This window comes from Oratosquilla oratoria, chromosome 3, assembly GCF_046742065.1.
Source record: "Oratosquilla oratoria isolate Oo_2021 chromosome 3, ASM4674206v1, whole genome shotgun sequence".
Taxonomy (NCBI): domain Eukaryota; kingdom Metazoa; phylum Arthropoda; class Malacostraca; order Stomatopoda; family Squillidae; genus Oratosquilla; species Oratosquilla oratoria.
The window spans coordinates 21,549,055-21,621,143 of NC_134779.1; the positions used below are offsets into that span (position 1 = coordinate 21,549,055).

General features: G+C 38.7%; 1 protein-coding gene across 5 annotated transcripts; it reads right to left on the reverse strand.

Moving 5' to 3' along the window:
- Window positions 1-7,890: 7,890 nt before the first annotated feature.
- mTerf5 (mitochondrial transcription termination factor 5) lies at window positions 7,891-50,310 on the reverse strand. Of its 5 annotated transcripts, XM_076177993.1 has the most exons (9): window positions 50,177-50,283; window positions 39,549-39,702; window positions 33,191-33,471; window positions 32,987-33,084; window positions 28,529-28,662; window positions 22,318-22,480; window positions 19,492-19,659; window positions 17,901-18,083; window positions 7,891-8,866 (listed from the first exon to the last, which is right to left on the reverse strand). In XM_076177993.1, the coding sequence occupies exons 3-9, from the start codon at window positions 33,381-33,383 to the stop codon at window positions 8,273-8,275; spliced, it is 1,533 nt and encodes a 510-aa protein (XP_076034108.1). In that variant the 5' UTR covers window positions 33,384-33,471; window positions 39,549-39,702; window positions 50,177-50,283; the 3' UTR covers window positions 7,891-8,272. The 5 variants fall into 5 exon arrangements, with proteins under 5 accessions (XP_076034108.1, XP_076034097.1, XP_076034135.1 ...); XM_076177982.1 differs by lacking the exon at window positions 39,549-39,702 and having other exon boundaries at window positions 50,177-50,310; XM_076178020.1 differs by lacking the exon at window positions 39,549-39,702 and having other exon boundaries at window positions 50,257-50,278.
- Window positions 50,311-72,089: the final 21,779 nt, after the last annotated feature.

A 72,089-nucleotide genomic window follows, 5' to 3' on the forward strand; every position in this document is an offset into this window, starting at 1 on the left:
ATAGAACTGATCAAATCGTGACCAGGTTTGATACTGCAAATCAAAAACAACATGCAAGATCATGACAACTTCCTCCGCTATTCCAGGTACCTTATATGCATCTATATGCATCCTTTAGACATAAAGTAATTGTTAATTTTCTCCCATGACCTCTTAAAGCCCTCATTTTTAATCAAGAGATCTCTTCTGTCAATGTAATTTATCCCCTTTAGTGACCTGAAGGCTGTAATCATATCACCACTTTCTTTTTTATCTTTCAAAGCTGGCAGACCCAGTGCTTTTAGTATACCTTGTATGCCATGATATATGGCACTTTTAACTTCATCCTGTCACATACCTTTCCAAACTCTGTCACTAACTGCCTCAGACCATCCTCTGACCAAGCCACAAGTGCAGTGCCATCTGCAAACAATAAATGTGTCATCTCTACTTCCCTCCACTATCTTCAACCATCTCCAATACCCTGCCCATCACCCTTACATTTACCTACTGTACCACCTCACCCATGTGCACATCAAACAGCCATGGTAGCATGACACATCCCTGACACAGCCCACCATCATAAACCAATTACTTTCACCATTACAAATCTTAACACACTCTCTACTACTCTTGCAAGAACTCTTGACTGCCCTTTACTGGTTCCCTTCAATCCCATATTTCTGCAATACCTCCCACAGTACCTTCCTACCCAGTTATAAGCCTTTTCCAAATCCATAAAGGCCCAAAAATCATCCTTAATATTTACCAAATACTTTTTGTAAATATACCTTACCACAAAACTTTGATTCACACATCCTCTACCTTTCCTAAACCCACACTTTTCCTCACCAATAATTCCCTGTTACTCTTCTACTCCTTTCAATTAAAACTCTCCTATTTTCCTTTCCAAATACACTCAACAAATTGATCTCTCAAAAACTACTACATTCACATTTGTCCCTTTTTCATTTGTAAATCAGAACTATACAAGCACTCCCAATCCTCTGGCACCCTCCCCTCCCTTAGACACACATTAAACAACTTCACTAGCAAATCCACTTTAACAATAACAGTACCTTCCTTTTTCAGACACTCCACATGACACCCATCCAACCCAGATGCCTTATCACCTTTCATCATTTTTAAAGTTCCTTGTACCTCATCTTTTTCTAAATCTCTTTCATTTTCCTCTCCTACCAGTTATTTTCTCAAAAGTTCCCACTACCACAATCAATCAATCCCTAACCTCTTCTACATTCAACAACTCTCTAAGATACTCTATCCATCTTCTCTTCCATTAACATCTGTCCATCTACCTGACCCAACCTCCCTCATGCTCTTCATTTTCTTCCAAAACATCTTTATATACATATTATATATGTATTTATATATATATATATATATATATATCACTGTCCAGTAATGTCGTTACACATTAGTAATTGCACTATAAACCCACTATTATTTGGATTTAAGAAAAGAAGGCACAAATGTATTTTCGTTCAATGATAGATATTACAAGCAAAAATTTGGCTGTTCAATGGGATCCAATCTCTCTCCAGTGCTAGCAAATTTATATATGGAATATTTCGAGACGGTACTTCTGCAGGACATAAAACCCCATGGAATGTTCTGGTATAGATATGTAGATGACATCTTCACGATCTGGAATGAAGAGTGGGGTTCATTTAATTTCTTCAATAGACTTAACTACCTTACTGCTAACATTAAATTTAAAGTAGAATGGGAAGTGGATAACAGATTACCATTTTTGGACATCTTAGCCATGAGACATCAGGATCTTCTTTCTTTCACAGTGTACAGAAAACCCACACATACTGGGAGTTATGTACACTTCTACAGCAACCATCCTGATAATATCAAATATAGTGTTGCTTCGGGTCTTTTTCTAAGGGCACTAAGATTATGTAGCCCATCTTATTTAGATTCAGAGATTTCTATCATCAAAACTCAGTTAAAAAGATTAGGGTACCCAGACTGGTTCACAAGCAAAGCCTTAAGCAAGGCCAAAACCAGTTATCATAAATCCACTTTCCATCCATCTCAATATCATAAATGGAACAAACACTGCATAAAACTTCCTTTTAACCAATCCATCCTAAAACTTCCTTTTAACCAATCCATCCTAAAACTTCCTTTTAACCAATCCATCCCAACAATCTATTCAGAAAAGTAGTTAACATTCATCACAGACCAACAGAAGACATAAATCCCGGAGTTTACAAATTACCCTGCTCAGATTGTGATGAAGTGTATTGGGGACAAACGTGCTGAGAATTAAAAACAAGAATTAAAGAACATAAAAACTCAGTAAAATATGCTCAACATAACTCCACGGTATTTCAACACGTAGCCAACAATAATCACAGAATAAATTGGGACGAGGCAAAAACCATTTTCAAATCCAAATGTACAGTAGTTATAAAAGGAAAATTATTTAATCTTCCTTAATAAAACAATTCCCGAATTTTAATATCTCAAAAGGCCAATGGTCACCAGATTACATAACCACTTAAGCAGTTAATAAATTATTTCCTCATATTGTAAAAGCGGACGATTTGCCACAAAACCCGCGCAACAATATAGATGCCACATGAGATGTCTTGTCCATGTTCCCTAACTTTACCTCTCTCATCTGTATATAAGATATGTATGTTCTCTTGTCTATGTATTCTGCTTGAAGAGGATCACAGCAAATGATCGAAATATACGGAAATTCGTTATTTCCTTCTTTTCTTAAATCCAAATAATAGTGCGTTTTTAGTGCATATATATATATATATATATATATATATATATATACATATATATATATATATATATATATATACATACATACATATATATACATATATATATATATATATATATATATATATTTGTATATATATAATATATATATATATATAAAATCAATTATCTTTTATCATACTCCTATCCCATTTTAACTCTGCTCTACTCTTTGCCTCCCATATCTTACTTCCTCTCTTTTTCTTGTACGTACCTCTTATATGCTTCCCAAGTCCTACTTCACAACCAAACATATGCTCGCTTCTTCTCTTCTACTACCATCTTTACCTCATCATCCCACCACTCACTCTTTCCTTCTGTTTCCCCCTACCCTCGTTGTTCCACATATCATTTTTGTACACCTTGTCATTTCCTCCTTGAAACAAACCCATTCCTCTTCTACTTCTACCTCTACTCTATCCCTCATTACCTCACACACTTCTCATATTCCTTTTCCTTCTAATTCATATTATTTACTCTAAGCACCTCAGCATCAGCCACCCTTTTCCTCCTCCTCAACTTATCCTTGACTCTTAATTTTCCTTCTACCAAAAAATTATCTGACACTGCCTCAATCTCTTCCCAAAAAACATGAACATCTAGAACTCTTCCTATCCTTTCTTTGGATACCACTATATAACTCATTAATGCCTTATCAATCACCTTCCCATTCACCCTTTTCCATATATACTTATGCTTGACTTTCTTAAATAATGTGCTTGCTATCATCTACTCAATCTCTCCAACATCAACTCTCCACTGTAATTTTACCTGATGCCCCATCAACTGGCTTATCTCTTACTCTAGCATTGAGATCCCACAACACTACATTCACATCGTTACCAAAACTCTCTCATCACTCATTTAAATCTACCCAAATAGCCTCCCTTTCCTCTTCACTCTTCTCACAACCAGGTTCATATGCTCTTTAAAAAAATGAATAAATAAATAAATCCCAATTTCACCTTACCCATATTAACCTTGAAGATACTTCCACTCCACTACATGCTTTCCTACCTCTTAACTTACCAGCAGAGTTGATCCTTCCCTCCCAAGCCTACTCATCACTCCTTACACTCTCCCCACCACCTCCCAAACTCAAAATCACCCCTCCCTTTCATCTTAGTTTCACTTAATGCTACCACATCTTCCTTCTCAAAAATATACTGCTCATCTTATCTCTTCCCTTTTACTCTCAAACATTATCAGATCCTCTTTTGCCTTGACTTCTCTTAGGATGAGCATACATACAGCAGGATCCCTAGTCCCTTCACTCTGTCCCACATTGTTGTCTTTTACAACTTGCATGGAAATCATGGTGGCAGAATTCTTTTTTCCTGTCTATCAAAGGTGATACAAAGATGTGTAGTCATAGAAGTGGTAAAAGGCAGTTTCAAGGGAGCAGCATAAAGGAGGGATGCTGTATTATAAAATTGGCAGCCTTCCTCTATGAGCAGAGATTTTACTCCAAAAAAGACAAATGATGCAAGACTCCAGTCCATAGGGGTGTCTCAAAATGGACCCTAAATCATTGGCTACATGCTGCCATGCAATCACTACTGCATGAGAATGTGCAGTTAATACCCGAGTATGGGATATTACTTACCAAGTAGTAAGGTGAATTATTAAGATACTAAAAAGAAAATAATAATAATAAAGAATAAAAAAAAAATCATCTCACTCCAACACTGCGGGAAGTGAGAAACCCCTGGAAGAGCAGAGGCCTGTCAGTTATGGCAAGCTGCTGGGTTTATTACTACTTCGGTATGATGACACTTACGTAGGCGTCAGGAGGCGCAAATGGGTACACAAGGATGCCAGCATCAGTGTTTTGATTATGTAGTGGTAAATAGGATTATGATAGGAAGAGTTAAGGATGTACATGTGCTAAGGGGAGAGGGTGGGGGAATATCAGATCATTTTTTGGTGGAAGGTAAGCTGAGAGTGGAGGATAGATGGAGAAGGAGGAAAGGGACAAAAGGTAGGGAGGTTCTTAGAGTGAACTCCTTGAATGAAAAGGAAAAGGAGAAGGAGTACGAAAAGAAGCTGAAGGAGGAGTGGGAGGGAGTAAAGGATAGAGCAGAGATGGGTGTGGAGGAGGAATGGGGATGGTTCAAGGAGGGAGTCTTAAAGTGTGCAAGGATGGTGTGTGGAACAAGAAGGACAGGGGGAAATAGAAGAAAGGGTAGTGAATGGTGGGATAAGGAAACAAAGAAGGCTGTAGAAGAGAAGAAGCGAGCATTCACAGATTGGTTACAAAAGAGGACAGGGGAGTCATATGAGACGTACAAAGAAAAGAAAAGAGAAGTAAAGCAAAAGGTAAAGGAGGCAAAGAGGAGAGCAGATGTGAAATGGGGTAGGAGTATGACAGAAAATTTTGAAAGTAATAAAAAGATGTTTTGGAAAGAAATTAAGAGAGGAAGAGGAGGCGAATCAAGTAGGGAAGAAAAGGTAAAAGGTACAGATGGAGAGTTGATAATGGAAGAGATGGCAGTGAGGGGAAGATGGGCAGAATATTTTAGGGAGTTGCTGAATGTGAAGGAGGATAGGGAAGGAAAGATAGCTGCAATGGGAAATGCGAAGAAAATGAGAGTGATGAGTGAGGAGAATGGAGGAGAAATAAGGAAGGATGAGGTGAAGGCAGCTGTAAAGATGATAAAAGCAGGTAAGGCACCTGGTCTGGATGGATGTCATGCAGAATGTCTGAAAAAGGGAGGTGCAGTGATGGTGGACTGGTTGGTGAGGTTATTTAATGTTTCCTGGAGAGAGGGTAGAGTACCGGAGGACTGGAGTAGTGCCTGTATAGTTCCTCTTTACAAGGGAAAAGGGGACAAGTGTGAATGTAGTAATTTCAGAGGGATTAGCCTGTTGAGTGTAGTAGGGAAGGCTTATGGGAGGATCTTAATTGAGAGGATTAGGAGAGGAACAGAGGGAGTAATTGGTGAGGAACAGTGTGGATTTAGGACGGGTAGAGGTTGTGTAGATCAGATCTTTGTGGTAAGACAGATATGTGAGAAAGCTATAGGAAAGGGAAGGATGTTTTTTGGGCTTTCATGGATCTGGAAAAGGCTTATGATAGGGTAGACAGAAAGGCACTGTGGGAGGTTATGCAGATTTATGGGATAGGAGGAAAGCTTTTGGGAGCTGTCAAGAGTTTTTATGAGAGTAGTAGAGCATGTGTTAGGATTAGAAATGGAGAGAGTGAGTGGTTTGAAGTAAAGGTGGGACTTCGTCAAGGATGCGTTATGTCGCCCTGGCTGTTCAACTTATACATGGATGGGGTGGTGCGAGAGGTGAATGCTAGGGTAGTGAGTCAGGGATTGGAGATGGTTAAAGAAAATGGAGAAAAGTGGGAGGTGAGCCAGCTGTTGTTTGCGGACGACACTGCGCTTGTGGCAGGGTCAGAGGAGGGATTGAGGAAGCTGGTGGCAGAGTTTGGGAGAGTATGTGATAGAAGAAAGCTAAAGATAAATGTGGGTAAAAGTAAGGTGATGAGATGTACAAGGGGTGAAAGTGGCAGTAGACTGGAAGTGAACATTAAGGGAGAGCGACTGGAGGAAGTGGATAGTTTTAGATACTTGGGTGCAAGTGTAGCAGGAAAAGGTGGAGTGAAGGTGGAGGTAGAATGTAGATTGAGAGAAGCGAGTAAATGCCTTGGTGGTTTAAAGAGTGTAATGAGGAATAGACATTTGGGAATGGATGCGAAGAGGAGACTGTATGAAGGAGTGATTGTGCCAACAGCACTGTATGGGGCAGAAACGTGGAACATAAGAGAAGAAGAGAGAAGGAGTTTGAATGTGTTTGAGATGAGGTGTCTGAGAAGTATGGTGGGGGTTACTAGGCTAGATAGAGTGAGAAATGAGGAGGTGAGGAGGAGAACAGGGGTGAAAAAGGATTTGGGAGATAGGGTTGATGAAAGAATATTAGGATGGTTTGGACACATGGAAAGAATGAGTGAAGAAAGACTAGTAAAAGAGGTATGGAAGGCAGATGTGGAGGGAGTGAACATGAGGGGACATCCTAGGATGAGGTGGATTGATGGGGTGAAGGGGGCTTTGGGGAAGAGGGGAATGTCTGTTGAGGAAGGAAGGGAGAGGACGGAAGACAGAGGTGAGTGGAAAATGGTTGTATATGGATGATGTTGTGACTGCATGAGGAGGAATGGGCGGGGAAGTGGGGGGTGGGGTAGTATGTGTGAGTAAATTTTGACGCAGCCCGAAGGGATTTCTCCCCGTCCTCGCTTTATATGCAAAGGGGGACGGAGAGGGGGGGTCGCCGATTAAATGAAGCGGCCTCGCTGTGGATGTACTGTGTCTTGCGACACTGCTTCTGACCCAGGGCGGTGGGCAGGGTGCAGGGATGACCCGTCATCCAGGAGGTGCTCAGATGAGAGGAAGGGTGGGAGGGGTGTGGAGTGTATTTAGGGATGAAATGGGTGGGAGTGTTTTTATGCCTTTCCCTTTTTGGCTACCTCCCTTGGAAGGGGGAAAAAGCCTTGGTATATGTATGTATGTATATATACCTTTGTAGTTGTACATGAGTTACCCTCGGATTCTGTGAACAGGTTTGATCACATTTTCTGTGTTTATTACTCCTCAGAGTAAAATAGAATAAGTAATACAGCAGTGATTTTATATTCTATAATGTGAGTAGTGTGATGCATCATACATATGGCAGCTGATGCTGCATGCAAGAATTTGACTCATACTGAACTGGTTAAGATGAAGTTAGGTTACCTACCCACCTGGCTAGGTCTGTCCAGAACCAACAAGACATAGCTGACAGTAGGTCCCAAGAATCGAACTCATTACCACCTGCTCATGAGTTTGATATGGTTTTGACTACATCAGTTTTATGTAATCAACACATCAGAAACTTTGGTGACACCCATTTAGATCAGTTATGCAGCATGCTATTGCCTAATCTACTCAAAGAAGGATGGTCATCCTCATCACTTTTACCTCTTACTCTCTTTCCTTTCTGCTAATTTCCTTAAATCTTTCCTTTACTACTGCTATGATTCCATCTATTTGGCAAAGTATGAGAAGTTATAGCCCAGGTTCTAAGGTGAAGTAAATATGACATTAGAACATAATTTTATTTAAGGGAAAGAGGAAAAAAAAATAAAAATCTCTTGCAATTTGGCATTTCTACATCACTTTGTGTGGTAGATGAGTTGGTGGTGATACCTGAAGGAACATAGATAACAAGCTCCACATACTCAACAGAATGAACGAACACAAATGAGGGTATAAACACTCTCTTGATTAACACATTTGTCTTTAAAGAAGACTTGTAGTTGAAACATCAGTAAAATGGTGATTCTGATTCAACCTGTGTTTTCCTGCTACCATTTCCACACTTATGAATCACATGAAAACTCCTACCATGAAATCTGAAGATACTTCATATTCATGTTATCACAGTTGGTAATTCTAAATCGATGAGTTAAATAGTTTCTTGAAAACATGTACCTTTTTTATATTATATATGGTTTTTTATCAATATAGTACAAAACAAACTGTAAAAAAGTCTCTTTTTCTTTTAAATTTCTATTCAACTGGTATTCTGAATGTTCTTCCAATCGATGTAACTGTTCCTTAATTCGTGGCAGTGGATACATGAGAAGCTCTGGGGCATTCAATATTTGTTTATCAGAATAACCACTATCCTGAAGAAATTCTAAAGTTTCTTTTACAGAAAGAAGTGTGACTCCCTGTAAATCTTGATAACGATGCAATGCCTGCTGAAAAATTTGTACTTTGGTGTTAAGCTTAGTAGCCAAAAAATTTATAATGTCTTTTCTATTCTGTTTCATATCGCCAAATGAGAGAAACCTATCAAACTGATCTTGATCCCCAGAGAGAACATTGAGACTGGGAAAACCCTTAGTATCCTTAACCTGAAGATAATCCATTCGCTTTTCAATTTTCTTTTGATAGTAAATAGCACGAATTAACCTTGGGTGTGACCGGAATATTTCATATTCTGGAATTTTTCTAAGATTTTCCAGTCTTTTCTCTACAGTGTCAGGATGCAATGTAAAAATCATTGGCAGACTTTTGATGGATGCCTGAAAAAGAAAAGAAAAAATTACTTCTCTTTGTAAAACTTACATATAAATGAATGAGGAATGACTAGCAAAGGTAGTGTGGAAAGAAGTGGATAAAGTAAACACATGAGGAAGACTGAGAATGAAAATGAGATGGATGGATGGGGTTATGGGTGTCTAAAGGATTTTTCACAATACAGGGCAAAAGAGTAAATGTACATCATTTACCTTTTGTTTTGATGCGAAATCTAGTTTCACAGACTATCTTTTAATGAGAACATCATACATGTTTACAAATCTCTAGCACTCTAAACAGGGGCAAATGGTGGTTTCTGTCACTGGGTGTGCTGAAATGATTCTGTCCATAACTAATATAAATAGCTATTGATCTATATACATATATATATATATACATACATATACCAACAGCTTTTCCCCCCTTTGCCAAAAACAAAGGCATAAAATCCACTCCCCCTCATTCCATCCCCACATACTCCACTCCCATTTAGTCCCTCCTTCCCTTTTATTTTGTTTCCTCTTGGGTGATGGGTCATCCCTGCATTCCGCCCACTGCCCTGGGTTAGAAGCAATGCAGCAAGAAACAGCACATCCACAGCATGGCCACTTTGTTTAATCAGCGACCCCCCTCTCTGCCCCCTCATGCAGAAAAAGAGAAGACAGGAAGAAATCCCTTTGGGCTGCATCAAAATATCATTCACACTTACTCCCTCACCCCCCATCCCCCACCCACTCCCCCTCATGCATCACAGCATCATCCATACACAACTATTCTCCATTCACCCCTATCTTTTGTCTTTTCACTTCCCTACTCAACACACATTCCCCTCTTTCCCAATGCCCCTTTTACCCCATCCATCCATCTCATCATTGGTTGCCCCCTCATGTTCACTCCTTCCACCTCTGCCTTCCACATCTCTTTTACTAGTCTTTCTTCATTCTTTCTTTCCATGTGTCCAAACCATCCCAATACTCCTATCAACCGTATCTCCCAACTCCCTTTCCACCCCCAGTCTCCTCCTCACCTCATTTTTCACTCTATCCAGCCTAGTAACCCTTAATATATCTCTCTGGCATTTCATTTCAAATACATTTAAACTCTTCCTCTCTTACATTCCATGTTTCTGCCCCATACAGTGCTGTAAATTAAAAAAAAATTAATTTATTAATTTTGATTAGTTTACCTAAATTACATAGCAGAATGGTTGACATACTTGATTACTTATAATTAAACTCTATTCTTCGTCTTTGGTATACAAAATTGTTTATGACTTCATCAAGAGCCTCTCTGTTTAACTTAGTCAGCAAGTTCTTTTCAATTGAGAGCAATCTGAGGCCATTCAGCCTCTGTTGACTTTGTGCTCCTCAGTAGCATGAATTTATTCTCTATAGGGCATATAGTGAATGCTCTCCTGAGGGTGTGTTGGTATGTTTAAGGTAATCTCAGCCAACCACATTCAAAGTGAGTTGGTGACTCAGGGTCGGATTTACGTTTGCTTCATTTGTCAACAGCATCTGTGACTAAGGTTGCACTCAACTTTTATTTCTGATTGACTTAACAACATTTGGTTTCATAATAAATACTATAATTCCTGTAAGTCTTGATTATGCCCATATGATGAATGGCAAAGACCTTCTAGCCAACATAAAATTTCAGCAGCAAAAACAAACTCAGCATGCATTCATCGATACCCATCTTTAAGGCCTATATTTTCAATAGTCTCCCCCACAGTCCACCATACATGCTATGCCACATAATGATACAATTAATTATTGGGTGTGCAGTGCTCTTACAGAACACCTACAGAGCAAAACATTATAACAGGACTAAAAAGAGTAAGAAAAATATAGCTTCCCACTTACTGCTGAATTTACTTATAACTATCATGCATTCTCTCTGGCTGAGGGTGTGTGGTGCACATTAAGCACACCCTGAATATGCCCCTGATTGTAAAATGCATGACTTATACAACTATTTCTTTGAGCAAATTACTTCCTCACCATTTCTAACCACAACTATACTACTCGTAAAAAATTCTAAATACCCTTCACAACTTTCCCCAATCTCATACATCTCCAACACATTGTGCAATGCCTTCCTGTTGAACCTGTCATAAGCCTTTTCTAGATCCATAAGGAGCCCAAAAGATATCCTTACATTTTGCCAGAAAATTCTCATGCATGTTTTATTACCAAAATTTTATCCACACCTCTTCCCTTCCTAAATCCATACTGCTCTTCATCAATTTACTCCTATTATTCTCTTAATCTTCTCAACTGACACCTAATATGCCTTTCCAACTACATTCAACATCCCTCTAAAATTACTACATTCATATTTATCCCTTTATCTTTGTGTAGTGGAATTATACAAGCATTCCTCCATTACCTGGGGACATTCTCCTTTAGACACACATTAAATAACCTCACCATCCAATTCAGTATCACTACTCCTCCCTTTCTCAGACACTCTCCATGATGCCTATTTCACCCTGACACCTTATCAACTTTCACTACTTTTACTGCTCTTTGTACCTCATTTTTTTCCTATATCCCTTTCATTTTCTTCTCCCTTCAGTCATTTTCCTAACAACTCACACTGCCACAATCAAACTGATGAGGACTGTGAAGCACTGCAAGAAGACCTAAATAGGGTATGGAACTGGAGTCAGAAATGGGAAGTGGACTTTAATACTAAGAAGTGTAGCATAATGGAGTTTGGAAAAAGCAAAAACAGAATATCAGGAAAATATACAATTGGAACCAAAGAAGTAAAGAAAGTAGGATCCGAAAAAGATTTGGGAGTAATTATCACGAACGACTTGTCCTATGATATACAGATTAACAAAATTGTCGGGGAGACTTACAACTTGCTAAGATCAATAAAAGTGGCGTTTACATACTTGGACGAAGACATGATAAAAAAAATATTGGTTACATTGATAAGGCCTAGATTAGAGTATGCGGCGACATTGTGGTCCCCTAGTACCAAAAAGAATATAAAGAAAATAGAAAGAATCCAAAGAGCAGCTACAAAAATGGCACCTGCACTTGCAAACCTATCATACGAGGAGAGATTGGCTAAACTGGAGTTACCGACACTGGAGCAAAGAAGAGAGAGAGGTGACCTATTGACCATCTACAGAATCATGAGAGGCACAGAGGTACTCGATAGAGAGAACTTACTTAACTGGGACAAAAGAAACACAAGAGGACATGGAAAGAAAATAAAAAAAACATAGCTATAGAAGAGAACTGAAGAAAAACAGTTTTCCTCATAGAGTTTTGGACACTTGGAACAAACTGGACAATGAAATAGTATGCGCAAAAACCATTCATGAGTTTAAAAACAAACTAGACACTGCGAGATACAAAGGCGGGACATCACGAGCATAGCTCCCCTTCCCGCAAAATACAACTAGGTAAATCAATCCCTAACTAACCTCCTCCACATTCAACATTTCTCGAAAATACTTTACCCAGCTTCCCCCTACTGCCTTTACTTCTATTAACATCTGTCCACCCTTTACTTTCTGCCAACTTGCTTTTCTTACCCCTTCACTCTCTTCATTTCCTTCCAAAACATCTCTTTTTATTTTCAAAATTTCCTGTCAGACTCCTATCCTACTGTACCTCTCATTTGTTTGCCTCATTCTACCTTTTGATCCTCTTTATCCCATTTTTGTTCACTTTATGAGTTCCTCCTTGAAATATATCTATTCTTCTTTTACCCATATTTCCTCTTTATCCCTCATCACTTCCCACAATTCTTTCAACTTCTCTTCGTTTTCTTTCTCTTTATCCTTCTCATTTAATTTATCTACTCCCAGCACTTCTCTTTTCCTCATTCTCCCTTTCTTTTCCATTTTCGATTTCCCTTCAAAGAAAAAATTATCTGATAATCCCCTGCTCTTTACCCTGCATTCATGAGCATCCAAAACTCTTCCAATCTCCCATTTGGGTACAACAATTTAGTCCATTAATGCCCTTTCAACCACACTCCCTTCCATCACCCTTTCCCACATATACTTAAGCTTGTTTCTCTTCTCAACCCAGTGTTTACCTAGTTGTATTTAATGGGAAGAGAGCTATGCTCATAGTGACCAGCTTTTATATTTTTCAGCATCCACTTTGATCTTAAGTTCTTGTATAGTTTTTCCACTCACTGTATCCTCATTCAGTTTGTTCCAGATATCTATCACTCTGTGTGGAAAGCTTTTTTTTCAGATCTCTTCTGTAACTATTTATTTTAAGTTTCTTTTTGTGTCCTCTTGTTTTTCTCCTATCCCACTTTAGTAAGTCATCAGTATCAAGGACTTCCATCCCTTTCATAATTCTGTAAATGGTTAGTAGGTCTCCTCTTTCTCTTTGTTCCAGGGTTGGTAGTTCGAGTTTGGCCAATCTTTGTTCGTATGCCAGTTTGGAGAGTGTTGGTACCATCTTTGTCATCACTCTTTGAATTCTTTCTAATTTATGTTCTTCTTAGTATTAGGTGTCCATAGTGTTGCAGCATACTCCAATTTTGGTCTTATCAATAAAACTAATATTTTCTTTACCATTTCTTCATCCATGTAGTCAAAGGGCACTTTCGTTGATCTTAATAAATTGAAAGTTTCTCCGACTAATTTGTTGATATGTTTGTCTGGTGCCATGTCATTGGTGATAGTTACTCCTAGGTCCCTTTCTGAGTTGACTTTAACTTCCTTTGTACCAATTTTATATTGTCCTGATATTCTATTTTTGCTTTTTTCAAATTCCATTATACATTTTGTGATGTTGAATTTCACTTCACACTTCATTTCCAGACTTTGTCCAGGTCTTCTTGTAGTGATTTACAATATTCCTCTGTACTTACTTCGGGCTGTGTGAGTAAATTTTGACGCAGCCCGAAGGGATTTCTCCCCGTCCTCTCCTTATATGCAAGGGGGGACGGAGAGGGGGGGTCGCCGATTAAATGAAGCGGTCTTGCTGTGGATGTGCTGTGTCTTGCAACACTGCTTCTGACCCAGGGCGGTGGGCAAGGTGCGGGGATGGCCTGTCATCCAGGAGGTGCTCAGATGAGAGGGAGGGTGGGAGGGGTGTGGAGTGTATTTAGGGATGAAATGGGTGGGAGTGTTTTTATGCCTTTCCCTTTTTGGCTACCTCCCTTGAAAGGGGGAAAAAGCCTTGGTATATGTATGTATGTACTTACTCTCTTTAGGAGTTTTGCATCATCTGCAAAGAAGTTCATATAACATTCCACACCTTCATCCATGTCATATATATATATGGCAAACATTATCAGACTCAGTACAGAGCCTTATGGGACTCCACTTATCATTTCTTCCCAATTTGAGTTCTCGTCTCTGAGTACTACCCTCATTTTTCTCCTGTTCAAGAAATCTTTCACCCATTCAAATAACTTTCCTTGTATTCCATGAATATTAAGTCTAGTCTCAACGGTTCTTCATTGTTTCTATACCTGGTATTTTCCTTCACCCATTGAGTCAATGTGTATTCAATAGTCATATCCAGTAGAATATTTCCCCAAAGTTCCTCTCCACTTTTTACTGTCATTTCTTCCCAACATATTTCCTTTGAGTTAAAGTCACCCATAATTACTATGTTTCCTCCTTTCAATAACTCAATTAATGCATTCTTTGTGTCTTCCAATATTTTGGAATGATCACTATCAGTCCAAGCCTGTGTTTTTCGGGGTACATATATTACTATAAATTTTCTAATTTTCCTATTTCTGTTTTCAACTTTAATCATAATCAATTCCACATTATTTTTTCCTTCTGATATCTTTGCCACATTTAAACCTTTCCAGTTTTTCTGTTCTATTTTTTGCCCAATGATTGTATAGACCTTGTCCCACAGTATTTGATGGTAGTGGGCCTTTTAATCTTGTCTCCATAATTCCCATTTTGTCTGGTTTCTCTATTAACAGATAGTCGTTTAATTCGTTTAGTCCAGAAATCATACCATCTATGTTTGGATATGTTATTTCTAATTTTTTTCTTTTTCTTCTCTTTTTTTGTTTATTACATGCCCTTTTTTTTTATGTACAATATTCTCAGCCTCAGGTCCAGTACACTCAACCCTCGAGTTAGCAGACCTTGAATTTGAGGACTTTCGATTTAGCAGACAAAAAAGGTGCGTCCGGTAGTAACAGTGAAATTCCATACGAAGTCTGTAAAACGAAAAATTGTCCGATACGTGTCCGGTAGTAACAGTCAAATACCGGACAAAGTCTGTAAAATGAAAATTTGTCTGATAGGTGTCCAGTAGTAATAGTCAAACAGTACTGGACAAAGTCCGTAAAATGAACATTTGTCCGATAGGTGTTAAGTACTAACGGTCAAATAGCACCGGCCAAAATCCGTAAAATGAACATTTGTCCGGTAGAGTCACTTTGAATGTGGTACCGCAGTGCAACTGTTGACTGGTAGGTGGCAGAGTGAGCAGGAACACCTGCCGCCGCCGCCAATGTTGTTGTGGTTTGTGCAGTCCGCTCAACGTTCACATAGTGTACCTTGTCCATTGTCTGCAAATTTTCAGGTCGCTGTGTGTGTGTGTCTGTACCAACATGCCTCCCAAGGCCACACGCTCCTCCTAAGGCCACGTGCAAGCATTTGTTAGTGCAAACAAAGCTGGAGCTGCTGAGGAAGCTAGAACAAGGCATGATTGTGAAAAATGTTTGTGATGAGTATGGTGTAAAAAAAAAAAACTGTTTTAGATATCAAGAGAGCTAAGGCTAAGCTCATAGAATATGCTTCTATGTATTGTGTTGATGTGTGCATAGTAGTGCTAGCCGTCCGCATAAACATATGAAAACGGGCAAAGAATGTGAGTTAGACGCAGCAGTAATGAAGTGGTATGTGCAGCAGTGAGCATGTGGTGTTAACATCCGTGGCCTGGAGATTTTAAGTGCCGCTAAGCAACTGGCCACGAAATTAGAAATTGCTGATTTCAGGGCAAGTGATGGTTGGCTGTAGCACTTTCGTAATTGCCACGGGATATTCAATAAAGTTGTCAGGGGGGAGGCTGGCAGTGCTGACATGGAGGTGGAACCTTTTCATGAGAAGCTAAAGAAAATAATTGTGAATGAAGGATTAAATTCAGTCACAGATTTACAATGCAGATGAGACTGTTTTTTTTTTTTGTTTTTTTTTGTGCTCGATACCTAAAAACAGTCAAGTGAGGAAAGGGGAGGAGTCAGAGAGGGGAAAAAAGATGAGCAAGGAGAGGTTCAGCATACTGATGGGCGCGAATCCAACGGGAACCCACCGCCTCCCCCTGGTTGTTATGGGTAAATCCCGCCAACCCAGAGCTCTGCGGCCTGTAATGAATTCTCTGCCTGTGATGTATTTTCATTCCCAAAAGGCAAGGTTTACCAGCGTAATTTTTTCTGAGTGGTTTGCTAAGCCTCTTCCCCCTTATAATGAAAGTAGACAACCAAGGTATGCACCCCCCAGCACCTACTCTACTCCCATCCATCACCCATTTGTTTCTCTCTCATCTTAGCTCATCATGGATGAAAGGTCATCCTTGTCTTCTACCGTGTTGCGACAATTGAACATGGTCAGCTGCCTCTGCATGCGGGAAACTTGAGGTATGAAAATAGTCCTTTCGTGTGTGGGGACGATTTGACCTGGGGACAATATGGTAATTTGAAAGCAGGGACGATATGGCCCAGAGACGAATTGACTGGATACTGGAGGAAGTAGGAGTGAGACAAATCATAACAGCAAATGTTATACCTGCAGGAGGTATGGTCATGGGATGGTATATTGCCCAAAAGGAAAAGGAAACAGGAGGGAAAACACAAGACATGAGAAAAGGGGAAGAACTGAGTAAGACAGAAGAGAAGGAAATAGCAGGAGACAAGGTTGATAGTAATTGCTGTGTTGGTGAAGATAGGTTGGGCAAGGTAGAAGATACAGAAGTAGGTCATGAGTGGTTGCCATATGTAAAAAATGTTAGAACAAGAGTAGAAGAAAATAAAGAGAAATACAAAATCATTGCTTTACAAGACACAGGGGCATCTTGCACCATTTTGAGGCCAACCGTGATACTAGGACAGTTTACTGGACCCAGACAAAAATTTTCCAAGAGTGCTCACAGAGTATAAATTTGAAATCTGTGACCAGTTAATGGAAATATTTAATAAGTCAGTTGACACTGGTTTTGTGCCTATTGCTTGGAGGCAGGCAAATGTTGTTCCTGTTTTCAAAAAGGGAGATAAATTGTTTATATGCAACTACAGGTCAATCAGTTTGACATCAGTTATAAGTAAAATGCTTGAATCAATAATAGCTAATACAATCAGAGATCACATTGAGAGACAATTTTATTTGCGACTCACAGCATGGGTTCTCCAAGGGTATGTCATATCTAACTAATCTTCTACCTTTTTACACTAACATCTTCAAGATAATAACGACAGTTATAATGTTATTTACCTTGGCTTTAGTAAAGCATATGACAAGGTGCCCCATCAGAGACTACTACTAAATGAAATCAAAGCCTATGGCATAGGAGGAAAAAATGTTTGAATGGATTAGAGCTTGGATCAGTGACAGAAAATAAGTAAATAACTCATACTGTTTGTCCAACTAATCCTGAAATCCTCTTGGAGTCATGTTACCATATAAAATTATTGTTTAATCTTAAAATTTATTGCTTAAATAAATTCCTCATGTTTAAAAAAACACTTATTTTGACACCCTGTTGGCAAGTTCATCATGCCTGAAGCTTGTAATATAAGAATCCCAAAGAGGTGGCTATTTTGGGTGCCATCTTGAATTTTCAGTTAAGCATAAAGGAGATCACTGGGGATTTTTAGTATGTTATTCAGGACAATTATCTGAACATTCCTGCAATTTCAAGCTTGTTGTGAATTTGTTCCGTATTTAGCCAGTTTTGGTGCTAATACTCTTGGACTACAAGAAACAATTCAACATACCTGCTCATTCTTATTTCCTCCACTTATAATTTTCAGTCCTTTTGATATAACTTACTAATTAAAAGTTTCCTTGTTATCTAACTGTACCTTGGTTATGCCTGCATTTTGTAGGATCATGTCCAGATGAATAAGTTGTTGAAAAGGAGTGTTTAAGATCTTTGGCACCGTAAATACCAAGTCCTTCACTGCCATTCCTCCTAGTTGATCCATACTTAACAACTGTTTCATGTTGCTTGGACTGCCACATAGTAAATAACAGTTTCTTCCAATCTGCAATATGAGAGAAACTATGGAAGTCACTGAAAATCATTCCTTCAAAAACACAAATGTATGGAAGTATACAGTCATTATCTATTGCAATTATCCAATCAATAGTTTCCAGCCCTCCTCTTATAATGGTAAGCTTCAAAACCCCAGGATGCTGCACAGGGATGGGGTCCCTGCAACCTGATAATAGAAGATGTATTATACTATTTTTCATATTTCACACACATACATTTCTCCCATAGGAATCCTTGTAAAAACAATTACAGACTACTTCTATTCTTCTAGTCTAGCTCATAATAAAAGGTGAAAGTAGTTTAGAAGGATAGTAAGATTAAGCTCAAGTTTGGTAGTGTTATTTTCCTTTAGCCTCTTCAATACAAGTCAAATATTCACACGCAAGTGTTAGGCTGCCTGATGTATGATAATTCAATGATACATCACAATAGAAGTGTTAAGATATAAAATTACAGCTGTAATATTTTCTTTTCTCTCTATCTGTTTTAACAGTGTCAATATGCATGGCCAAGAAATTATCATCCTAGGTGATTTTAATACAAATCTGGCAAGTACAAACAATAACCTTGTTAAGGCAATGAGGGACTTGCTAAAATCTCATGGCCTGATACAACTGATTGACAAGCCTACAAGAATAACAGGCACTTCCAGGTCCATCACAGATCTTATCCTAGTATCCAATTGCAATAACATAACACAGGCTGGTGCTTGTGATTATGGTCTTAGTGACCACAAGCTCATATATTGTACTAGGAAAGCTAGAAAGATGACTTACAATAAGCACACACAGTGAAGCTTCGTTCCATGAAGCATTTCTCACAGGAACATTTTGTAGATGAACTGGGTAAGGCAGACTGTTCGCTAGTACTAAAATAATCTGATGTTTATGAGGCTTGGTCTAATTTTAATTACACATTTCTTACTATTATTGACAGAGTAGTGCCTCTCAAAGAGATACAAATAAAATAGAGGATGAAACCATGGATAACAAACGAAGTGCTGGGTTTAGTTAGAGATAGAGACAGATTTATTAAAAGATTTAGGAAAAGTAGAAAACAGGACTATAACGGCTATCTAAACTATAGTAATCAGGTGAAATATTGGAAGGAAAAAGTCAAAGCTGATTATTGTACTAACATGGTGAACTAGAACAAAAATGATCCAAAGAAGCTTTGGCAAACTCTGAAGAACCTAGAAGCATTTTTTGGCATTGAATCCAGTTATATATTATATTTAATCTTTTTGTAATAATCCGCACATGAGGGTATTGGCAGGTTTTTTTAGATGGGTGGCAGTGAAATGATTCTCCTTGATGCCTTGTGCAACCATCATTTGCTGGTAACTGTCAATGGTCCAAGATATGTCATACACTACTAATAAGCCAGTGATATCTTACCTTGTCTACCGTGAAACCAATTTTTTTCACAAGTAGTTCTTTTATAGCCAGTTGGAGTTTCATGCTCTTCAGTGCTAAAGGACGGTATGTGTACTGATACTGCTCCACATTCTCTCTCTCACAGTTCAGCAGCCATTTTAGAAATACTGTAGACAGCTTTTTGTGTACCTGAAAGAAAAAATTCCCCAAAAATTATCACCAATCATTGCCTGAAAAGAATCTTCATTTCTATATACTTTGCATAGAAGAAAAATTGCATCCTCCGACATCCTATCATTACTTTATATTGTTCCTACTTTCTCTCTCTTCCTTACTCTATGACCTATCTCTATTTCCATTCTTCTATTTTCATGTATATCGGTTCCCACATACATATAACTTTCCACCAACTCCATTTTCTCCCCAACATTTGGGAGGGTATGTGAGAAAAGAAAGCTGAAAATAATCATGGGCAAAAGATGATGAGACATACAAGGGGAGAGGATGGCAGTGAATTGGAAGTAAGTCTTCAAGAAGAGACACTCAAGGAAGTGATGAGCTTAAGTACAGTGATACCTTGCAGTATGAGTTTAATTTGTTCCACAACTGAGTTTGTTTACAATTTATTCATTTCACAAATAAATTTTCCCCAGTGAAATTAAAACATAACTAATCTGTTCTAGCCCCCAACACCACCCAAAAATAGTATTCTATGGGCCTCAAAACAGAAAAAGTGCAGTTACAAGAAAAATGAAAATTACAAAAGGATATTAAAAGAGAATACAAAAGAAATATGTAAACTGGATTTTTTAATTCAATTACCTTGAAGATTGGATAATTTGTGTGTGAGGAAGATGATAGAGCAGGGAGGAAGATGATAGAGCAGGGAGGAAGATGATTATTTTTTTGGAAGGAGGATCTCCTTCTATGAAGACTTCAGGAAGAACAATTTCTGGCATTTTCTCTCTCACTTCACTTAATGTTGGCTTTTTGAACACACTTTCTTCACTTTCCACACTTGCAGGTCATTTAATTAGGAACATATCAAGAGTAGTCTGCTTTTTCCTGCCTTTCAAAATGTTATGAAAATGTGCCAGAGTAGTATCATTAAATAAAGCAGCTGCACAACCTGTAGATACTCTTTCAGGATTATTTTTTTTCTACACATTCAGAAACATCCTGCCATTTTACCAACATTGCCTTTATGTCACTCATAGAGATAGCCTCCTCTGCTACAAAGTCCTCTTCAGGGGAATCAATCTCTTCTACCATACCCAAATGCTGCTGCTCCTGAAGCTGCAGGAGTTCATCTGCTGTCAGCTCTGAGTGTTCCTCAACATGATCATTAATGTCCTCATCGTCAGCCTCAGGACCCATAGACTTGCCAAGAGACACTATATCCTTGACTAGAGGTGTCTCAGACTCAAACCCCTTAAAGTCTCTTTTGGATACCCAGCCAGGCCACAGCCTCCTCCATGCAGAATTCATCATTCTCTTTGTTACACCCTGCCAGGCCGCATTGATGACTTTCACAGCATTAAAAAAAAATTATGATTGCTATTGCTGTTTCTTTTCTTTTTTTCTCTCATGTACCTAGCTAGACCATGATTTTCTTTTAGTCCACATACCATAATGCATTTTTTCCTATCAACTGCACCTCTGACCCAATTTGTCTTATAATTATTTGGATAATTGTGTCTTGCATTTTCCTGCATTTGTTGTTGGACTATTTCCTTGGAGGCAATTTTTTTTTATTTTCTATGGATGGTTTCCTCACTTAAGTTTTCTTTAATATTTTCAGTCATTTCTTGTGTTTTGTTATTTACATCTTTTTTTTAAGTTGTTGCTATTGGTAGTATTATTAATTTTCTTTTCATTTTCACTCTTCACCTCTCTTATATCATTTTACTATTTCCTTAATTTTGTTTCTTAGTTCGAGTTCATTTTCCTTAGGTTGGAAATTTCAATGTTAGCTTGCACTAAGCAATCCATTAGTTCAACAATTTCCTTCCTTAAGTCCATGATTTCATTCTCCCACCATTTTCTATTTTTGCTCATTTCCCACTCTAAATCTACGATTCGACTTAAACTCCTTCTTTCGTACTTACCGAATCCTGAGAAAGAATCATCATGGTAAAACTGTGTGGCCGCTGGTGTGTCACAATGTTTATATTGTATTTCGGTGTGGCGCCACTACATGACTCTGCTTTTAATTTGTTGTTCGAGTCAGACTTTCCATCGTTTTTCTTCATTTCTTTTACTAATTACATCTTATTCCATTTATCTAGCACTGCAGAGATTTCATTTTGGACATCCATGATTTCTCCTTTCTCATTCAATACAAACCAGGTTTCTTTCTTTTGTTGTATATCCCAGAATTTTCCTATTGTTTGGGGCACAAACGACAAAGGTGTTGGCAGTTCCGTGGTCCGTGTGTGTGTGTATGTGTAAGAGCGAGAGCAAGAGAGAATGTATCTGTGTGCTGTGGCCTGATATGAATAAATGTAAGGGTGCTCATGAGTTTCAGCAATGAGTAGCAGGGATACACTTCTCTCTAACATCTGTCCAACCTCATCATCTCATTAACATATCCATCATTGGTCCTCATTATCACCTCTCTCCATTTTTATTACTGCATTTTTTTTATTCAAACTCTGCCAGTTCTCCCCTCTCATTTCCTTAACACTACTTTTCTCACTTCTTTCCCTCTTCTTCCATTGTTATCTTCTCAACCTTATGTTTGCTTTCTGAAGTAATCCAAAATAACATACAACTAGGTAAATACATGACCAATATTTAGAGTTCTAAGTGTATCAGTAGGAAATATACAATAATATTCAAACTTGCCTCTGCCAGCTTTAAACCATCAAAGCTATGTGGAATATGGACTTCTTTTATATATTCTTCAGGTACTTGTAGTTGTCTTAAAGGCTCTAAAACACTGTAGTCTTCTGGCACAAGACCATAAGATTTCAGTAAGTGCATTTCACTCTTCCAAATTTTTGTAAATCTGTAAAAGAAAGAAAAACATTAGCAAAGTTTTAAACCACTCTTGCACTTTTTCTATTTGTACACACACTTGAAGGTTGTTAGTTAGGCAGTATAGAATAAGGCAGGGGTGGGCAACCTTTTTAGATGTGCATGCCAAAATTGACCAATCTTCATTACAAAATGCTTCTCACCTCCCAACCAAAATTAATGGGAACATATTATTATTTATTATATTCTATGTATTAGGGGAATCTTTTAAGACAGTAAAAAATATATATACATATATATATAAATAATTATAAAAAAATAAAATGAAAGACTTTTCTGACGACACTGTGCTAGTAGCAGGATCAGAGGAGAGATTATGAAAGTTAGTGGTGGAGTTTGGGAAGGTGTGCAATAGGAGAAAGCTGAAGGTAAATGTGAGTAAAAGTGAGGTGATGAGATGTACAAGGGAGAGGATGGCAGTAAATTGGAAGTAAGTATTAAGGGAGAGAGGCTGGAGGAAGTGGACAGCTTTATATACTTGGGGGCGAATGTGGTGGAAAAGGGAGAAGCAAGTAGATGCCTTGGGAGATTGAAAAGTGTAATGAGAAATAGACATTGGAGAATGAATCCTATGAGGAGGTTATATAAAGAGGTGATTGTGCCAACAGTGCTGTATGGGGTAGAAACACAGAACATAAGAGAGGAAGAGGTTGTATTTGTGATGAAATGTCTGAGATGTATGGTAGGGGTTACTAGGTCAGACAGTGAGAATTGAGGAGGTGAGAGGAAGAGTGGGGGTGGAAAGGGAGTTGAGAGATAGGTTGATGAAAGAATATTTGGACACATGGAAAAAATGAGGGAAGAAAGATTAGTAAAAGAGGTGTGGACTGCAGAGGTGGAGGGAGTGAACATGAGGGGGGCAACCAAGGATGCGATGGATGGATGGATGGGGTAAAAGGGGCACTGGGAAAAAGGAGAACGTCTGTCGAGGAAGGGAGAAGACAGAAGATAGGGTTGAGTAGAGAATTGTTGTGTACAGATGATGTGATGCATGGGAGTGGGTGGTGGATAGGGAGGTGAGGGAGTACGTGTGAATGATATTTTGATGCAGCATGAAGAGATTTCTCCCTCTCTTCCCTTTTTCTGCATGAGGGGATAGGTAAGGGGTCACCAATTAAATGAAGTAGCCTCGCTGTAAATGTGCTGTGTCTTGTTGCATTGCTTCTGACCCAGGGCATTAGGCAAGATGCAGGGATGAGCTGTCATCCAGAAGGAGCCAAGATAAGAGGGAGGGAGGGGTGGTGAATGGAAGTGGAGTATGTGGGGATGAAATAGGTGGGAGTGGATAATGCCTTTGACTTTAGCTACCTCCCTTGTGAGGGGGTTTAAAGCCCTTGGTATATATATATATATGTGATTTGTAAGTCACGTTAGATGGAATGAATGTAAAATTCAGTGCATTAATTTTTACTTAAAGGTCATTTTTGCCTTTATGTGCAATTCTAGGTGTCAAATAAAGCCACACAACTGAAAGACTCAATTTTCATCAGCAGCACAAAATAGACAATTAATTTCAATCTTAACAGACATATTTATGGCAAATATGTTGAATGGAATGTTTCACCAACTTTTGATCAAATATTTTTAATGCGGTCACTGAGAATTAGATAATTACCTCAGATAACTAAATCCCTTTGTGTTGTGACATTTGTATTCTGATTTTATTGTATCTTGAACCCTCCTATAGCTGAACATGGATTTTGCTTACCAACTAAACAGTACACAAAACCAATGTTCCCATGATTTCTCATGAAAACTGTCATATGCAAGGCTTCAAAGTTAAAAAATTTGTGAATATATATATATATATATATATATATATATATATATATATATATATATATATATATATATATATATATATATATATACAAACCCACTTTGGGAATTGGTGGGGTTTTATGTCCTTGGCCAATTCCTGATGTGGGTTTATGTCCTGGGCCCAAACATCCACACAAGTGGCCATTGGAAAGTGTTAGATTAAGAGACATAGGTATTTATCTAATTGTAGTATAGCGGAAAGGAGTAATGCTCGTCGGGTCCCATCTCCTATTCTCTAATTTTCTAACATACCCAAATTCCTGTACAGTTCTAATTTAATCTATATCCTTCATTTCTAATTATCACATTCAGATTTGAACTCATGTATTGTTTAAGATTGGGCTATATCGCCTTCTAAGCTATTTCATATATTTGTGTATCTATATGGAAGACTGTATTTCTTCACATACTTTAGACATGTAGTCTTTCATAATTTTTTCCCATGACCTCTTCAAGCCTTAGCATTTTTAATCAGATCTTTTTTGCCAATGCAATATATATCCTTCAGTGACCTGAATACTGTAATCATATTTATTATAATCCTATTAATCATATCCTTTCTCTTTGATCTTTCAAAGTTAACAGACCCAGTGCTTTTAGTCTTTCCTCATATGGTTTATCTATCAGCTTGGGGATCAGTTTGGTTGTTATCCTTTGTATTCTCTCAATCTTGCTTATATACTTCACTCTGTGTGGAGACCATATTACAGACACATATTCCAATCTTAGACGTATCAGTGTTTTGATCATTTTTTTCATTCTCTCTTTATCCATGTAGTGGAACGCTACTTTGATCTTTTGCAGTAGTCCATATGTCTCTCCCACAATCCTGCTGATATGTCTGTCAGGTGAAAGGTTGCTTTTTATCAATACTCCCAAGTCTTTCTCCTCTTTTGCTTTTGCAATGGGTTCACTTCCCAAGGAATAGTTTAAGGATGGCCTTTTGCCGCTATTGCCCATTTCCAGTACTTTGCATTTTTTTATATTACAATTTATTTCCCATTCTTGGCTCCATGAAAAAATAATGTCTAGATCTTTTTGCAAAAGTCTACTGTCCTCCTCATTTTTCACTCCTCTCATGGTTTTTGCATCATCTGCAAACATGTTCCAACATGTCATTAATATAGACAAGAAACATTATTGGTGCAAGCAATAAACCCTGTGAAGCTCCAATTGTTACTGCTCTCCAGCTTGACATCTTATCATTTACTACTGTTTTCATGTATCTTTCCTTCAAAAAGTCTTTCATCCATTCTAGTAGTTTGCCACTCAGTCTTCCATTGTGCTTCAATTTCCACATAAATCGACTGTGAGGTACTTTATCAAATGCCTTCTCTAGGTCAAGGTACATGCTATCCATCCACCCCTCTTTCTCTTGCAGTCCAACAATCACTCTTGAGTAAAAACTTAAAAGGTTCAACATATATGACCTTCCACATCTGAAGCCAAACTGAATGACTGTCAGAATGTTCATCTCTTCAAGATATTTGGTCCATTGATCTTTCACAATCCTTTCACATAATTTCACTATTGTGCTGGTCAGTGATACTGGCCTATAATTTAGTGGTGTCTCCTTGTTTCCACCTTTGTGAATTGGCACCACATTTGCCCTTTTCCAATCAAGCAGCACAATGCCTTCTTTCAATGAACATGTAATAAGACTGTGGATCTTGTCCACTAGTTGTTCCCTACATTCTTTAAGTATCCAGTTTGAGATCCCGTCTGGTCCTGAAGCTTTTGTCACATCCAATGTTCCCAAGAGATTGACCACTTCCCTCACTCTTACATCTATATCTTCTAAACCTAATTTTTACTCCCCTCACTTTCCTCAAAAAATTTTTTTTTTGTGAAGTCTGATTGGAAATCTTAATTTATTATTTCTGCCTGAGCTGAGGTCTCTTAAAGACCTCACTACCAACTAACTCAGTGATTACCCCTGTGTCTCAATTTACCATTTAAAAACCTGTAAAACAGTTTTGGTTCATCTTAGCATTTATCAATTATGCTAAATTGCTATTTTGTTCAATATTTTTTTTTAGAAGAGTTGTGTCCGATAATTTTTTTTATAATGATATTCAGCTTCATTCCAATTCTTAGGGGTGGACATATACTACCATGAAGTCTCTTCTATTCTACCTTTGATTCTAATTTTCAGGTGGATTGCTTTAGCATTGCCTTCACTCACATTTGCTTCCTTCACCTTTACATCACAATGAATCTTGTCCACTAGTTGTTCTCTACATCCTTTAAGCATCCAGTTTGAGATCCCATCAAGTCCTGAAGTTTTTGTTATATCCAATAATCCCAAGAGATTGACCACTTCCTTCACTTCTACATTTATATCTTCTAAACCTGGATTATTGCTCTCCTCACCTTCCTCCAAAAAAAGTACTCTTTTGTGAAGACCAATTGGAAACCTTCATTCATTATTTCTGCCTGAGCTGAGGCCTCTTCAAAGACTTCACTACCCATTATTAACTTGGTGATTACTTCACTGTGTCTCAATTTACCATTTATAAACCTGTAAAAGAGTTCTGGTTCATCTTTACATTTATTTACTACACCTCTTTCAAAACTACCTTTTCCTCCCTGCAAATACTTGTATAGTAATTTCTAGCTTGTCTGTAAGCTTCTTTTCTTTTATTGCTTCTTTTCTTCCTCCATTCTTGACTCAACCATGTCCCTACCCTTTTTGCAACCTCACACTTTTTGATAAACTAGTCCTGTTTCTGCTTTTTCATTCTACTAGTCTATGGCACATGTTTGTTCACTCTCCAGTTGTAAATGTTAAGAAAGATTTCCCATTTCCTCCTTTTTCCTGTGGTATTCATGAATTCCAGCTTGCTTCATCAAAGAATTTTTTCAAATCTAAGTAATCTGTTTTTTTCTAAAATTCAGTCTCCCTTGCTTGTGTGATTCATTCCTTGGCTCTATTTCTTCATCCTCCAGCTGAAATTCAATTGTTACATGGTCACTTTTTCCTATTGGGCAAAGGCAGTTCAATGAGCTGATGATGTTTGGTTCTTTGGTTTGCAACAGATCTAATCTTGAGGGAATGTCATCGCCTCTTACCTGGCTCGCTTCCTTCACCCACTGGGTCACTGTGTTCTCCATTGCTATACAAAACAGGGTATTTCCCCAGGAATCTGCTTTATCAATTGCTTCCCATTCCTCCCAGTTGACCTCGATGCAATTAAAATCTCTAATAAGGACTAAATTGCTACTTTGTTCAATTGTTTTCTTTAGGAAAAGAGCTATATCCAATAACATTTATTGATATTCACCTACATCTATCCCATTTTAATAAGTCATTTCTAGGGCTTCCATCTCTTTCATAATTCTGCAGATAGTTAGCAGGTCTCCTCTTTCTCTTTTTTGTTCCAGGGTTGGTAGTTCGAGTTTGTCCAAGCTTTGTTCATATGTCAAATTTGAGAGTGTTGGTGCCATCTTTGTCGTTGCTCTTTATGTTCTTTTTAGTACTAGTTGTCCATAGTGTTGCAGCATACTCCAATTTTGGTCTTATCAATGTAACTAATATTTTCTTTACCATTTCTTCATCCATGTAGTCAAAAGCCACTTTCATTGATCTTAATAAATTGAAAGTTTCTCTAACTACTTTGTTGATATGTTTGTCTGGTGTCATGTCATTGGTGATAGTTACTCCTAGGTCCCTTTCCAAGTTGACTTTTTTAATTTCCTTTGTACCAATTTTGTATTGTCCCGATATTCTGTTTTTGCTTTTTCCAAATTCCATTATACTACATTTCTTGATGTTGAAATTCATTTCACTCTTCTGACTCCATTTCAAGATTTTGTCCAGATCTTCTTGTAATGATTTGCAATCTTTCTCTGAACTTACTCTCTTTAGTAATTTCGCATTGTTTGAAAAGAAGTTCATATAACATTCCACACCTTTATTCATGTCACTTATATATATGGCAAGCATTATCAGAGCCAATACAGAGCCTTGTGGGACTCCGCCTATCATTTCTTCCCAATTTGAGTTCTTGTCTCTGAGTACCACCTTCATTTTTCTCACGTTCAAGAAATCTGTCATCCATTCCATAACTTTCCTTGTATTCCACCTATTGTTTGTGTGTATTTGTCTGTTCTCATTGCATCATACTTTAGTATATGGTCTTTCAAAATATGTCTGGAATTGTGAAACTGGAAAATGTCAAAACACCAAGGTACTCACCCTACATAATGGTTAGCTTGTAAACCACATAACCCCAATTCTTTCAACATATTTATTCTATGTTCCACAGTCAATGGACAATAGTAAAGTAGCTGTAGGTTCTTGCGCACCTCCTGTGGTTCAATATTTTCATTCTTAAAGAGAAAAGAAAGTTTAGCTATTTGTTTTGGATGATTTAGTTGGATATAAGTAATGTATTTTAACACATATCACATATCAAAATAGATATCTTATGTTACAAAGAGAAGGAATGAATATGAGCAAAATAACAGCATATGAAAATGGTGTGAGTTTTGGAATATTCATCTAATTAGTATATACAGAATGGATCTAAATTTGTGGGATCCTAACTTTTCTCATACCAAGTTTTGAATTTGTTTAAGGTTATAGCTTAATCTATAGGTGTGTGCTGGTTGCAGGTCCAATCAGATGTGTATTGATAACTATTAGTCAGTGTGGTACTTGTCACATGTGCCATGGATTTGCAAGTGTTAACTGGGTGACATAGGTGTGATTGCTCTGCTGTTTACGCAAGGCAACAACAGATTTTCTATCCTCCCCAAGTGACGAAGGAGTTCTACTTAGAGGTAGAACTGCTTTCCCTGGAAGGGAAGAGCAAGCAAAAAGGATCATTAAACAATGCTTGCTCCATACAAATCTGGTTGGTGACCATGGCAAGGTGATTATCGAGCATTATTGAACATGTACACAAAAACACAAACAGGGTAGAAGAAACAAAAACTACATATCATTCCAGGTAATGTGTGAACTCTGCAGGACAATCCAAATACCCTGAAATATCACACATCAATCATTACTAAGGAGCTTGCCTGCTACAACATTGATATTGTGGAAGTGAGTGAGATACAACTACCAGGTTCATCTCAACTTGAGAAAAGAAACATGGCTTTGGTTATACATTCTTCTGGAGTGCCCGCCCAAAGAAAAAGAACAGAGGTTGGTTTTGCCATCAGAATCAAATTCATCAAACTTCTGAACAAAATCCCCCAGGGAGTCAGTAATCAACTCATGACCATGCACTTGAAAATGAGACTGCCACTTCACTAAACCTGAATTTTGCAGCATTTTTTAATCATTCAGTGAAAAATCAGAGGTATTAGTTTGATAAAATGTATTCAATAGAATTTGTTCCCCAGACTCTAAGCTCTCATTTCATTCCAAGCTGAATGATGTAGATTTTCCATTATGTAATTAGAGCTTCACTAGAGCTCACTATATCTCCATTAAATATTCACTATGCCTTATATATACATGGAAGGAACACAATACCCTGAGGAATTATATACTAATGTAAGGGGTAATTATACATAAGTTCATTAAATACATATTTGAAAATTTAATTTCTCCTACTCCATAGAGCAATGCGACACTTCCTTAATGACACACCATATACAGACAAGCTACTGCTCCTAGGTGACTTTAATGATCGAGTTGGGTGTGACCATGTTTCTTGGGACAGGGTCATTGGTCATCATGTTGGCAAGAATTCAAATGGTACTCTTCTGCTAACAATCTATGCTGTAAAGCAGCTTGTCATCACCAACACAATCTTCCACCACAAGACCAGCTAAAAGACAACCTGGAGACACCCTGCGGTCTGGCCACTGGCACCAAGTAAATTTTGTTATCATCTGACAGCAAGACTGCCACAATGTCAAATTGACAAAGACCCCAAAGGGTACTACACTCCTCTCAAACCATGAACTACTTTGTAGTAAAGTTGACTTTTTGTTCAAACATAAAGAGACAGCATCCTTTTTGTGTTTCCTTTTGTGTCCTCTTGTTTTTCCATTGTCATTTTTTAGTAAATTATTCCTATCAAGGATTTCCATTCCTTTCATGATTCTATAGTCAGTAGATCACCTCTTTCTCTTCTCTGCTCCAGTGTTGGTAGTTCCAATTTGGATAATCTTTGTTCGTATGTTAATTTGAAAAGAGCTGGTGCCATCTTTGTCGTTGCTCTGTATTCTTTCTAATTTCCTTACATTCTTTTTAGTACTGGGTGTCCATTGTGTCGTTATGTCAACATGTTTGCAGATGATGCAAAAATCATGAGAAGAGTGAAAAATGAGGACTGTAGACTATTGCAAAAAGACTTGGAAATGTTCATAAAAGACAACCTGTCACCTGACAGACATATCAGCAAGATTATGGAAAAGACATATAGACTACTGCAGAAGACTAAAGTGGTGTTTCACTATATGGATGAAGAGATCATGAAAAATCTCATCGAAACCCTGATCCATCCAAGACTGAAATTAGTGTCAGTAGTATGGTCCCCACACAAAGTGAAGGATATGAGGAAGATTGAGAGTATAAAGAGCAGCAACCAAACTGGTCCACAGCCTGGCAAATAAACCATATGAGGAGAGACTAAAAGCACTAGGTCAGCCAACTTTGAAAGATAGAAGAGAAAGAGGTGATATGATTAAAGTATTCAGGTCACTAAAGGGGATAGATTACATTGGCACATGAGCTCTCCTGATTAAAGATGGAAGGGCTTTCAGAGGTAATGGGAGATAAAGACCACATGTCTAAAGGATGTGAAGAAATACAGTTTTCCATACAGATGCATAAATATGTGGAATAGGTCAGAAGATGATATAGCCCCAGCTCAAACAATACATGAGCTCAAATCTGAATATGATAATTGGAAATCAAGGGTATAAATTAAGTTGGAATTGCACATGAATTTGAGTCTAGGTATTTTAGAAAATTAGAGAATAGGAGAAAGGACCCAATGAACATTGCTCCTTTCCTGTTTACTACAATTAGGTAAATACAGAGACAATGTAGATTTTTGTGAATAAATGTAAATAGTTATTACCATGCGTATGTTTTATTACTTGATGTAGTAGAAAAGGCATCCCACAAAAAGATGGGAAAACTTCACATGTCTGAAGTGTATTCTTGAATCGACTCTATATTGGCTAGATAGAGATTCTTATTACAGACACTAGACTCATAACAATATAAATATTTGGAATAGCTTTATAGGTAATATAGCCCAAGCTGGAACAATCCATATATTCAAATCTAAATATGATCATTGAAAACTAAAGATATAGACTAAGTTGTAATTATGCATGGACTTTAGGCTAGGTGTGATAATTTGGAGAGTATGAGATGGGACCCAATGAACATTGCTCCTTTCCTCTAAACTATAATTAGGTAAATACAATTTGGTAAATATATTACTGTATGAAGTAGACTTGAAATATATGGGAGGTTGGACGGAAGACACAGAATATTTTTAAAGCGAGATGTTTGAGAAATATGGCAACCAGTGTTACAAGAATGGCCACAGTGAAAAATGTGAAGGTGAGGCAGATAATGGGGGTGGAGAGAAAGCTATATGAGAGGGTAGAATAGTATGCTGAGGTGGTTTTAGCACATGGAAAGAATGAATAAGGAATGACTAGTTAGGAATGTAGAATGTAAAATTAGATGGAATGAATGCAAAATGAAGGGATAGGATGAAGGGGGCTTTGGATGTAATGTTATGTCTGTTGAGTAGGTAAGAAAGTCCTAAAGATGGAAGTGAATGGAGGGAGATTTTGTAGACATGAAGGTATGGCATGGCCCAAAAATATGATTTTCTTATTTGTTTCATAATTCAGTTCTGAGTAGATAAAAAGACGGAGGTCAATATTTGTGGAAATGACAAGTAACTGGCTGTTGGGCCCTGCTGTAGAAGAGCTGTGCCTTCTTGCAGTTTTTTTTACCTGAGCAATGTGGCAGAGAACAGGGTGACCTTTCATTTCCCAAGGTGAAAAGGTAGAAAGAGGTAGTTAAATGGGTTTTTATTGATTATGATGTGAATGTGTGCTTTGACTTGGCCACCTATTTTATGAGAAAAAACCTTTGCTGTTATTTGCATCAACTTCCTTGCAACTTTGATATTTCACCTATATGCACAAAATCCTACAATGGGAGGAGAATGGTTGAATGGGTTTTTGTTGTTTATGATGTGGATGTGTGTACCTGGCTACCTATTTCATAAGAAAAAGCCTACGGTGTTATCACTGAAATAACTTCCTAGCAACTTTTATATTCAACCCACCAGCACAAAATCTTGCAATGGAAAGAGGATTGTTGAACAGGTTTCTATTCTTTATGATATGGATGTGTGGTTTGACTTGGCTACCTATTTCATGAGAAAAAGCCTTTGACTGCTGCAATAACTTCCTAGCTATTTTCATGTTTCACCCACCCACAAAAATCATGAACCTCTTTTTCCCTTCAATTTTCTCTCTTCCACATGCATCTATAGATCAATTTCTGTCATATCCTACTATCCAACAACACTAACCCCACTTCAATCCTCCTTTAAACCACATATTCTAAAAGCATAAGAATTTGAATAAAGTAAGATGATAATGCCACAGTTAATCACAATTACACAAGCTACTGAATTCTACAAAAAGAACACCCTACCCGAAGTGTTTTTATATTCTGCAAGAGAATAAAAGGGTCACAAGTCTTAATTCGAGGCTCTTGTTCTGTAATTCTCTTTGCTGTTGTGCCACTTATACCTGAAAGAACAAAAACAATCAGTGAATCTGGAGAGCTAAGCAATACAAAGAAAAATTAATTACAATAACTCTTCTTACTTTTCAACAAACATTAAATCATATGTACCAAAAAATTCCTTTAATAAATTTAGACGTCCAGGAACCCTTAATTTTTCATTATTATAGAATAATGATATATCCAGGCTATCTGTATGCCAGCTCTGTTCTTTTGTGAATAAATGCTTTGTGATACATAGTCCTCTAGCTATTTGTGTGTTCCTGAAGTTATTACTGCAGATGAACTTGTATCTTGAAAACATGATGAGACGTGTATTTTCTCCACTCAGAACTTGGTTTACTTTTCATTGCTGCTTCACAACTTTTGTAGCAAATTCCTTATATATTAATCTGAAAAGAGAATTCATAATTTTCATTATTTCTGATCTGGGCAGTGGATAGGGGAGAGGGATGAATCCACAAAGTACTAGGATAAGGGAAATGGGTGACGAATGGGAGTGGGATGGGTGCATACCTTGGCAGACTACCTCCCTTATGAGGGTGAAGAAGCCTACTTGTATAAAAACAGAGATAGTCTTTCCACCAAGATATCTACCTGCTTCGTTTACTCTATAATTCACCTACACATCAACTCTTCTATTCATTATCACATGCAAGTCTAAATAAAATTCTCCATTTCCTCCTATAGCTAGCTTTTACTTCCTTGACCATCCCATCCATTTCTGCATTGAACAACCAGCCATGGCATCAAATAACCCTGGTGTAGCCCCACAATTACCTCAAACCATTCACTCTCTCAATCCTTGACCCTCATACATGTTCTATTACTCATGTAAAAACTTCTGACAACCTTTAACAGAATCTCCTCTATTCCATCTATCTGCAACATATTCCACAAATCCTTTCTATACCCTATCATATATCTTCTTCAAGTCCATGAAAGCCCAAAATACATACTTACCTCTTGCCAAATATTTCTTACATACATGTCTTAACACAAGCACTTGATCTACAAACTTTTTCCTCTCCTAAACTTCCACAGTTCTTCTCCAATCATTCTTTCTATGCCTCTTCTAATCTTCTCAACTAACACCCACCTACACACCTTACCAACCACATACAACAGAATAAACCATTTAAAACTACTACATTCACACTTGTCTCCTGTTCTCTTATATAGTACGACTATACATGCACTACTCCAATAAACTAGGACACTTCCTTCCCTTAGATATACACTAAACAATCTCACCAGCCACTCACTTTTACAAGTGAAAATTTTGTCAGAAATTCCAAATCAACCCAAGATTCTTTCAGACTCTTACCTTTTTCAGTGCTACTTGTATCTCCTCTTTTGTTATAGCCTTACCATTTTCCTTTTCCATTACATTTTCCTACCATCTCCTGCCATCACAAATCCTCCCTATCCTCCTTCACATTCAACTCAACATACTTCCCTCTTCTTCTTACACCTTTTCTTCCATTAATAACTACCCATTTGCTTCCTTTACTTTCTACCCAACTCACTTCTTCAAACTGTTTTCACTTCCTTCCAAACCATCTTTCTTTTCAAAAATCCCAAACACCTACCCCACCACACAACTGTCCTTCTTTTGCACTTAAACACTTCCTTGAAACACATCCAATTACAGCAAAAAAAATCACAGTTGTAAAAGAATTATGAATTATATCTAGCACCTTGGTGTCATATACTGTATACTCGTAAAGTTACACAAATGTAATGGTCATACAACCCTATATATTTAACTATAAACTGTAAACATTACTTTGGACACCTTCGACATCAGCTGTCACTTTTCCCAGTATTCTGACCACCACTGGGCTATTGCATTAATCTCAGTGACATTCCTATGTAGTAATACTAAAATATAAAGGTGCACCATATTGGTGACAAGTTGGTTGTATCAAGTCAACTATAGCAGCTATGAATTCAGGAAAAGTACCATGTGAAGATGAAGTCTTTATTGGTACAAAGTTTTACTCATTCAAGCTTTATCAAGTACATTATGTATTTGATAAAGCTTAAACAAGTGAACTGTTAAACCATGAAATATTTTATCCTCACATGGTACTTTTTCTGATGTACTTGTCAATAGCTGCCTTTCTCTTTCAGTTATGAATTCATTGAATCTTCCTCTGATTAACTTCAGCAATCAGAGTGGATGGCCCTGGTGGTTGAATTAATTCAAGAACATGTTCATGGCTATAAACATAATAACCTTAACAGAGGAATGGTGATCCTGCTGCACTATCCTGGTATCTAAGTTCTCTCTCCACATACCATAGAGGATTCAACCAACACAATCACAAAATATGGAGAATATAACTTCAGTGTTGATGCATGTTCAACTCTAATTGCTCGGTTGAACAAATGCTTTGTTTTGAAATTAAATATTGAATACAAATATGATGTTAACATGCTGTTCAAGGATCTCATGAATCTGTAGACAGCTATGTTGCAAGACTAGGGAACTTTGAATTATATGCTGGAATAATCAGTGGTACCTAGAAATTTGCACCTAGTTCAGAGTTGTTTCAGGTGTGGACATAGTTACAAGCAGGAGGTCTGTCGATTCAAGTGTCAGACATGCTTTAGTTTAGTTGTGGTCACAAAGGACATATCAGGTCAATGTTGTATGAAGGCCATTCTACAAACATGCTGGGGAGAATCAGGATTGCAGAAGTCTGAGATTCACATCAACCACAACATGATGGTGGCAAATGAGGCAATAAACAGACTATGAAATCACAGCCATAAAGTAGGGGAACTATGCAAAAGATAAGTCATGTTTCTGAAGGCAGTGTAAGAGATTGTTCAACAATGTACATTGTTTCAAGTAGAAGCAGGGAGTCTAGTGTCAACACAGAATGTTGGGAACTAGCAGACAAGATTCAGTCTTATTATATGTTTGTTGAAAGAAGGCACTGCGCCACTTCATTGGACATGGGCAAATGTGGTACCAGTTCACAAAGGTGGAAGGAGATACCACTAAATTATAGGCCAGTATCACTGACCAGCACAACAGTGAAATTACGTGAAAGGATTCTGAAAGATCTATGGATCAAATACCTTGAGGAGATAAACATTCTGACTGACTTCAGATCTGGAAGGTCATACGTGTCAGACCTTTTCAACTTTTACTCGGGTGACTGATATACTGCAAGAGAGAGAGGGGTGGGTGGACTGTGTGTACCTCAACCAAGAGAAAGATTTTGATAAAGTACTTCACAGTCAACTTCTGTGGAAATTGGAGCATATTGAAGGAATGAGAGGCAAACTACTTGAATGAATAAAAGATTTTTTGAAGAGAAGAAACATGAAGACCTAATAAAGGATAAGGTGTCAAAATGGAGAGCAGTAACAGAGTTCAACAAGGTTCAGTTCTTACAACAATAATGTTTCTTGTCTATGTCAATGACATGAGTGAAGGTACAACAAGCTATGCCAACATGTTTGCAGATGATCCAAAAATCATGAGAAGAGAAAAAAACAAGGAGGATGGTAGACTATTGCAAAAAATCAAGACACTATTTATGCATGGAGCCAAGAATGGGAAATGAAATTTAATACCAAAAAAATGCAAAGTACTAGAAATTGGCAATAGCAGCAAAAGATTATTCTTAAAGTATTACTTGGGAAGAAAACCCATTACAAAAGCAAAAGAGTAAAAAGATTTCGGAGTGTCAATAAAAGACAACCTGTCACCTGACAGACATATCAGCAGGACTGTCAGAGAGATGTATAGACTGCTGCAGAAGATTAAAGTGACTTTTAAATATAAAGATAAAGAGATGATGAAAAAATTCATTGAAACCCTGATATGTTCAAGACTGAAATATGCATAAGTAATATGGTCCTCACACAGAGTGAAGGATATAAGCAAGATGGAGATAATACAAAGGGCAGCAACTAAACTGGTCCCCAGCATGAGAGATAAACTATACGAGGAAAGACTAAAAGCACTGGGTTTGCCAACTTTGAAAGACTGAAGAGAAAGAGGTGATATTATTACAGTATTCAGATCACTAAAAAGGACACATGGCACTGATAGAAGATATCCCTTGATTTAAGATGGGAGGGCTTTAACTGGTTATGGGAACAAATTAAGAAAGACCACGTATCTAAAGGATGGGAAGAAATATTTTTTATATAGATTCATAAATAATTGGAATAACTTAGATGATATAGCACAAGCTCAAGCAATACATGAATTAAAATTGAAATATAATTGGAAATCAAGGATATAAAGTTGGAACTGTACATGAATTTGAAGCTAAATAATATGAATTGAAGAGTAGGAGATGGGACCCAATATATATTGCTCCTTTTTTTGTATTAGGTTAATATAATTAGGTAAACACAGGCAAAACTATGATTCAGAAGCCAATCACCATAAAACATGTAGTCAGTGGTCAGCTTGTAGCCTATAGTCACCCCTTGTCTTTGACTATGTAATATGCCTTTCTTGCCCAGAGATTACACTATGTTCATCGGCAAGTCATCTCACCTATGTATAAACCTGTTGTATTTTTGTTTTAATAAATAAGGGAAATAACAAAGGAACAAGAGGTTTCTTTACCTCTTCTTACAGGTACTTGCTACTAGCAGGTGCTCAGTAGTACCAACAATGACACTCCAGAGCCAGCTACTACAAGCTAATAATGTTTGAGCTGGATACAGGTGTATCATTATACATCATGGGTGAAGGTCAGTTCTGAGTGCTGTGGCCAGAGGTACAATCAGAGAAGGCATCCAAATATCTGACATTTATGCAACAGACTATTCTGATAGGTGGTAAATGGATTGTGCATGCATCTCATAATCATCAAAACTATGAACTACCCTTGTTAATTGTGACAAGCACAAACTGACTTTGCTTGGAAGGAACTGGCTGATGCACCTAAAACTAAACTGGAATGCCATATTTTCCTGCAGGTCAGGTCAGCCATGCATGGCATCAGAATGGGCATAGCTGGAAATTTTGACTGGGCTTGTCTGAAGGTTTTGGCTGTGTGAGAGGAATAGCAAGCCTAAACACTGACCTTACAGTAATGCCCCAGTTTTACATGTATCAACAGGTACTGATGGCTCTGAAGTCACTGGTCAGCAAGAATCCTCAGGCCCATGAAGACATCACAGTGGGCCACACCATTGGTTACAATATGGAAGACAGGTAGAAAATCTGTTGGGTTGTGTAGAAGTTATGGTCTGGTAATTAACAAAGCCTTGAACCTCCATCAGTATCCCTTTCCCAAAGTGGAAAAATTATCATACATTGCTGTATTTCCATTGGTCAAACTTGTGTTTACATTCACTTTTGTAATTTCATTGCATTTCTTCTTCCATATTCCACTGATGAGTAGATTCATATATATATTTTTTATGCCCTTCAAACACCATGTCTTTTTCATTTTTTTTCCATACCATATGGCTTTTCTTCTATCACACACTAAGGAGTCTTCTTTGCTCACTTTTTCCACTTCTTTCAGATATGCAGTATATATTCCAAAGATCCAACCCCATACCCACTTAATACACATTAAAACTCAAAAACCCTTTTAACCCTCTTCCCAGTTCACTACTTTATGAATCAGTCAATCAATGCAGTGCTACAAGTCTCTCTTGTAGGGGCCACATTGCTCCCAGGTACAGCTATAGCCACCAGGTGGGCCCATAGCTCACTAAGGAAAGAAATATTGTGTTGTTGCCTATGGATTGTTAGCTGGAGCATTGCAGTAGATGTTCAGTGTATTCTATAATGGTGGTTGCATCTTGGGCAGTTTCTGTGGCCAGGCCTATTCTGTGTTGATACTGTTTTAATGTTGGATGGTGTTCTGAACACAAGCAAGTTAGTGAAGTCCTTACTTTTCTTGAGAGGGATTTTTCTGTGGAGTTGATGCCTGGGAGGTTTTAATGAAGTATTAAGTTTGGTGGTCTGTCCTGGAGATCTTGTGTAGTGATCTGAGTGTGAATGTGCTTTTATGTGGATGTATCATGTGGTGCTGATGGCAGGATATTGTCTAAGCTTGAGCAGCAAACTGCTGGGGTTTCTTTTTTTATGTTTAGCTGGTAATGCTTGTGTGATATAATGAGGTGGGTGAGTAGTGTTCAGGGTTCTCACATAGAGCTGTGCACCTATCATTTTCATGTTATTATATGGGGAGGATTTTAGTTTCTGTGTGCAGGTGTCCTATTAGGATGGTTTTGATGTATCCTGTTATTACTCTCAATGCTCTATTTTGTATTGATTGTAAAGTGTTTACTATGTTTTGCTAATCACTGGGAACCATGCTGTGGATGCACAGTCAAGGGTGGTCCTTATGAATTATTTAAAGACAGTAATTAGACTTTTTCTGTTAACTTGTGATGGATTTTAGTGACTGAAAAAGGAACATTAGGTGAAAACGAGTATGCCCGTTTCTGCCAGGGAAGAGGTTAATGTCACCTGGAGTTGGAGAATACCCAGCCCACAACGTGAAAGCCACAGTCTAACTGACAGTGACTGGACTGGACAGATGACAACATGGTGTCTGGACTATATCCTAGCAGCTTCGTTCGTTAGTAGATTTGGTAGTACCAAGGTTATTTGTTATCTATTTCTGCCAAGAAAATCTCATATTACGTTCATGGATTATAATTTACAAAATTATTATTCAATTTTCTACTGTCATATCACGTAGGTGTGCACAACTAAAATAATACCAAGACAGGTCACTATGAGCATAGCTCCCATTCCTGTGTAATACAACTAGGTAAATACAGGAGCAATTTGAAGATAGAGATAGGCAGTCCAAAGTGGTAGGATCCCCAAATTTTCTTAATTGAATTATATTAATCATTTCATTTATGCCTATTACAGGTTTGCCCAATATGATTCAAAGGTTCAAAATTATTGTAATGGGCTCTATCACATGGTATATTAAAAAATATACATATATACATACATATACCAAAGGCTTTTCCCCCTTACAAGAGAGATAGCCAAAAAAACAAAGTATAAAAACCACTCCCACCCATTCCATCCCTAACATATTCCACTCCCCTCCACCCCCTTATCTTGGCACCTGCTGGATGACAGGTCATCCCTGCATCTCACCCACTGCCCTGGGTCAGAAGCAGTGTTGCAAGACACAGCACATTCACAGCAAGGCCACTTCATTAAATCAGCAACCCTCCCTCTCTATCCCCTCATGCAGAAAAGAAGAAGACGGGGAGAAATCGCATCAGGCTGTGTCAATTTCTCACACATACTCCCTCACCCCCCATCCCACACCCACTCCCCCTCATGCATCACAATACCATCCATACACAACCATTCTCCATTCACTCATATCTTCTGTCCTCTCCTGTCCTTCCTCAACAGACATTCCCCTCTTTCTCAATGCCCCTTTTACCCCATCCATCCATCTCATCCTAGGTCAACCCCTCATGTTCACTCCTTCCACCTCTGTCTTCCACACCTCTTTTACTAGTCTTTCTTCACTCATTCTTTCCATGTGTCCAAACCATCCCAATACTCTTTCATTAACCCTATCTCTGAACTACCTTTTCACCCCATTCTCCTCCTCACCTCCTCATTTCTCACTCTATCCAGCCTAATAACCCCTATCATACTCCTCAGGCACATCTTAAACACATTCACAGTGAAGGGGGGGCAGGAACTCTGGGGTAATGTCCTTCTTGTCTTGACCATTGAGTACTCAATGACCCAGTGGATTAGAGAAAATACTAGATATAAAGGTAATGAAAAACCCTCAACATTGGACTTGATACTTACGACAGAGCCTGAGATTGTAGAAAAATTGATTACAAAACCCCTTTAGGAATAAGTGACCATGTACTATTAGAACTGGAATTGAAAGAACAAATGAATATAAGCAAAAACAATAACCATAGAATAGTAAGACTAATGTATAACAAAACAAACTTTGAGAAACTTAAAACATTCTTCTGCGATGCAAATTGGGATAAATTCCTAAACGAAGAAAAAGGGATAGAAGAAAAATGGAACATACTAATAGAAATTTATAATGAAGTAGTGAATAAATATGTACCACAACAAAAAATAGAAAGAACATACATAAAAAGCTGGTACAAAAAAAGTTGTAGTGAAGCTAAGGACAAAAGAGACAAAGCTTGGAAAAAATGGAAAAGAGACAAGAAACCAAGCAAATGGCAAACATACATCAAACTGAGAAATGAATGTGTAAAAGTACGCAGAGACAAAAAGAGAATCTATGAAAAAAGGATAATAGATAAATGCAAGGAAGAACCCAAACTATTTCACAAGTATGTTTGTGAGAAGAAAGATGGATGTGTTGGCTTTGAGTGAAACTCAGTTGAAAGGGAAGGGCGATTGTAAGTTTGGGAGTGTAAGTGGGAGGTTATCAGGAGTGAAGAGAGGGCGAGGGAGGGAAGGGGTGGCTATACTAGTAAGTGAAGAGATAGGTAAACGTGTAGTGGAGTGGAAGGAGGTTTCCTCAAGGATAATGTGGATGAAGGTGAAACTGGGAAAGGAGATGTGGGTTTTTGTAAGTGCATATGGGCCTGGCAGTGAGAAGAATGTAGAAGAAAGGGAGGCCTTTTGGATAGATTTAAATGAATGCATAGAGGGTTTAGGGAGAAGTGTAAATGTAATAGTACTGGGAGACCTTAATGCTAGGGTAGGAAAGGAGCCAATTGATGGAGTGGTTGGGAAATGTGGAGTTCCAGGAAAGAATCGTAGTGGAGAGTTGATGGTGGAAATGTGTCTAGAGAGTTGATGATAGCAAATACAGTGTTTCGGAAGAAAGTCAAGCATAAGTACACATGGGAGAGGGTGGTGGAGGGAAAGGTGGTAGATAGAGCTTTAATGGACTATGTAGTGGTAAATAGGATTATGATAGGAAGAGTTAAGGATGTACATGTGCTAAGGGGAGAGGGTGGGGGAATATCAGATCATTTTCTGGTGGAAGGTAAGTTGAGAGTGGAGGACAGATGGAGAAAGAGGAAAGGGACAAAAGGTAGGGAGGTGCTTAGAGTGAACTCTCTAAACAAAGAAGAAAAGGAGAAGGAGTACAAGAGGAAGCTGAAGGAGGAGTGGGAGGGAGTGAAGGATAGAGTGGAGGTAGGTGTGGAGGAGGAATGGGGATGGTTCAAGGAGGGAGTCATAAAGTGTGCAAGGATGGTGTGTGGAACAAGAAGGTCAGGAGGAAATAGAAGGAAGGGTAGTGAATGGTGGGATGAGGAAATGAAGAAGGTTGTAGAAGAGAAGAAGCGAGCTTTCACAGATTGGTTACAAAGTAGGACGAGGGAGTCATATGAGACGTACAGGGAAAAGAAAAGAGAAGTAAAGAAAAAGGTGAAGGAGGCAAAGAGGAGAGCAGATGTAAAATGGGGTAAGAGTATGACAGAAAATTTTGAAAGTAATAAAAAGATGTTTTGGAAAGAAATTAAGAGAGGAAGAGGAGGCGAATCAAGTAGAGAAGAAAAGGTAAAAGGTGCAGATGGAGAGATGATAATGGAGGAGAAGGCAGTAAGGGGAAGATGGGCAGAATATTTTAGGGAGTTGCTTAATGTGAAGGAGGATAGGGAGGGAAAGATAGCTGCAGTGGGAAATGATAAGAAAATGAGAGTGATGAGTGAGGAAAATGGAGGAGAAATAAGGAAGGATGAAGTGAAGGCAGCAGTTAAGATGATGAAAGCAGGTAAGGCACCTGGTCTGGATGGATGCCATGCAGAATGTCTTAAAAAAGGAGGTATAGTGATGGTGGACTGGTTGGTGAGGTTATTTAATGTTTGCTGGAGAGAAGGTAGAGTGCCAGAGGACTGGAGGAGTGCGTGTATAGTTCCACTTTACAAGGGAAAGGGGGACAAGTGTGAATGTAGTAGTTTCAGAGGGATTAGCTTAAGTGTAGTTGGGAAGGCTTATGGGAGGATCTTGATTGAGAGGATTAGGAGATGAACAGAGGGAGTAATTGGTGAGGAACAGTGTGGGTTTAGGACAGGTAGAGGTTGTGTAGATCAGATTTTTGTGGTAAGATAGATATGTGAGAAAGCTATAGGTAAGGGGAAGGATGTTTTCTGGGCCTTTATGGATCTGGAAAAGGCTTACGACAGGGTAGACAGAAAGGCACTGTGGGAGGTTATGCAGATATACGGGATAAGAGGAAAGCTTCTGGGAGCTGTCAAGAGTTTTTATGAGAGTAGTAGAGCTTGTGTCAGGATTAGAAATGGAGAGAGTGAGTGGTTTGAGGTAAAGGTGGGACTTCGTCAGGGATGCGTTATGTCACCCTGGCTGTTCAACTTGTACATGGATGGGGTGGTGCGAGAGGTGAATGCAAGGGTAGTGGGTCAGGGATTGGAGATGGTTAAGGAAAATGGAGAAAAGTGGGAGGTGAGCCAGCTGTTGTTTGCGGACGACACTGCGCTTGTGGCAGGATCGGAGGAGGGATTGAGGAAGCTGGTGACAGAGTTTGGGAGAGTGTGTGATAGAAGAAAGCTGAAGATAAATGTGGGTAAAAGTAAGGTGATGAGATGTACAAGGGGTGAAAGTGGCAGTAATCTGGAAGTGAGCATTAAGGGAGAGCGACTGGAGGAAGTGGATAGTTTTAGATACTTGGGTGCAAATGTGGCAGGAAAGGGTGGAGTGAAGGTGGAGGTAGAATGTAGATTGAGAGAAGCGAGTAAATGCCTTGGTGGTTTAAAAAGTGTAATGAGGAATAGGAATCTGGGAATGGATGCTAAGAGGAGACTGTATGAAGGAGTGATTGTGCCAACAGCACTGTATGGAGCAGAAACATGGAACATGAGAGAGGAAGAGAGAAGGAACTTGAATGTGTTTGAGATGAAGTGTCTGAGAAGTATGATGGGGGTTACTAGGCTAGATAGAGTGAGAAATGAGGAAGTGAGGAGGAGAACAGGGGTGGAAAGGGAGCTGGGAGATAGGGTGGATGAAAGAGTATTAGGATGGTTTGGACACATGGAAAGAATGAGTGAAGAAAGACTAGTAAAGGAGGTATGGAAGGCAGATGTGGAGGGAGTGAACATGAGGGGACGTCCTAGGATGAGATGGATGGATGGGGTGAAGGGGGCTTTGGGGAAGAGGGGAATGTCGGTTGAGGAAGGACGGGAGAGGACAGAAGACTGGGGTGAATGGAGAATGGTTGTATATGGAAAATGTTGTGATGCATGAGGTGGATTGGACGGGGGAATGGGGGTGAGGTAGTGTGTGTGAGCAAAAATTTTTGACGCAGCACAAAGGGATTTCTCCCCGTCCTCTCCTTTATATGGGGGGACGGAGAGGGTGGGTCGCCGATTTAATGAAGCGGCCTTGCTGTGGATGTGCTGTGTCCTGCGACACTGCTTCTGACCCAGGGCAGTGGACAGGGTGCAGGGATGACCCGTCATCTAGGAGGTGTTAAGATGGGAGGGAGGGTGGAGGGGTGTGGAGTGTTTTCGGGGATGAAATGGGTGGGAACGTTTTTGTGCCTTTTCCTTTTTGGCTACCCCCCTGGTAAGGAGGAAAAAAGCCTTGGTATATGTATGTATATGTATGTAAATGGAAAACTAAAAAATAAACAAGAAATAGAAAAACTGCGCCAGGGCAAAAATGAATATATAGAAGAACTAGAAATGGTAGAAATTATGAACAACCACTTCAAATCAGTGTTCACATTAGAAGGTTCACCTGACTGCGAAGAAATCGAGAAAGAAGTATCCCCTGCAATGAAAGAAATAATTGTAGCACAAAAGGAAATCAGCAACCAAATTAAAACCCTTGATGTTAGAAAATCACATGGCCCAGATGGAACTGCAAACTGGATACTGAAGGAATATATGGAAGAATTAACTGACAAAATATACAATATAATTAAAGTATCACTTGAAGAAGGAAAAGTGCCACTGGGCTGGAAGAAGGCAAACATTGTACCAATCTATAAGGGAGATGATAAAGAAGACCCATCTAACTACAGACCGGTATCACTGACAAGCACAATAGCAAAAATTTGTGAAAGAATTGTCAAAAATAGATGGGTAAAGCACCTGGAAGAAAAAACTATACTAAATCCAAATCAATTTGGATTCAGACAAGGGAGATCATGTACAACAAATCTAATCTGCATCTACTCAAGATTAATAGACATAATACAAGAAAGAGATGGGTGGGCAGACTGTGCCTTTCTCAACCTACAAAAGGCATTTGACAAGGTACCACATAGGAAACTTATAAAGAAGATAGAGTCAAAAGGTGGCATCAGAGGAAAATTATTGGAATGGATGAAAGACTTCCTGATTGGGAGGAAAATGAGAGTTGTAATTAGAGAAAAATTCTCAAACTGGGAAGAAGTGAAAAGCGGTGTCCCGCAGGGATCAGTACTGGCCCCGATCATGTTTGCCATATACATTAATGACATGGATGAAGGTGTAGTGTTAAATGAATTTCTTTGCAGATGATGCAAAGATACTAAAGAAGGTAAAAACGGAGGAAGACTGCAACTCATTGCAACAAGATTTGGACAAGATCTGGAATTGGACCCAAAAGTGGGAAGTAAAATTCAATATAAAGAAATGTAGTATAATGGAGTTTGGAAAGAGTAAAAACAGAATATCAAAAGATTACAAAATTGGTGAAGAAAAGATGAAAAAAGTAAACTCAAAGAAAGATCTTGGAATGATGATTGGCAAGGACATGACACCAGATAAGCATATTAACAAAATATTTGGAGAAACCTACAATTTACTGAGTTCAATCAAAGTGGCGTTTGCCTATTTGGACGAAGAAATGATAAAGAAAATCCTAACTACACTAATAAGACCAAAACTCGAGTACGCAGCAGCACTCTGGACACCCAGTACCAAAAAGAACATTAAAAAACTAGAAAGGTTACAAAGAGCAACAACCAAACTAGCACCAACTCTTTCCAGACTAACATATGAGCAAAGACTGTCCAAATTAGAACTACCAACTTTGGAACAGAGAAGAGAAAGAGGTGACCTGCTGACTATCTACAGAATAATGAAAGGAATGGAAGTTTTAGATAGGGATGACTTGTTAATATGGGACAATGGCAAAACAAGAGGACACAAAAAGAAACTAAAAAAGGATAGTTACAGAAGAAATTTAAAAAGGAACAGCTCCCCACACATGGAACAAATTAGACAATGAAAGAGTGTGTGCAAACACTATACAAGATTTTAAGAAAAAACTTTATGTGAGAGATACAAAGACGGGTCACCACAAGCATAGCTCCTTTCCCGTATGATACAACTAGGTAAATACATTCAAATTCCTCCTCTCTTACGTTCCATGTTTCTGGCCCATACAGTGCTGTTGGCATAATCACTACTTCATACAATCTCCTCTTAGCATCCATTCCCAAATGTCTATTTCTCATTGCACTTTTTAATACACCAAGGCATTTATTCGCTTCTCTCAATCTACATTCTACCTCCACCTTCACTCCTCATTTTCACCCTAGTATCTAAAACTATCCACTTCCTCCAGTCTCCCTTAATACTCACTTTCAGTCTGCTGCCACTCTCTCCCTTTGTACATCTCATCACCTTACTTTTACCCACATTTATCTTCAACTTCCTTCTTTCACACACCTTCCCAAACTCGGTCACTAACTTCCTCAATCCCTACTCTGATCATGCTACAAGCACAGTGTTGTCAGCAAACAACAGCTGGCTTATCTCCCACTTTTCTCCATTTTCTTTAACCATCTCCAATTCCTAACCCGCTACCCTTGCATTTACCTCTTGCACCACCCCATCCATGTATAAATTGAACAGCCGAAAATGTACCATCACATATTGTAGGTATGGACACAAAAATTAAAAAAAAAAAAATTTAACCCATAAATTCTTGTTGCATATGGAAGAACATTTCATTATAAACAAAACACTTTTTATTTTTTTAAGTAGCTTAAAAAATAAGGGAGATATAATTTTTTTCATTATTTTTTATCCCCGAATTTTTGGCTAAACTTTACCATATCAAAAGGTTAGAATTAAGGGTGGCAATTTGTAAAGATTTTGGTAAAGAAATACATAAACTCTAAACCACTGGTCCAATTTTATTAAAATTTGGAATACTTGGGCTTTATGGGTCAACAAATATGTCAAAAACAATGTGGAACATCTCCATCATACCAAATTTGCCTTTTCATGGCAACTATTAAGTTGTCAATTTAGAGATGATCATCAGTATAATCCAAACCCCTGGCCCAATTGACATACAACTTGGCATGTGAAGGTTTTATGGGTCAACAAATCATCTGAGAATGTCAAATCAATGCAGGACCTTCCTTTTATACTATTATTACTAACACCTATCATGTTGTCATGGCAACTATTGTCAATTTAGAGATAATCATTCATATAATCCATACCCCTGGCCCAACTGACATACAACTTGGCATGTGAAGGCTTTATGGGTCAACAATTAATCATCTGAGCATTTCAAAAACAATGCAGGACCTTCCTTTGATACTATTCTTACTAACAGCTATTATGTTGTCATGGCAACTATTGTCACTTTAGAGATAATCATTCATAAAATCCAAACCCCTGGCCCAATTGACATACAACTTGGCATGTGAGGGTTTTATGGGTCAACAAATCATCTGAGCATGTCAAAAACAATGTAGGACCTTCCTTTTGTACTATTCTTACTAACACCTATCATGTTGCCATGGCAACTATTGTCAATTTAGAGATAATCATCCATAAAATCCAAACCCCTGGTCCAATTGACATACAACTTGGCATGTGAAGGTTTTATGGGTCAACAAATCATCTGAGCATGTCAAAAACAATGCAGGACCTTCCTTTTGTACTATTCTTACTAACACCTACCATGTTGCCATGTCAACTATTGTCAATTTAGAGATAATCATCCATAAAATCCAAACACCTGCCCCAATTGACATGCAACTTGGCATGTGAAGATGTTATGGGTCAACAAATCATCTGAGCATGTCAAAAACAATGTAGGACCTTCCTTTTGTACTATTCTTACTAACACCTATCATGTTGCCATGGCAACTATTGTCAATTTAGAGATAATCATCCATAACATCCAAACCCCTGGCCCAATTGACATACAACTTAGCATGTCAACAAATGGGTCAACAAATCACCTAAGCATGTCAAAAACAATGTAGGACCTTCCTTTTATATTATTCATACTAACACCTATCATGTAACATGTTCCATCAATGTAATGTATGCGCAATGTAATGAATACGCAGCTAAAAGAACTCTACTATCACATTAAAAAGTGCATATATAAGTGCCTTAGCCCTTACAATTCGATTGCCTCTCAGTATACTAACCAGTCAGTACTGCAACTATCCTAAGACCTAACTTAAATTTATGTTGCAATCAGTGAATTATTTTTTACACCAATTTACTGAAATAGAAAAATTAATACAGTCTTTTTACTTTCAAAGGAGTTATTTCTTTTAATCATGTTATCTATAACCATGGCAATCTGAATAAACAGCCTTATTTCAACAGCTCATATCTGTTATCATCATGAAACCAAGAGGAAAATTTAAGTCTAGCCTCTAGACCTCTACTAGTCTTGAGACTTCTCATGGTCATGGACATGGTCCATGACATGGAATACTGACCATTTTATTAATACTTATTTCATGTACTTGCTATTATAGCCATAGCCAGCTATGTAATAGGTATAGCATAGCCTGTCCATCTTAAAATTCATACCATTACAATGTAAGTATTATTTGTGAACATCACCCTCTATGACTACTACATGTAGTATCCCCAATATGTCATGTGTTACCAAACACGACTAAATACCGGAGAACATGCCTACATATTGACAATTTAGGCAAAATTGTCTTATTAGCAACAATCTGAATTTTTTTTAGTTTTAGAGAGAAAATAGGCTAAGAAATATGAATATTACATTAAAATATTCATATATAAGTGCTTTATTTTTATATTTTACTCAAAAAACTAATTTGCAATGGCTAATAACCAATTTGCGTTTAAATCTTTTTTTCTTTTTTTCTTTTTGAGAAATGGGCATACATTTGCAGAACAGCAAGACAATTTGATAATTCTGCGTATGCGCTGAACGCTACAACCATTCAAATTGATCGTACCCATTCAAATGGGTCGCAAAAAGATGGCGGTGTAAACCTTACATCCGTGTGATGGCGACTATCATGGATTTGCTCGTACATTCCTACATGTCTCACAAGGAGGCTCAGTTGTGCAAAGTTCCTACAATCTTAAATTGTTCATTTCCAGGAGAGAAAAAGACTAGAAAACATGAATATGACATTAAAATATTTTTATATAGATGCCTTACCTTTATATATTTACTCTGAAAACTAATTTGCCAAGGATAATAACCAAATTTGCATTTAAGTCTGTGAGAAAAAAATTTTTTTTTGAAGAATTGGGCATACACTTGCACAACAACAAGATAATATTAATACCTTGCACATGCACTGAATGCTCCAGGCTAAGGTAAACAAAATCCAACGGGCCGCAAAAGATGGCGACGTAAACAGTACATGCGCGATAGTGGCGCTGCATGTGGTTTTGCGTGTACCTACATGATATTCTCTATCCTTGGACTAGGCAGAAATATGACTGTAAATGATAGGACTATGTCACTATTGGGCTGCTAAGCTACCTTTACCTTATTCAACAAAACAGAGTATTCTCATTTGGTCGGGACACTAATTAGACGATTGAGGCTCTGATGAGCAGTCCAGTATCTGAGTATGAAAAAGGCACGCCAACTAGGTGTATAAAATTGTGGCAGACTGTCACTTGATAAGGTCTGCGATCTGACTGGTTTTTGTGCCAAACGTGAAGTTGATCATACACTTAAGCTTTTTAGGACTCAATAAAAATGTGCCCCATGATGGAATTGAGTCAATATTCAAATTGCTGCAGTGAAGGCGCTCTGACACCAACAGTTGTCAGGATGTTCTAAGTAGCTATGATTCTACAGGCAGGAGTAAGAAGTCAAACAGCCTTCACTTAATCACTAATATACCACTAACATACATACTTCACACCTGACACGTACAAAAACTTCCTTACCTCTGCTTTTACGGTATAGATTTCATCTAAATAAATTCCTGTTATTTTATAATATATAAAACATACACCTGTTTACAAACTCTTGTTCTCCATCACCCATCCAGTCTTGGGCTGCCAGCCAAAATTGTTTGTTTTGAAAGACACGGGTAAATAGCAAAATACAAAGAGATACGATATAATTAAAATAAATATTATCATGCTGAAAGGTTTTACCACAAGCATTTAAGTAATAAAGGTTTATTATAAGCATTGCCATTTCCATTGTTGCCATTATTAATATCATTATTATCATTGTTATTCTTATTATCATTATTACACAAGACAACAACAACAAAATTTGACTAGTCCCTGAAATGTTTCAACTAATTCTTGCGTAATTTTGCCTGCTAATTTCGAAAACAACTTCAGTTTTCTGCCTGGTCTAAAAATATTTCTAACAGTGTATATTAGACAAATTAATGTTTTTTTTTAGGTGAATCAAACAAGACTTTATCTAACAAAGTATTTTATTTATACTAGAGGTAAATTGTATGAAGCAATAAAGAGAGCACAACACATAAACAAAACATAAATAAAAAATAAAAACTGAAAATGCACGTTCGCTAAGATTTTGCCCGAAAATTTATGGAATAACTTTACGTTTCTTTGCACACCGTGAATGTTGAGCGACAGGAGTATCTCATTTTAAAGGGTAACTTCCATGTCCAGGTACAACTTTGCATTTTTTCTTTCGTCATGTTATCTGTTTTCACGAGAACCATGTTTCAAACAAATATCATAATTCAAAAGTAGTTATTGAGGGACTTTTTGTCGAAAATATTTGTCGTCTGCTCTGCATTTGCAAACACGACACAGCGCCATATTTTGCTGATGACATCACAAATTGATCAACACAGCCATGTCAACAAAAAGAAATGTCAAATAGCAAGTTAGAGAGCAGCGATAAAAGGATTATATCGTCTCTTGAGAGCAGTCTCGACTCCCTAAACATATAGGACAGCAACAAAGAACAGGGCATAGTCATGTACTATCAATTTAAACCTGAAGAAGAAAATCTGTCTCCAGATTTCGATTAAACCACAAATGACTGGTTGGAACAACGATTGGATAACATAGATTTCTTTTTGTCAATCTATTAATTAGATGGAATGTTGTAGATAAGTACGACTATGAAAACATCACACTTTTCCGCCGGCTCGGATTAAATTGGCAGAAAAGCAATTACGCAATCAATGCCTATTCATGTGGTGACGTCTCAACCGCCAACGCCAGCCACACCGGAGATGTCTGCTTCCCTCGTCGGTCCAACTCAGACAGATGACGTCACCAACGCGAGTGGAGGCGTATCCACTCGCCAAGCCTCACAGCTTGTTCACGCAGACCACAGCCAAAGAGAATGCGGCCAATCAGAAGGTTAGACGTTCCAATGGGACCTGTCCGTGATCCCGCCACAGGGTTTATAAGGACGATCTTTTGCCACTCTGTACTCCCCGCAACTATTCAAGACCTCCCACACCATCCTCATTTAAACCCCAGAAACCCGCCTCCGCCCCCCTTTCATACCGGCCGATCTCCCTTCTGGAGTACTTTGGTAAGGTGTTTGAGCACGCCCTCTGCCGCCGCCCGACCGTGTACATAGAGACGGAGAATGTGCTGAGGGATTGCCAATTTGGCTTTCGGCCGGGGCGCGTTGCAGACGACGTCATTTCCATGATCATTCAATGGGTTCAAAGACCGCCAGCCGGTTGGCCTGGTAAGGCCATTTTGGTTTGTAAGGATGTGGAGAAGGCATTCGATACTGTCTGGCATGAAGGCCTTAAGTACAAATTGTACAACAATTTCGACTGCCCTGCCGTTCACAAGGTTGCTCTGTAACTACCTGGACGACAGGACAATAAGAATAAAGTGGCGGGGCTGTCTCTCCCAACCTTTTGTGCCGAAAGCTGGAGTACCGCAAGGGTCAGTCCTTGCCCCCACTCTGTACAATCTATATACGAATGACCTGCCAGAGCCAGCTTATCCACGCAACCGAGCTCTAACTCTTTCGTATGCGGACGACACTAACCACATTAGCAGACACAAAACGCTGCAGGGAGCGATACACGTAATGCAAAACATCCTAGACGGGGCACACGCGTGGGAGCAACAGTGGCGCATTAAGACCAACGCGTCGAAATGCAATGCTGTATACTTCTCCTGCAAGCAAACCAACAGAACAATCACGAACACTCCTCTTAAAATAAACAACACAAACGTCCCAGTGAAAGACCATACCTGTGTGCTGGGTACCACACTTGATAGTGGCCTTACCTGGACCCCACACTTCCGCAAACAGGGAGCGAAGGCTAGGGCTGTGCTGGGAAGGCTAAGACTCTTCAAAACTGCAACACTGACCACCAAACGTCGATTGTACCTAGCCCTCGTCAGACCGATTCTGTGCCAATCCCCGAGACTAAGCCAGCTGACATGTCCCACTAATAACTACGACCATCAGAGGGTTCAGAATGCCGCTGTCAAGTTCATCACGGGTTCGCGATGGAGCGACTTCAGAACTGCTGACTCTCTACACCGAATTTCCAACATCCGTCCACTCAACCAACACAAACACAAACTTCACAGACACCTAGAAAAACTGCACGACAGACACAAACGCCTGATACAACACATTACACCTAGACCATACCGAACAGACTATCTGTCAGCTGCGCCCGTCCCACGTGCGGTGTACACGATAAGACGTGTATAACCGTACTTATCAATAATGCACCCCTTCACCAGCTCCGACTGGTGATAGCAATAATAATAATGATGATAATAATAACAGTAATAATAATATTGCATGTAGCCCATTAATTGACAGGCTATAAGCATACACGTTGGAAGCATCAACCCTCTATGTGTAGAATACACACAAATCCATACCGCAAACAAAACTAACACAACTACATGCACAAACAACAACATAACATTTCTCATCTACTGAAATTATTTTCATTTCCAAATTTCTGTCCTACTACATCTCATTTCAGTTTACCTACCACTAAAATTATTTCCAATTTCTCTATCTTTCCCTAAGACTAAGCCTCCTACTCATTTTCTAACTTTGTTGGATGAGGATAAGATGAATAGATATTCCATGTAACCTCACGGTTACACATCAAATCGCAGTCTTCAAATCTAAGTCTCCTACCCATACCTCCAAAGCCACGACGCCGCATAATAAATATCCCTAATCGCCCAGTGGCAAAAGCCCTCTTTTATACACTACTATCTTTTCATTTTCTTACAGACATTCTTCCCCTCCCACAAAAACCGATCCCGCGCAAGCGGATGGTCTTACCTAGCAAATCGAAAATCGCAATCTATATACGAATGACCAGCCAGAGCCAGCTTATCCACGCAACCGAGCTCTAACTCTTTCGTATGCGGACGACACTAACCACATTAGCAGACACAAAACGCTGCAGGGAGCGATACACGTAATGCAAAACATCCTAGACGGGGCACACGCGTGGGAGCAACAGTGGCGCATTAAGACCAACGCGTCGAAATGCAATGCTGTATACTTCTCCTGCAAGCAAACCAACAGAACAATCACGAACACTCCTCTTAAAATAAACAACACAAACGTCCCAGTGAAAGACCATACCTGTGTGCTGGGTACCACACTTGATAGTGGCCTTACCTGGACCCCACACTTCCGCAAACAGGGAGCAAAGGCTAGGGCTGTGCTGGGAAGGCTAAGACGCTTCAAAACTGCAACACTGACCACCAAACGTCGCCTGTACCTGGCTCTGGTGAGACCGATTCTGTGCCAATCCCCGAGACTAAACCAGATGACATGTCCCATTAACAACTCCGACCGTCAGAGGGTTCAGAATGCTGCTGTCAAGTTCATCACGGGTTCGCGATGGAGCGACTTCAGAACTGCTGAGTCCCTACACCGAGTTTCCAACATCCGTCCACTCAACAAACACAAACACAAACTTCACACGAGACGCATGGAAAAACTGCACGACAGACACAAACACCTGATACAACACATTACACCTAGACCACACCGTACAGACTATCTGTCAGCTGCGCCCGTCCCACGTGCGGTGTACACGATAAGTCGTGTATAACCGCGCCTATCAATAAGTTATCCCTTCACCAGTTTTGACTGGTGATAACAATAATAATGATGATGATTATGATAATCTAATAATAATAGTAATAATGATAATAATGATAATAATAATGATAATAATAATAATAATAATAATAATAATAATAATAATAATAATAATAATAATAATAATAATAATAATAATAGTAATAATAATAATAATAATAATAATAATGTTGATAGCCCATTAATTGTCAGGCTATAAGCATACACGTTGGAGGCATCAACCCTCTATGTGTAGTATACACAACCATATCACAAACAAAAATTAACACAACTACATGCACAAACAACTATATAAACTTTTTTTACTACTGAAATTATTTTCATTTCCAACTTTCTCTCCTAATACATCTCATTTCAGTTTACCTACCACTAAAAACATTTCCATTATTTGTATCTTTCCCTAAGACTAAGCCTCCTACTCGTTTCCTAACTTTGTTGGTTGAGGATAAGAAGAATAAATATCCCTACGTAACCTATCCCAATCTCCAACCCCAAGTCTCCTGCCCATCTCTCCCGAGCCACGACCACCAATCGCCCCTAATCGCTCACGAAAACGCGCTCTGGCAATAGCCCTCTTTTATACACAACTATCTTTTCATTTTCCTACAGACATTCTCCCCCTCCCACAAAAACCGATCCCGCGCGAGCGGATGGTCTTACCTGGATAATCCATAAATCATAATAATAACCAACACAACGCTCCTAGAGGACGGACGTCTCTCCACTCCAGCTCACTCAACAAGCGCCCAGCAATCTTCGCCGGCCGGTGGTGGCGAGATTTGTCTCCTTTGCTGCTGCCGGTCTGGCACAGGCCGACCTCTTCGCTGACGTCGGCAGGCGGGTTTAAACCAAAGACAAATACACACATTTCCCAAGTCACGTAATTCTCTGTTTTCAGAGTAGTGCTTGGAAGGAAAGAGGACACACGCACACTTGTTCGCTGGCTTAGCAGAGGCCAAACCCAGCTCTTATTCAGAACCCTTAACTGATCGCCGGCTGATCGTCAGAGTGGAATTGGGGAGCCTCTCTTTCCGACCGGCCCGCACCCACGCGCAGGCCTCTTCGCTGTCGCTGGCGAGCGGGTTTACACTTCTGACATTTACACACAATTCCCAAGCCACGTAATTCTCTGTTTTCAGAGTCGTGCTTGGAAGGAGAAAGATAATACAACACCCGCCCGCCTCCCCCCCCCCCTCGTACCGCCACTGGATCGACTCTACTGACTCTCAAACTCAACCTGGGGAAAAGCTCATGCCTTAACCTGGGGCTAAACAGGAAAGCTCATGCCTTAACCTGGGGCTAAACAGGTACGCCTATGCCTTAACCTGGGGCTAAACAGGTACGCTCATGCCTTAACCTGGGGCTAAACAGGAACGCTCATGCCTTAACCTGGGGCTAAACAGGAACGCTCATGCCTTAACCTGGGGCTAGACAGGAACGCGCTCTACACGCGGGAAGTGAACTCTACTCACTTCTCGTAAGATACATACACACACCTCTCACGAACATAGCCACGCTCCACGCACAAACATCTACACTTACTTTTTCTTCGACTAAAATTCACTTCCTTTCTAACTTTCTCTTATACTACATCTTCTCATTTCAGTTTACCTCCCACTGAAGATATTTCCGTTTTTCCACCTTTCTCTACTACTAAGCCTCCTACCATTTTCTGTACTTTTGGTGATTTTAACCCCGGCGTCGGCGCCACCGTTCGAGTTCCCTGTCCATTTCTCCCGAGCCACGACCACCAATCGCCCCTATTCGCCCCTGATCGCTCAAGAAAATGCGTGCTGGCAATAGCCCTCTTTTATACACGACTATCTTTTAATTTTCTTACAGACATTCCTCTCCTCCCACAAAAACCGATCCCGCGCGAGCGGGTGTCTTACCTAGATAATCCATAAACCATAATAATGATAATAATAATAATGATAATAATGATAATGTATATAGCCCATTGATTGTCAGGCTATAAGCATACACGTTGGAAGCATCAACCCTCTATGTGTAGAATACACACACAACCATATCGCAAACAAAACTAACACAACTACATGCACAAACAACTACATAAACTTTTTCTTCTACTGAAATTATTTTAATTTCTAACTTTCCTACTATATCTTCTCATTTCAGTTTACCTACCACTAAAACTATTTCCAATTTCTCTATCTTTCCCTAAGACTAAGCCTCCTACTCGTTTTCGAACTTTGTTGGATGAGGATAATGAGAATAAATATTCCCACATAACCTAACGGTTCACATTAATCCCAGTCTCCAACCCCAAGTTTCCTGCCCATACCTCCAAAGCCACGACACCACGAAATAAATATCCCTGATCGCCCGGTGGCAAAAGCCCTCTTTTATACACTACTATCTTGTCATTTCCTTACAGATATTCTTCCCCTCCCACAAAAACCGGTCCCGCGCGAGCGGGTGGTCTTACCTAGCAAGTTGCAAGTCGCATAACAGCCTCATCAACCACCGCAATAACAACTCGCCTCCAGCTCCAAGACCTTCCTCCTAACATCGATGGAGGACCTCGAGCTCCAGATTTCAGGCTCGCCATATTCTCGCCTGATTCGGTGATTAAGAGATCAAGATTACTGTGTAGTCAGGAGTTTGATTTCTTCCTTGGTTGTCCATACTAGAACACTACACGCAATTAGAATCCTGTATGGCGTCCTCTTTGTTTCAACCTGCCAGGTCACTCGAGAGTGAACAAAGTTCACTCTCCTTACAGTTCAATCTATAAGGGATCAGTCCTCTATATACAATTAAAAAATATATTTGTTCTTGTTGAAAAGACCCAACTTGTTTGATCCCATGAAATATGAGTATTTCCCTGAATTACTTTGCAGTCCATGTATATGAACGGCTTACTAGTCGTAGATGGCGATCTTCGCTTCTCAATTTAAAGTACGGTTTGACCAGTTTACTTTTTACACGAATGAACCGTCGTGTTTGGGAACAACGCAAAGAGGGATATTCCATTCCGACAGGTTGGGCTCTATGATATCCTGTTTGATCATATCCATGATGAAATCGTCTACAATGTTTCGTTTACTGTGTTGTAATATGTATGCAGGGATGTACAGTGATTTTGCGTTTTCCCGAAGAGGTATATGGTGTTCAATAAGGTTTGTGAGTCCAAGAGGTTCACTGGGTAACGCAATTGCATGTCTGAATTTGTTACAGAGAGTGAGTAACTCAGCTTGAGCATCAGAGAAATCTACGAGGTTGAAATGAGATGCTTGAATGGTCTCCTGTGTTTTGAGCACGTTGGAGTTAACTGCTTATTTGAGAAGGGGTTTCGTTTTCTAATATTTGTATACGTGATGGATATACAAGGAGATCACAAATGTTGGTGCCAATGGTGAGATAGATGGGAGCATTTGTATTATTTTCAATCAATATGCACGTATGGCCTTTTTTAGATGTGGTGCTGATGGCAGAAAGGAGGGATATACCATTTATGCGGCATGTCTCTGGGATGCATAGTACATTGATATCTGAGGCTTGAAAAATAAGTACGTGTACCTTGGTGTACTCATGAGGGAACAGAGTTTTTGGGCTGATGATAACTGAATGAGTGGGAGTGAAAGTAGATGCAACTTGAGAGATTGGGGCAGATTGCAGGTTGAACTCTTGCATGAGAGGTAAAGTGTCTGTCAGACACTGATTTGTTTTCGGTGCGCAAAGTGCGCTTTGTTTTGCGTCTAGCCGACTTTGACATGTGAGCTGCGTTCTTACGCCTGTTGCGTGTGTGATGCATGTCACTTGGTGTGGGCATGTTAGGAGAGGCGGAGTGCTGAGGTGGGACATGAGTGTGTGAGCACGTGTCTGTTCAGCTTGGCCACGTGTGTTTTGTTGATAGTTTGTGTGCTTTGGGGATTCAAGGCAGGAATGAAATAGTTGGCATATAGGATGCCGTGCTGGGCAGGATATATGACAATGTTGTTCTGCCGCATCTAGGTCAAGCCTATGAGGATGTCGGCGGGGAAATAGACATCAGCTATGTAGACCATAAGTGGGAAATGGAGTGAAATGTCCAACGAGAATTTACCAAGGATAGGGAGGGGTACACCATCGACCTCAGCTAAGTGAATATCAGGGGGCTCTAGGATCGTGACTCTCGAAGGTGAATGTGGACATTATGTTCATTGGGGAGCCAGTGTCTAAGGATATGGTTAGTTTGATGTTGATTGCAGTAGCTTTGAAAACCATGGAAGGTGAGGAATTGCCTGCGTTGGTCATGGTAAGCACGGGGAGAGTGTGTGAGCCAAAGTCCTTGTAATGGGGTGGGAGACGGGTGGTAATGGGGTGGAAGACGGGTGGTAATGGGGTGGGAGACGCAGATGATGGAGATGTGAAAAAAAAAATAGCATGAATATGTGTACCCAAATAATGCGAGAAAAATTACAATATGGAAAAGAGATTTTATTATGTGGAGGACTCGTAGGAGTGCTACTTCCTTTGAGTATCGGCGGGTCGGAGAGTTGAGTGGGTGTAGGTGGAACGTAGCAGGTAGGCCGAGGAAAAAGACGGTGCCTTTTATTGAGGGGTTCTGTCCGAGTGCGCAGGAATGTTGGGTGCAGATGCAGGGATGGTCTTGGGGGCTGTGTTGGTCGTCAGCTGTTGGTTCACTGTTGCTGGGCGAGTTGAGAGAGATTCTGTCCGACGGTGCTGGTGCTGGGGGTTGCAACTGAGCTGATTGTAGCCGCTGAATAGTGCGGTGATGTCCGTTGCTCGCCTTGGGAAGGTCCTGGGACGTAGCTGGAGTGTTGGGCGATGTGGCAAGCGGGGTTTTTGTCCGGCCGCGCTGGAGTCTTTGACGAGATGACGGAGGGTTTTTTGTCCGGCCCCGTTGGAGTGTTGGGGTTTGGGGTTTTGTCCCATAGTAGACACTGGGTTGATTTGATTTATATTTCTGCTTCTCACTCTACTCGAGGATATTGGTTGTCACTGATCCTACCGCTGCCACCAGAAAAATTTTTGTTTGTCTTCGGTGCTTCACAACATTTTTGTATTCTGGGTAGCGTGGTCGGTCCTTGAGACGCGGCAGTGAAGGTTCAGTGGGACAGTGAGCCGGTTGGAAAAATGGAGATAGTTCTTTTATTTTTATTTTATTTATCATATCAATTTGATATGAGCAAGAAGCCGTCTGTGTAAGGCTGTGTCAAGTTTTCAAGTTTCTACAGGCTTACTTTACCTTTACTTTATTTATTTAACATAAGTACATACATATATACATAAATGTGTACACACACACACACATAGATATATATATATATATATAGATATATATATATATATATATATTGTAGTATAAAGTGGAGACAGATGAGTGGAAGGTGGCAAGGGGGCGCAGGATGATGCAGAAGTAAATGTTCTCTTATGTTTCTCTCTGAGGAAGACCTCCGTCAAAACGTAAGAGAACATTCACTCCTGCATCATCCTGCGCCCCCCTGCCACCTTCCACTCATATATATATATATATATATATATATATATATATATATATATATATATATATATATATATATATATATATATATACAACGACGCAGCAAGACGAAGGAAAAACACCCTCGACTTCAGGAGGTCCCTAGTCGAGGAAGAGCTCCAAGTCAAATCTCAGCTGGTCGATTCCCTCCGCTCTGAGGTCGAATCCCAAAAGAGACTTTGGAACAACCAAGATATTCCCATCCAGACAAAAGAAGACTTGGAAGTAGTACTTTGTCGTACCGTAAATGCCAAGATTTACATATATATATATATATATATATATATATATATATATATATATATATATATATATATATATATATATATATATATATATATATATATGCCGTACCGTAAATGCCAAGATTTACATATATATATATATATATATATATATATATATATATATATATATTTATATACACACGAGTATATACAAATGCGCGGGCCACGAGCCCGCCACTGGGGCATACGCCCCGATGTTTATGCGAGGAGGCGGGGTGTCTCGCAGGATGGTCAACAGCTCTTCGGGTGTGTTGAGAGCCCATCTGACTAAGTGGGCGGCCAGGGTTTCCTCATCCTGCTGGCCTTCGACGGGATGCTGTCTTAGTTGCACTGTGGCGTGACAGTGGACCAGATAGTGTGTCAGTGGCCGACGGGCTCGATGGCCACAATGTTCACATTCCTGGCCACCGAACCCGGGCCGCAGCTGTTCCAGCGTAGCGTAGCCAAGCCGAACTCTATGCAACCGAACCTGGTCGGCTCTGGATAGCTGGCGATTGCAGTGTAGTGGCTGGTAGTTCGTGGAGGCAGCGTACCATGCTGCCTGCCGCGAGGTTCTTTCCAGGGAGCGGTGGTGGTGATGAGCGGCGTGCCAGGTGGCCTGTTTAGCCTGCGTCTTAATTTGCTGCAGACTGGGGAGTACTTTGCAGGTGACTGTTGGCATGGTGCTGGCTGCACGGGTCGCCGCATCCGCCAACTCGTTCCCTCTGAGTCCCACGTGACTAGGAACCCAGTTTAACCGCAAATGTAGCCCCTCCCTGGCGAGCCTCTGTGCACTGGACTGGATGGCTGTCACCAACTGGATGTTGTTGGTGGGGTTGGCTTGCTGGAGTCTGTGGAGGGAAGATTTGGAGTTCGTATGTACGACCACCGAACCTTCGCGATGGTGAGGGGCGTGCTCCAGGGCCTGTTGAATGGCTACTAACTCCGTCTGCAGACTGGAGCAGTGGTCGGGAGTCCTCCTGCCAGTGACTGCCGCTACCCCCGTTGTCCCTCTAACAGGGTCCACGGAACCGTCTGTGTCGTACACGGTTTCGCCTGGGATGCTGGTCTTTGCCAAAGATGCCAGCGCGTGTGGTAGCAGCTCATGTTCTGTTCACTGTGCCTTGCTAGCTGTCAGGTGGTTGATGATGACTTTGATCCGGGGGAGGGGGGGGGGGGCTGCCATGGGGCCGGTACATCGTAGGATGCGACGGGCAGTTCCGGAGCCCTCAGGGTTAAGTGGTCGTCATCGAACAGTGCGTTGGTGGCATCAGCTATCTCCGTAGCCAGATGTTGGTGCTGAAGAGGTCTCGTCGCTGCGGTAGGATCCTTCTGTTTTTGTTTCATGCTATAGTCTCCCTGTCTTCTCGGAGGACCTTAGCCATCCGGCAGCTCACAATCTGTTGGACCCTGGAAGCCAGAGGCACCAGGCGATTCTCGCTTTGACTTACGAACATACTGGTCCAGCGAGGTGCCCCGAGCATGGTCCTCATGGCCTGGTTCTGGATGCACTCGATCCTCCTTCGTTGGGTGGATGACAGAGAGGCTAGCATGACAGCGCTGTAATCAACCAGTGAGCAGACAGCCGCAGCACGAGGTATGAGGCCCCTGAGTGCGTCCTAGTCATTGCCTTTATGACAATGATCCTCGTCCTCGTTCTCTCCCTTAGGTAGGTGACCTGGGTGATAGCATAGCATCAGACTATAAGTATCCAAAGCATTTGGTAGACAAATCCCACGATATGGCTATCAAATCTTACCATAACACCTCACAGGAGAGAAATCAGTTTTGTACAAAGAACTTCCTGGTGCTTCCCTTTCATGAAAGCATGCTAAAACTACCTAAAATTATCGAGGAATTTAATAAAAATATAGTCTTTAAGAACAATAGTGCTGTTAAAAACATCCTAATCAAAATTTCCCCCAGATAATACTGAAGGATGTCCCATTCCTTGTCTGCAATGTGAACAAAATTACATTGGCCAAACTGGTAAAGATATACAGAAAATGATTAACCAACACAAATACAGCGTGAGAAGTGGACAAATGTCCAGTGGTATTTTTGTCCATGTGAGAGACCATAATCGTTCAATTTACATGAATAATGGAAATAAAATAACTTCTTGTAATTCCTTGAGTAAAAGGAACATCATAAAACATACTTTTGATCAAAACATTAATATAAGTTTAGGTATGTACAGGTTTGATAATTTCATTTCAAAGAAAATTGTTGGATGATATTCCTCCCGACCTGTGTAACATTTTGTCCATCATCAAGACCTTGACATGAGTACCCAATTTGTATGTAGTTCTCTCAAGTTCGTGTGATTTATCTTTCCATGTGTCTTACAATGTCTTCATTTTTGTAATATATATATACATATATATTTATATATAGATATATATATATATACATATATATATATGCGTCACGAACCACTCCGAAAAGTACACAAACGAAGCAGAGCGCTTTCGAGTAATTACAACTTCAGTGCAGATACAAAGAAGGAATTCCTTCTTTGTATCTGCACTGAAGATGTAATTACACGAAAGCGCTCTGCTTCGTTAGTTTACTTTTCCTAGTGGTTATTTACGCATTTGTGAACACACGCTCCTAGTGTTTTTATTGCATATATATATATATATATATATATATATATATATAAATATATATATATATATATATATACATAGATATATGTCTCTGTATCTCCCATACTGTATTCCCTGAAGATGTGTTAAATAGACACAAACGTTCGAACTACGTTTCTCATTTACCAATGGTTTTTCTGCAAATTATGATAATTTTCACGGGTTTTTGTGAAATATTGCATAATAATATATATGTATACATACATACATACATATATATGTGTGTGTGTGTGTATTTACCTAGTTGTATTTACCTAGTTGTATTTTACGGGAAGGGGAGCTATGCTCGTGGTGTCCCGTCTTCATATCTCATTTTATCTAAACTATTTTTAAATTCATGTATTGTTTTTGCACACACCACTTTCTCATCTAACTTGTTCCAACTGTCTATTGCTCTGTGAGGAAAGCTGTTCTTTTTAAAATCTCTTCTATAGCTGTCTTTTTTTATTTTCTTTCCGTGTCCTCTTGTATTTCTGTCATCCCATTTTATCAGATTCTCTCTATCAGTAATTTCTATGCCTTTCATGATTCTGTAAATAGCTATCAAATCTCCTCTCTCTCTTCTTTGCTCTAGTGTCTGTAGTTTAAGTTTTTGTAGTCTCTCTTCATATGATAGTTTTGAGAGTGTTGGTGCCAGTTTTGTAATTGCTCTTTGTATTCTTTCAAGTTTTTTTATACATTTTTTTGTACTTGGTGACCATATCGTTGCTGCATATTCCAATCTTGGTCTTATCAGGGTGATTAGGATTTTCCTCACCATTTCTTCATCCAGGTATGTAAATGCCACTTTGATTGTTCTTATTAAATTATAAGTTTCTCCAAAAATCTTATTTATATGTTTCTCAGGTGACATATTATTCATAACAATGACTCCCAGGTCCTTCTCATTTTCTACTTTTTTTATTCCTTCTTCTCCCAAATTATATGATCCTGTTATTCTGTTTTTGCTTTTTCCAAATTCCATTATACTACACTTTTTTGTATTGAACTCCATCTCCCACTTCCTACTCCATTATTGTACTTTATTTAGATCTCTCTGTAGTGATTCACAATCTTCTTCAGTTTTCACTCTTTTCAGTAATTTTGCATCATCTGCAAAGAAGCTCATATAGCTTTCAATTCCTTCATCCATATCATTAATATATATAGCAAACATTATTGGGGCCAGAACTGTTCCCTGCGGGACACCGCTTATTACTTCATTCCATTTTGAGTGCTGATCTCTTATCACTACTCTCATTTTTCTTTCTTGCAAAAAGTCTTCCATCCAATTTAGCAATTTACCTTGTATTCCTCCTTCATATTCTAATTTCTTAAGCAACTTCTTATGTGGTACTTTGTCAAAAGCTTTTTTTAGGTCTAGAAATGCACAATCAGCCCATCCATCTCTTTCTTGTATTATATCTATTAGTCTTGAATAGAAACATATTAAATTGGTGACGCATGATCGTCCTTGTCTGAATCCAAATTGCCTTGGATTTAGTACGTTGTTTTTTTCCAAGTATTTTACCCATCTACTTTTGATAATTCTTTCACATATTTTTGCTATTGTACTTGTTAGAGAGACTGGTCTATAGTTGGTAGGTTCTTCTTTATTTCCTCCTTTATATATAGGTACTATATTTGCTTTTTTCCAATCTTCTGGAACTTTTCCTTCTTTTAAGGAACTGCTTATTATGCTATGTATTTTGTCTGCCAGTTCATTCCTGCATTCTTTCAGAATCCAGTTTGCTATTTCATCTGGCCCATGCGATTTTCTGACATCAAAATTACCCAAGTGTGTCAATATTTCATTCTTTGTTACTTCTATTTCTTCCATAGGGGGGACTTTTTCCTTCCACTCAATCTCTTCAGGTTGTATATTTTCCCTTGTAAACACTGATTTAAAATGTTTGTTCATAATTTCTGCCATTTCCATTTCCTCAGTGTATTCAACTCCTCCTTGTCTCAATTTCTCCAAGTCTTGTTTGTTTTTCAGTTTATTGTTTACAAATCTGTAGAATAGTTTTGGTTGATCTTTACACTTTTCTATAACATCTTTTTCATATTTTCTTTTTTCCTCTCTGCACTTTTGTACATATTCATTTCTATAACCAGTATATATTTTCCATTTTTCAGGTCTTCTGTCTTTTTTCCATCTGTTCCAGGCTTTGTCTCTTTTGTCCTTTAACTCCCTACAACTTTTGTTGTACCAGCATTTTACATATTCTTTTTCTTGTTTTTGTCTTGGGACATACTTTTCCACTCCTTTTTTGTAAATTTTTGTCAAAATATTCCATTTCTCTTCCACTGTTGTTTCTTCTTTGTATATTTCTTCCCAGTTTTCTTGTTGGAAGAATTCTCTTATTTTATCAAAGTTTGTTTTTTCATACATCATTCTTCCTTTTCTATATTGTTCATTTCTTTTCATATATTTTTCTTCATTAAGTTCCAGTTCAATCAATATGTGGTCACTTTTACCTATTGGTGTTTTATATTCAATCTTGTCCACTATTCTAGGTTCAGATGTAATTATTAAGTCTAGCCTCGATGGTTCTTCTTCATTTCTATACCTAGTGTTCTCTTGTATCCATTGTGTCATTGAATGGTCAGTAATCATCTCAAGTAGAGCATTTCCCCATGAGTCATCACCACTCTTTACTGTCATTTCTTCCCAGCAGATTTCTTTGCAATTAAAGTCGCCCATCATAACTATTCTTCCTCCGTCTTCCATTATTTTAGTTAATGCTATCTTTGTGTCCTCTAACATACTTTTATGTTCACTCTCCTCCCATGAGGCTGTTTTCGGAGGCACATAATTGATCACAAATTTTCTGCTCTTCTTATCTCGGTCTTCCACTTCTATCATAATCATCTCTACTGTATTCTTTCCATATATGACACCTTTCACGTTTATATCCTTCTTAGTCAGGAACATAACTCCACCCCCTTGTTTTTTCTCTCTGTTTCTAATTCAATAATTGTATGTATCATGTCCTACACTGTTGGGTGGTAGTGGGCCTTTTAATTTTGTTTCTACAATTCCCATTATGTCCGGTTCTTTTTCTTTCAAATAATCATTCAGTTCATTCAATCCTGTTATCAATCCATCTATATTTGTGTAAGACACTCTTAGTTTTCTGCCACTTCCATTGTATTCTCTGTTTCCCTTATGTTTTTCTTTAGTATGTCGAACTGCTTTATTTTCATGTTCACTACTCTCCAATAGAATCTCTCTTTCTCTGACTCCGTTCTGTTCTCGTTTTTTGCCTTAGCTTCAATTCTTTTCTGCTTTTCTGCCTCTCTTTCCTCCTTATTCATTTCTCTTTTTATCCATACCTTTTTATATTGATCATTTGTTGCTAGTTTCCCTGTCTTGGATAGAATTTTCTCTGCTGTTGTTTGTGACCTGAATTTAATCTTAATTGGTCTGGTCTTATCTGTACTATATTTTCCGAGTCTGAATTTTTCCTCAATTTCCTTTATAATTTCTGGTTCATCTTCCTGGACTAATTTTAATAAACTGCTTACTCTTTCATTTTCCTCCTTGATTCTTGCGGTTCTATCTGGGTTATGTTTCTCTTCCATTCCTAATATAATTATACATTTCTTTTTGTCAGCTAATTCTCTTACTATATTCTCCTTCTGTCTCATCACTTTAATAACTGAGTCTTCATTATGTTCTTTCAATTGCTGTTTGACTATGTCAGCGAATGAAACCTTATTCCCTTCTTGAGTTATTCTCCAATTTTTAGCTTCTGTAGCTATTTTCTCTCTGTTTTCATTACTATTCTTCTTCAATTTCTCATTCTCCTCCTTTACATTTCCTAACTGTCTTTTTAGGTCCTCTATTTCTTCAGTTAAGTTTCTGTTAGCCTTCTCTAGTTGTTCCAACCTTTCAATTCTTTGGAAAATGGAGTCTACGTTACCTAACTTACGCTCCAAGTCCTCGATCACCTTATCAACTCTCTCCTCTAGTCTTATCAGTCGGGGGGGGGGGGGTTGTGTCCCCCCCACCCTCTTTAAATCCCTGGAACATATTCTCGTCACTTTCTTCTGTATTGCTCCTCTCTATACTTCTAATCTTTACATTTTTATTAGACATGTCATCCTCACTCAGTCGTTTGTTTACCTTCCGCTTGTCTGGCTGGGCCAAGTCTACTCCCTCCTCATTTCCTTCCATTTCCCTCAGTAATCCCTCCCCTTTTCCTCTTTCCCTACTTTCCCACTACTCCACGAGCAATTTCCCCCCCACCCTGCAAAAACACTAGGCACTTCTCTTTGCGTTGGAATCCACAGACTTCAGTTTTCTTCAGAACGTCATCCAAGCCGTCCATTCGCTGAAGTGTGTGTGTGTGTGTGTGTGTGTGTGTGTGTGTGTGTGTGTGTGTGTATTTACCTAGTTGTATTTACATAGTTGTATTTTACGGGAAGGGGAGCTATGCTCGTGGGGTCCCGTCTTCATATCTCATTTTATCTAAACTATTTTTAAATTCATGTATTGTTTTTGCACACACCACTTTCTCATCTAACTTGTTCCAACTGTCTATTACTCTGTGAGGAAAGCTGTTCTTTTTCAGATCTCTTCTATAGCTGTCTTTTTTTATTTTCTTTCCGTGTCCTCTTGTATTTCTGTCATCCCATTTTATCAGATTCTCTCTATCAGTAATTTCTATGCCTTTCATGATTCTGTAAATAGCTATCAAATCTCCTCTCTCTCTTCTTTGCTCTAGTGTCTGTAGTTTAAGTTTTTGTAGTCTCTCTTCATATGATAGTTTTGAGAGTGTTGGTGCCAGTTTTGTGATTGCTCTTTGTATTCTTTCAATTTTTTTTATACATTTTTTTGTACTTGGTGACCATATCGTTGCTGCATATTCCAATCTTGGTCTTATCAGGGTGATTAGGATTTTCCTCACCATTTCTTCATCCAGGTATGTAAATGCCACTTTGATTGTTCTTACTAAATTATAAGTTTCTCCAAAAATCTTATTTATATGTTTCTCAGGTGACATATTATTCATAACAATGACTCCCAGGTCCTTCTCATTTTCTACTTTTTTTATTCCTTCTTCTCCCAAATTATATGATCCTGTTATTCTGTTTTTTGCTTTTTCCAAATTCCATTATACTACACTTTTTTGTATTGAACTCCATCTCCCACTTCCTACTCCATTCTTGTACTTTATTTAGATCTCTCTGTAGTGATTCACAATCTTCTTCAGTTTTCACTCTTTTCAGTAGTTTTGCATCATCTGCAAAGAAGCTCATATAGCTTTCAATTCCTTCATCCATATCATTAATATATATAGCAAACATTATTGGGGCCAGAACTGTTCCCTGCGGGACACCGCTTATTACTTCATTCCATTTTGAGTGCTGATCTCTTATCACTACTCTCATTTTTCTTTCTTGCAAAAAGTCTTCCATCCAATTTAGCAATTTACCTTGTATTCCTCCTTCATATTCTAATTTCTTAAGCAACTTCTTATGTGGTACTTTGTCAAAAGCTTTTTTTAGGTCTAGAAATGCACAATCAGCCCATCCATCTCTTTCTTGTATTATATCTATTAGCCTTGAATAGAAACATATTAAATTGGTGACGCATGACCGTCCTTGTCTGAATCCAAATTGCCTTGGATTTAGTACGTTGTTTTTTTCCAAGTATTTTACCCATCTACTTTTGATAATTCTTTCACAAATTTTTGCTATTGTACTTGTTAGAGAGACTGGTCTATAGTTGGTAGGTTCTTCTTTATTTCCTCCTTTATATATAGGTACTATATTTGCTTTTTTTCCAATCTTCTGGAACTTTTCCTTCTTTTAAGGAACTGCTTATTATGCTATGTATTTTGTCTGCCAGTTCATTCCTGCATTCTTTCAGAATCCAGTTTGCTATTTCATCTGGCCCATGCGATTTTCTGACATCAAAATTACCCAAGTGTGTCAATATTTCATTCTTTGTTACTTCTATTTCTTCCATAGGGGGGACTTTTTCTTTCCACTCAATCTCTTCAGGTTGTATATTTTCCCTTGTAAACACTGATTTAAAATGTTTGTTCATAATTTCTGCCATTTCCATTTCCTCAGTGTATTCAACTCCTCCTTGTCTCAATTTCTCCAAGTCTTGTTTGTTTTTCAGTTTATTGTTTACAAATCTGTAGAATAGTTTTGGTTGATCTTTACACTTTTCTATAACATCTTTTTCATATTTTCTTTTTTCCTCTCTGCACTTTTGTACATATTCATTTCTATAACCAGTATATATTTTCCATTTTTCAGGTCTTCTGTCTTTTTTCCATCTGGTCCAGGCTTTGTCTCTTTTGTCTTTTAACTCCCTACAACTTTTGTTGTACCAGCATTTTACATATTCTTTTTCTTGTTTTTGTCTTGGGACATACTTCTCCACTCCTTTTTTGTAAATTTTTGTCAAAATATTCCATTTCTCTTCCACTGATGTTTCTTCTTTGTATATTTCTTCCCAGTTTTCTTGTTGGAAGAATTCTCTTATTTTATCAAAGTTTGTTTTTTCATACATCATTCTTCCTTTTCTATATTGTTCATTTCTTTTCATATATTTTTCTTCATTAAGTTCCAGTTCAATCAATATGTGGTCACTTTTACCTATTGGTGTTTTATATTCAATCTTGTCCACTATTCTAGGTTCAGATGTAATTATTAAGTCTAGCCTCGATGGTTCTTCTTCATTTCTATACCTAGTGTTCTCTTGTATCCATTGTGTCATTGAATGGTCAGTAATCATCTCAAGTAGAGCATTTCCCCATGAGTCATCACCACTCTTTACTGTCATTTCTTCCCAGCAGATTTCTTTGCAATTAAAGTCGCCCATCATAACTATTCTTCCTCCGTCTTCCATTATTTTAGTTAATGCTATCTTTGTGTCCTCTAACATACTTTTATATTCACTCTCCTCCCATGAGGCTGTTTTCGGAGGCACATAATTGATCACAAATTTTCTGCTCTTCTTATCTCTGTCTTCCACTTCTATCATTATCATCTCTACTGTATTCTTTCCATATATGACACCTTTCACGTTTATATCCTTCTTAGTCAGGAACATAACTCCACCCCCTTGTTTTTTCTCTCTGTTTCTAATCCAATAATTGTATGCATCATGTCCTACACTGTTGGGTGGTAGTGGGCCTTTTAATTTTGTTTCTACAATTCCCATTATGTCCGGTTCTTTTTCTTTCAAATAATCATTCAGCTCATTCAATCCTGTTATTAATCCATCTATATTTGTGTAAGACACTCTTAGTTTTCTGCCACTTCCATTGTGTTCTCTGTTTCCCTTATGTTTTTCTTTTGTATGTCGAACTTCCTTAGTTTCATGTTCACTACTCTCCAATAGAATCTCTCTTTCTCTGACTCCGTTCTGTTCTCGTTTTTTGCCTTAGCTTCAAGTCTTTTCTGCTTTTCTTCCTCTCTTTCCTCTTTATTCATTTCTCTTTTTATCCATATCTTTTTGTATTGTTCACTTGTTGCTAGTTTCCCTGTTTTGGATAAGATATTCTCTGCCGTTGTTTGTGACTTGAATTTAATCTTAATTGGTCTGGTCTTGTCTGTGCTATACTTTCAGAGTCTAAATTTCTCTTCGATTTGTTTCATAATTTCTGGTTCATCTTCCTGAACTGATTCTAGTAATTGGCTTACTTTTTCATTTTCCTCTTTGATTCTTGTGGTTCTATCTGTGTTGTGTTTCTCTTCCATTCCTAATATAATTATACATTTCTTCTTGTCTGCTAAATCCCTTACTATATTCTCCTTTTGTCTGATCACTTTAATAACTGAGTCTTCAGTATGTTCTTTCAATTGCTGTTTGACTATGTCAGTGAATGAAATCTTATTTCCTTCTTGGGTTTTCTTCCAATTTTTACTTTCTTTAGCTATCGTTTCTCTGTTTTCTTTACTATTCTTCTTCAATTCCTCATTCTCCACCTTTACCTCTCTTAACTGTCTTTTTAGGTCTTCTATTTCATCAGTTAAGTTTTTATTCGCCTTTTCCAGTTCTTCCAATCTTTCAACCCTTTGTAAAATGGTGTTCATATGACCTAACCTACTCTCCAAGTCCTCGATCACCTTATCAACCTTCTTCTCTAGTCTTGTCAGTCGGGGGGGGTTTGTGTCCCCCCCCACTCTCTTTAAATCCCTTGAAAATATTCTCATCACTTTCTGCTATATTGCTCCTATCTATACCTCTAATCTTCACATTCCTATTAGACATGTCGTCATCATCCAACTCGTCTTGGGGTCGTTTGTCTACCTTTCGGCGGCCCGTCAGGGCCATTTCCTCCACCTCCTCATTACCTTCCATTTCCCCAGCAATCCCTCCCCCTCTCCTCTTTCCTTACTTTCCCACTACCCCACGAGCAATTTCCCCCCACCCTGCAAATACAAAAAGGCACTTCTCTTTGCGTTGGGATCCACAATCTTCACTTTTCTTCAGAACGTTCTTCAAGCCGTCCGTTCGTTGAAAGTGTGTGTGTGTGTGTGTGTGTGTGTGTGTGTGTGTGTGTGTGTGTGTGTGTGTGTGTGTGTGTGTGTGTGTGTGTGTGTGTGTGTGTGTGTGTGTGTGTGTGTGTGTGTGTGTGTGTGTGTGTGTATTTGCCTAGTATTTACCTAGTTATATTTTACGGGAAGGGGAGCTATGCTCGTGGTGTCCCGTCTTCATATCTCATTTTATCTAAACTATTTTTAAATTCATGTATTGTTTTTGCACACACTACTTTCTCATCTAACTTGTTCCAACTGTCTATTACTCTGTGAGGAAAGCTGTTCTTTTTCAGATCTCTTCTATAGCTGTCTTTCTTTATTTTCTTTCCGTGTCCTCTTGTATTTCTATCATCCCATTTTATTAGATCCTCTCTATCAATAATTTCTATGCCTTTCATGATTCTGTAAATAGCTATAAAATCTCCTCTCTCTCTCTTCTTTGCTCTAGTGTCTTTAGCTCAAGTTTTGCTAGTCTCTCTTCATATGATAGTTTTGAGAGTGCTGGTGCCAATTTTGTAATTGCTCTTTGTATTCTTTCAATTTTTTTTTATAGATTTTTTGTACTTGGTAACCACATCGTTGCTGCATATTCCAATCTTGGTCGTATCAGAGTGATTAGTATTTTCTTCACCATTTCTTCATCCAGGTATGTAAATGCTACTTTGATTGTTCTTATTAAATCATAAGTTTCACCAAAAATCTTATTTGTTTCTCAGGTGACATATTATTCATAACAATAACTCCCAGGTCCTTCTTATTTTCATTTTTTTTTATTTTTTATTATTTCTTCCCCCATTTTATATGATCCTGTTATTCTGTTTTT

Excerpts from the sequence above, each read along its gene's own strand:
- mTerf5 (XM_076177982.1), bottom strand. The coding sequence starts at position 33,383 with ATGTTTTCAAGATACAAGTTCATCTGCAGTAATAACTTCAGGAACACA. Across the intron at positions 33,085-33,190 it reads TTTATTAAAGGAATTTTTTG|GTATAAGTGGCACAACAGCA; the intron begins GTACATATGATT and ends TTGTTCTTTCAG. Across the intron at positions 28,663-32,986 it reads AGAATATAAAAACACTTCGG|AATGAAAATATTGAACCACA; the intron begins GTAGGGTGTTCT and ends TTTCTCTTTAAG.